The sequence below is a fragment of the Nomascus leucogenys genome, chromosome X (assembly GCF_006542625.1).
Source record: "Nomascus leucogenys isolate Asia chromosome X, Asia_NLE_v1, whole genome shotgun sequence".
NCBI classification, from domain to species: Eukaryota; Metazoa; Chordata; class Mammalia; order Primates; family Hylobatidae; genus Nomascus; species Nomascus leucogenys.
In genome coordinates, this window is record NC_044406.1 from 64,570,740 (window position 1) to 64,642,828 (window position 72,089).

The window sequence follows — 72,089 nt, forward strand, 5'->3', positions numbered from 1 at the left end:
CTGTTTTGTCTCTTCTGTCCATTACAGTAGCTATGCACATCTTGCCTTTGAAGGTTGGGGGCTGACCCTTGGCCTCTGCCACCTCAGGATCTAATTATTTTTATTGTATTTAAATTTTGTAGTTGAGTGACTCCGGTTCCTACTGTTAGGTCTGACATACAGAGAAGAGCAATTACAGGGCTCTTCAAAGATGCAGATGCTGCCCTCACAAATCTATTTTGCAAGACATTAGTCAAGGGTTTATCTTCTGGACCCTCCAAGCTGGGATGAGTAGGTCTAAAGTGACTAATCCATTCTGCCATCCCAATCTCCCTAAGTCTTTGGATCTCTTCCTCTACATTAAAACAAGGAAGATCATCTCACTTACAGTGGGCCATCTTTTAATCCATATTTCAGTTAACCAAGCAAATAAACTATTAGAACCCTTTTTAACTCCCTGAGCTGAAACATTAAATACAGAGTCCCTACTTAGTGGGCCCAAATCAGTAAATTCAGCCTGATCCAACTCTATGTTTCTTCGACCATTATCTCACACCCTTAATATCCATTTCCATGCCTGTTCTCCAGATTTTTGTTTATATAAATTAGAAAATTCAAGCTAGTTTTTTTTTTTTTGAAAGAATCTCACTCTGTCACCAGGCTGGAGTGCAGTGGTGTGATCTTGGCTCAGTGCAACACCCAATCCCGGGTTCAAGCCATTCCCCTGCCTCAACCTCCTGAGTAGCTGGGGCTACAGGTGTGCACCACCACGCCCAGCAAATTTTTGAATTTTTAGTAGGGATGGGGTTTCACCACGTTGACCAGGATGGTCTCGATCTCTTGACCTCATGATCCGCCTGCTGTGGCCTCCCTTTTCCAGTGTAGTGCACCTCATCATGGGTCACACTCTCAACCTCACCTCAAGGGGCCTGCCAGGACTTCAGTCTATTTATAGGTCTAGAAGCAAACAGGGAGTTGAGGGTAACACCTGAGGAGAATTGACATTATTTTTCCTGACAACTGCCTCATGGGAGGTCATTACTATTGCTTCAGGGAGCACAGGGTTTATCTCCTCAAGTAAAGGTGGAAAGGCTGATGGCAGCATGGGTCAGAGAGGGGGTGTAGCCACTACTGGAGATGGGGAAGCTGTTTCCTCTGGGCAAAAAAAGGTTCATTAGCATTTACAAACTCTGTGTCCCTAGCTTCATCAGGGTCCTTTCACATGTCCCCATTCCAAGTTGCAAGGTCCCATTCTTTTCCAATCAATGCCCTCAGTTTAGCAGTAGACACCTAGCATGCACCTTTCATTGCAGGTCAGCCACTTACATGACAAGAGCTTGTGTCTGCTTTTCCACAATTTCAGCTCTTTCTCTATAGGAGATAAGACTCTCACTCAGGGCAGTCTTAGCAGATTTGTGGATCAGTATCTGCTTCTGAAGCCAGGAGATAGAAACCCTGAGTTCACCATTTTCTTTCACCACTTTGTCCACTGAACTTAGGACCAACCAACCAGCTTCATTATATTCCTTGGTACTCCACATATTGTCCAAGGTATTATTTATAGAGTCACTAAACTCCTTGCCTCTCATGAGCGGTAAATCAGGAGTGTCAAATGCATTTGTTTTGCATAAATCTCTAAACAGTTCAATCCAAGGACTATTGGTGTTCTCCATACTATTAGAAGTAGAGTCCTTAGCATTTTTAGGTGTAATCATATTAAGCAGCCAACTCCAGAAACCCCAAAACCAATGAAAGAACCCCATCCTTAATATTTCTGTTCCTCTAGAACCACTCCTGGTACCAAAATCTGTATTAGTCGGGGTTCTCTAGACAGACAGAACTAATGGAATAGATATACATATATAAAGGGGAGTTTATTAAGTATTAACTCACACAAGCACAAGGTCCCACAATAGGCTGTCTGCAGGCTGAGAAGCAAGGAGAGCCAGTCCAATTTCCAAAACTGAAGAACTTGGAGTTCAATGTTTGAGGGCAGGAAGCATTCAGCACGGGAGAAAGATGTAGGGTGGAAGGTTAGGCCAGTCTCTCTTTTTCACATTTTTCTGCCTGCTTATATTCTAGCCATGCTGGCAGCTGATTAGATTGTGCCCACTCAGATTAAACGTGGGTCTGCCTTTCCCAGCCGACTTCCTCAAATGTTAATCTCCTTTAGCAACACTCTCACAGACACACCCAGGATCAATACTTTGTGTGATTCCATCCAATCAAGTTGACACTCAGTATTAACCATAGCAGCACCTTGTCTCTTTCCAGTTCGCAGGATGAATGCTTTCAACTTTCCCCGGTTCATTATAATGTTGGCTGTGGGTTTGTAATAGATGGCTTTTATTACATTAAGGTGTGTCCCTTCTATGTCAATTTGGCTGAGGGTTTTAATCATAATAGAATGCTGGATTTTTGCCAAGTGCTTTTTCTGCATCTATTGAGTTGATCATGTGATTTTTGTGTTTAATTCTGTTTATGTGGCGTATCACAATTTTGACTTGCATTTGTTAAACCATTTCTGCATCCCTGGTATGAAACCCACTTGATCATGGAGGATTATCTTTTCGATGTGCTGTTGGCTTCTCTTAGGCAGTATTTTGTTGAGGTTTTTTGCATCTATGTTCATCAAGGATATTGATCTGTAGTTCTCTTTTTTTTTGTTATGTCCTTTCCTGGTTTTGGTAGTAGGATGATACTGGCTACATAGAATGATTTATGGAGGATTCCCTCTTTATCTTTTGGAATAGTGTCAATAGGATTTGTACCAATTCTTCTTTGAATTCTGGTAGAATTCAGCTGTGAAACCATCTGCTCCTGGGCTTTTTTGTATTGGTAACGTTTTAGTTACAATTTCAATGTCACTGCTTCTTATTGGTCTGTTCAGGGTTTCTATTTCTTTCTGATTTAAACTAGGAGGGTTGTGTATTTCCAGAACTTATTCATCTCCTCTAGATTTTCTAGTTTATGCACATAAAACTGTTCATAGTAGCCTTGAATGATCTTTTCTATTTCTGTGGTTTCAGTTTTAATATCACCCATTTTGTTTCTAATTAAACTTATTTGGATTCTCTCTTCTTTTCTTGGTTAATATAGCTAATGGCCTATCAATTTTATCTATTCAAAGAACCAGCTTCTATTTCATTTATCTTTTGTATTTTCTGTTTGTTTGTTTAAATTTTATTTAGTTCTGCTCTGATTTTGGTTATCTCCTTTCTTCTGCTGGGTTTGGGTTTGGTTTGTTCTTGTTTCTCTAGCTCCTTGAGGTGTGACCTTAGATTGCCTATTTGTGCTTTTTCAGACTTTTTGTTGTAGGCATTTAAAGTTATAAACTTTCCTTTTAGCACTGCCTTTGCTGTGTTCCAAAGGTTTTGATAGGCTGTGTCACTATTATTGTTCAGTTCAAAGAATTAATTTCTGTCTTGATTTTATTGTTGACCCAATGATCATTCAGGAGTGTGTTATTTAATTTCCATGTATTTGCATGGTTTTGAGGGTTCCTTTTGGAGTTGATTTCCAGTTTTATACTAAGCTGGTCTGAGAGAATACTTGCTATAATTTCAATTTTCCTAAGTTTGTTGAGACTTGTTTCATGGTCTGTCGTATGGTCTGTCTTGGAGAATGTTCCACGTGTTTATGAATAGAATGTATATTCTGCAGTTGTTGGATATAATGTTCTGTAAATATCTGTTAAGTTCACTTATTCCAGGGTACAGTATAAGCATACTGTTTCTTTGTTGACTTCCTGTCTTGATGACCTGTCCAGTGCTGTCAGTGGGGTATTAAAGTCCCCCACTATTACTGCATTGCTATCACATTTCTTAGGTCTAGTAGTAATTGTTTTATTAATTTGAGTTCTCCAGTGTTAGGTGGATAGATATTTAGAATTGCAATATTTCCTGTTGGACTACTCCTTTTATCATTATATTATGTCTCTCTTTGATATAAGAATAGACACTCCTGCCCTTTTTTAGTGTTTATTTGCATGGAATATATTTTTCCACCCCTTTACCTTAAGTGTATATAAGTCCTTATGTGTCTGGTGAGTGTCTGGAAGACAGTAGATCCTTGGTTTGTGACTGCTTATTCATTCTGCCATTTTGTAGCTTTTAAGTGGAGAATTTAGGCCATTTACGTTCAATGTTAGTATTGAGATGTTAGCTATGATTCCGTTAATTGTGCTATTTATTGCCTGAATATCTTGGCTTTTTTCATTGAGTTGTTGTTTTATAGGCCCTGTGATATTTATGCTTTAAAGAGCTTATATTTTAGTGTATTTCACAAATTCATTTCAAAATTTAGAGCTGCTTCTAACAGTTCTTGTAGTGCTGGCTTGGTAGTGGCAAATTCTCTCAGCATTTGACTGAAAAAGGCTAACTTTCTTTCATTTATGGAGCTTACTTTTGCTGCATACAAAATTATTTGCTAATAATTGTTTTCTTTAAGGAGGCTAAAAATAGGATCCTAATCCCTTCTAGCCTGTAGAGTTTCTGCCGAGGAATCTGCTGTTTAATCTGATGGGTTTGCCTTTATAGGTTACCTGATGATTTTGCCTTACAACCCTTAAGATTATTTCCTTCATCTTGACTTTAGATAACCTGATGACTATGCACCTAGGTGATGATATTTTGCAATGAATTTCTCAGGTGTTCTTTGAGCCTCTTGTATTTGGATGTCTGGATCTCTGGCAAGGCCATGGAAGTTTTTCTTGATTATTCCCTCAAATATAGTTTCCAAACTTTTAGATTACTCTTCTTCTTCAGCAATGCCAATTATTTTTAGGTTTTGTTGTTTAACATAATCCCAAATTTCTTGGAGGCTTTGCTCATTTTTTTGATTCTTTTTTTTCTCTTTGTTGGATTGGGTTAACTCAAAAGCCTTGTCTTCAAGCTTTGTCATTCTTTCTTCTACTTGCTTGATTCTGTTGCTGAGATTTTCCAGTGCATTTGCAATTCTCTAAGTGTGTCTTTCATTCCAAGCCAGGTGTGGGGCACAATCTCCTGGTGTGCCGTTTTCCAAGCCCATTGGAAAAGCGCAGTATTAGGGTGGGACTGACCCGATTTTCCAGGTGCCGTCTGTTATCCCTTTCTTTGACTAGGAAAGGGAACTCCCTGACCCCTTGCACTTCCCGAGTGAGGCAATGCCTCGCCCTGCTTTGGCTTGCGCACAGTGTGCTGCACCAACTGTCCTGCACCCACCATAGTGAGATGAACCCGGTACCTCAAACGGAAATGCAGAAATCACCCGTCTTCTGTGTCGCTCATGCTGGGAGCTGTAGACTGGAGCTGTTCCTATTCGGCCATCTTGGCTCCTGCCTCCCATATTTTCTTTAGCCAGTCTACTATTGATGGACCTTTAGGTTAATTCCATGTCTTTGCTATTGTGAATAGTGCTGCAATTAACATGCATGTGCATATGTCTTTATAATAAATGATTTATGTTCATTTGGATATATACCCAATGATGGGATTGCTGGGTCAAGTGGAAAAAGAACACAAAAAAAGTATTGTAATTTTGGTTAGTAACTATAATTTTAATTATTCTACTGGATTTAAAAAACAAATGTATAAAAATAATTATAAATCTATGTTAATAGGTACACAATATATAAATATGTAATTTGTGACATCAATATAATAAGGTGTGGTGGGTAGTGACAGGGGATAGAGCTGTAAAGGAGTTGTCTTTGCATGTGATTAAAGTTAAGTTTATATCAATTCAAAATTGATTGTTATTAGTTTATCTTGTTATATATGAGTCCCATGGGTAACCACAAAATATATGTATAGAATACACACACACAAAATTTTTTTTAAATATATCTTTGCAAAAAAATCAACTAGGCACAGAGGAAGACCGTATGGAAAAAAAGAGGGCTAAAAGCACTATAAGATACAGAAAATTAGAAATAGTTCTTTGCAGCAAGTAATTGCTTCATGTAAATAGGTGAAACTCCCTAATAATAAAGCACAGATTGGAAGAATCAATAGAAAAAGTTACCCTACTATATGTAGACTACAAAAGATTTTCCACATATAAAGACAAGCTTAGGTTGAAATTTTTAAAAAGTGTAAAAAGATATTACATGCCAATACTAAACAATGGAGATCAGGGTGGTAATAGTAATATCAGATACAATAAATTTTAAGTTAAAAATTGTTTCACAAGAAAAGAAGGATTTTATATATTGATAAAATAATCATTTCAACAAAAAGAAAAAGCCAATTATAAAAATATATGCACCAAATATCACAGCCTATATGTACGTATGAAGCAAACATTGATGGAATTGCAGGGAGAACCAGAAAACTCTACAATAATACTGAAATTTTAAAACTTTATTTTTAATAATGGATAGTGTAAACCAAAAAATGAAATTCTAAGCCTACCAACCAACAGAATGGACCCTCTTCTCAGCCAAGATGATCCCCAAAAAGCCTGAAAAGCTAGTTCAGGCCATGATGGGAAAGGAGGATCAGACATGTTTTATTATACCCTCCTCTCTTTAGAGTTTAGACACAACCGACAAGAATTAACATTAAAGCAGAGATCTTAAGACTGACAAAATAGACACTTTGTTGCAATAAGACACCAAATTCCAACCTAACTCTGCTATAACATCACATGACAAATAGCAGGCCCTGAGGGAAATCAAAGTATTTTACCCTAAAATGTATTGCCTTGACATATTTTGAAATTGTCCTGAAAAGTTACCTCTTATGTGGAAAATTTATATTCTTTAAAGAATCTCCATCCCTTACTAGGTCTTTTCATGAGAGTCTGACACCCTTTAAGGTCTCATAAGAGACATTCACAACTATTCACTCTGAAGCTTATTATCTGTAGGGTTCATCTACATGATAAGAACCTTGGCTTCCACAACACCCCCTTACCTTAACCCAATTTGACTTCAACTCTTCAGACAAAGCTTAATTCTTACAACCAATTGCCAATCAGAAAATCTCTGAATACACATATCATCTGGGAACCCCCATTTTGAGGTGTCCTGCTTTCTGGGCCAATGAATGTAAAACTTACATATATTGCCTGTAACTTCTGTCTCCCTAAAATGTATAAAATCCAGCAGTAAAATCAAGCACAAGTTTTCAGAACCTCCTGAGGCTGTGTCAAGAGCCAACAGAAAAGCTCCTTCATAAGAACGAAAAATATACTCTAAATTTGTTGAGACCTGTCTCAGATACTTTTTGGCTTACAAATTAGTGACCAACAGACAGGACTCCATGGTGCTTGGTATAGCTTATATATACATATGAATCAAACATTGCTTAGGCTTTGGCTATTTTGATTATTCAAACCAATAGGAAAATTTGCTGACATCTGGAAGCTTCCCCCTCCCAGAGGATCACCAATCTCCCAAAATTTGGGAAATAACTAATGTTTATTTTGCTGTACAACTTTTTCTGGAGTTTTACTCACTTCCAAAAAGGAAGATTTGTTTTTCCAGCTTTTAAGATGGTAGAGAGCAGTTTTCAGCCTGGGTCCCATTCCTAGGTAAGTACCTAAGGTGGAGTTTTGTATTAAAAATTCTCCTTAATAACTAAAAGTTATGATTTACAATAAGCTGGTCTTAATTTCTCCTTATCATTAGAGTGCTCAGTTATAGTATAAATTGTATAATCATTTGTTTGTTTTGCTTAACTGTTTTGTGTTTATTCATTTGTTTCTGATTTCATTATTTATATTTTCTTGTTGTTGTTGTTTTCTTTTTCACATTGAGTTTGACCAACTGTATCCTATTTGGTTGAATCCAAAGGAGAATACCAAATCATGAATAACAAGATCTGTGAATTGGTTAAAACTTTAGCAGCTGCAAAATGAAAAATAAAAATTAAAAAAGGCCAGCAAAAAAAAAGTTAATTATTTTTGACTACTTCAGGGGTTTCATCTATATAACAAGCCACCTTTTGCTAGCCAAGACTAAACTGCCTCTAGTTTTTCTTCTAGAAAGAGCAATGGCAACTGTCTCCTGCTGTAGTTTACTAGCTAAGACTTTACCCTTTTTACAATGACAGCCTGTGTATGGCTCCTAGATCAAATCCTGTCTGGTTTGGTATTTGTATTACCTTTAAAATATTATCTATTTGTCCCAGCTAAAATATGATAGTAAGAGGAACCCTGGGAGAGTGCAGAGCATGGAGTCAGAATAGAAGGCTCCACCAATTGTCTGACCCACAAGGACACCAATTTAACAAATACACACACACTCACACACACAAACTCCTTCATAAGAACCAAAAATCAGTTGAGCATGTATAGTACCTGGTTTTAACATCATATCACTGAAAGAGGCACTGAGGAGGTAGGAAAAAGAATCTTGAGTCAGAGATGCCATGCCTCCTCCATACATGGCAGTAGTGGCATGGTGTGTAAGCATTTCTATAGGCTGGGGAGAGAATCCAGAATTTGTGAGGCATTGAACTCAGTGATTCTCTATTATAACAGAAAACAAAACTGGACCAAACTCAGCTGACACCCAGCCATGGAGGGAGCACTTAAACCAGCCCTAGGCAGAGGTGAATTGCCCATCCCAGTGGTCAGAATTTGAGTTCCTGCAAGCTTTGCCATTATGGGGTACTGTTCTCTGGGGCCCCAAATAAACTTAAAAGGCAGTTTAGGCCACAAGGGCTGTGACCACTAGATGAGTTCTAGTGCCGAATTGGGCCCAGAGCCAGTAGACTTGGGATACACGTGACCTCATATAACACCAGCTGGGGCAATAAGGGAGTGCCGGCATCACCCCTCCATAACCCCAGGTTGTAGAACTCATGGCTACAAAAGAGACCCCTTCCCTCTGCTTGAGGAGATAGAAGAGTGGGAAGAACTTTGTTTTGCATCTTGGATACCAGCTCAGCCACAGTAGAAAAGGGTAACAGTCAGAGTCATAGGGCCACCTTTCCAAGCCCTAGCTCCTGGACAATATTTCTAGACACACCCCGGGTAAGAAGGATACATGCTGCTTTGAAGGGAAGGACCCAGTCTCGGCAGGATTCACCACTTTCTAACTGAAGAGCTCTTGAGCCCTGAAAAATCAGAAGCAATACCCAGGTATTACAGTGACAGCCTTGGTTGAGCCTTGGGACTTGCTGGTTTCTGGTGAGAATCAGCACATTTCCAGCTGTGGTGGCTATGGAACAAGATTCCTTCCACATGAGAAAAGCAGAAGGAAAGGCAAAGGAAACTTTGTCTTGCACCTTTGGCACCACCTAAGGTACAAGAGCACCTTAGAGGCCCCAGAGCAGGTAGCCCATAATGGCAAAGCTTGCAGGAACTCAAGTTTTGACTACAGGGCGGTAAAGGACCAAGCAGGATCTTGGAGTCTCTAATTCCTGGAATTGGCTCTTCGATGGCGTTTCTGGATCTGCCTTGTGCCAGAGGGGAACCTGCTGCCCTGAAGGGCACCAGGTAGCATTCACGCAAACTAACTGAAGAGGCTTTTGGCCTTAAGGAAATATTGGTGGTAGTCTGTCAGTACACCCCAGGAACTGTGGTGGTGGTGGCCATGGGGAGAGGCATCTCTGCCTTTGGAAAGTGGAGGGAAGAGTGGAAATAACTGCATCTGTATCTGATAGGTTCAAAATTTAAAAATTACTTCAAATCCCACTAAACCCAAGCTATTTTCATTGCTAAACCCCTGGTGCCTAAACTATATAAGCACCTTTCTCTCTAGGTCCAGGGACTATCGCAGAAGAGGTGGGTGTGTGAGATTATAATGGCTGATTTTGAGAGATAGAATTAATTTAGATCCTCCAAATCAAGGATGGGCAAACAAATTCCTAAAAAGCTGGAAAAATAAGGAGCTTTACCCCCTGTGTCATTACCATCCATTCAAAGAACTTTGCCCCTGGCCCCTTTCCATTCATCTCAACTATAAAAATTTTCTGCTTCCCATAGAATTAAAATAAACTTACCAAGAAGATATCCAAATGCCTAGTGATAAAGCCTTCTGGGTATAGTGTTCCCAGCTATGAGGTTTATGTAGATAAATATATACATTTTCTTAAATTAGCCACCTTAAGACAGCACAACAAATTCTATAAATTCCTTAGTTTAAATGGGTTTAACAACCTGCTTATGTTTATTTAGCTCAAGATTATAGTAGCTCAACACACAGAAGGAAATCTACAGAATGGGAGAAGAAAACATATCTTGTTTTATTTTACTTTGCTTTATTGAGCTCTGCAGATATTGAGATTTTTACAGATTAAAAGTTTGTAGCAACCCTGCAGCAAGAAAGTCAATTGGTTCTATATTTCCAGTAGAATGTGCTCATTTTGTGTCTTTGTGGCACATTTCAGTAATTCTCATAACATTTCAAACATTTTCAATAATACGATTAATGTAATAGTAATATAATTACCATTATATCTGTTACGATAAGCTGTAATCAGTGCTCTTTGATGTCACTGTTGTAATTGTTTTGAGCACCACAAACTTAATCAATAAATATTGTGGGCGCTCTGACTGCCCCACCAACTGGCTATTCCTTCAATTTTCTCCCTTTCCTAAGGCCTGCCTATTTCAGGTGACATGACAATATTGAAATTAGGTCAGTTAATAACCCTACAATGGCCTCTAGCTGTACAGGTGAAAGAAAGTGGTACATCTTTCACTTAAATCAATAGCCAGAAATGATTAACCTTGGTGAGAATGGCATCTCTAAAGCTGAGAGAGGACAAAGCTCAGCATCTTGTGCCAAACAGTCAAGTTGTGAATGCAAAGACAAAGTTCTTGAAGGAAATTAAAAGTGCTACTTCAGTGAACTTCACACAAGCTAACATGAATAATAATAATAATAAACATTATTATTGTTAATATAGAGAAAGCTTAGTAATCTGGATGGAAGATAAAATGAGTCATAATATTCCCTTAACCCAAAGGCTCATCCAGAGCAAGGCCCTAACTCTCCTCAATTCTGTGAAGCTGACAGGGGTAAGAAAGCCACAGAAGAAAAGTTGGAATCTAGCAGAGCTTGGTTCATGAGGTTTAAGGAAAGAAACAACATGAAGTGCAAAGTGAAGCAGCAAGTGCTGATGTAGAAGATGCTGCATGTTACCCAGAAGATCTAGCTAAGATACTGATGAAGATGGTTAAGCTACAGATTTTCTATGTAGATAAAACAGCCTTATATTTGAAGAAGATGCCATCTAGAACTTTCATAATTAGGAAGAATTCAATGCCTGGCTTCAAAGCTTCAAAAAAACAGGTTCACCCTCTTGTTAAGAGCTAATGCAGCTGGTGGCTTTAGGTTAAAACCAATGCTCATTTACCGTCCTGAAAATCCTAGGGCCTTTAAGAATTATAGTAAATCTAGTCTGCCTGTGTGGACTAAATGCAACAACAAAGCCTGGATGACAGCACATTTGTTTACAACATGGTATACTGAATATTTTAAGCCCATTGTAGAGCCCTACTTCTCAGAGAAAAAGATTACTTTGAAAATATTATTACTCATTGACAATGTACCTGGTGACTCAAGAACTCTGATTGACATGTGCCAGGAGAGTAATGTTTTCAAGCCTGCTAACACAACACCATTCTACAGCCCATGGATCAAGAAGTAATTTTGACTTTCAAGTCTTATTATTTAAGAAATACATTATATAAAACAAAACTACCATAGTGTATTAGCCCATTTTCACACTGTTGATAAGGACATACCCAAGACTGAGTAATTTATAAAGTAAAAGAGGTTTAATGGACTCATGGTTCCATGTGTTCTCACAATCATGGTTGAAGGTGAAAGGCATGCTTTACATGGTGGCAGTCAAAAGAGAGAATGTGAACCAAGTGAAAAAGGAAACCCCTTATGAAACCATCAGATCTCATGAGACTTATTCATTACCATGAGAACAGTATGAGGGAAAATGTCGCCATAATTCAATTATCTCCCACCACATCCCTCCCACAACATGGGGGAATTATGGGAGCTACAAATCAAGATGGGATTTGGATGGGGACAGAGGGAAACCATATCATTCCACCCCTGGCCCTGTCCAAATCTCATGTCCTCACATTTTAAAACCAATTATGCCTTCCCAACAGTCTCCTAAAGTCTTAACTCATTTCAAGATTAACTCAAAAGTCCACAGTCCAAAGTCTCATCTGAGACAAGAGATATCCCTTCCACCTATGAGCCTGTAAAACCAAAGCAAGTTAGTTACTTCCTAGATACAATGAAGACACAAGCATTGTATAGATACACCTGATCCAAGTGGGAGAAATTGTCCAAAACAAAAGGGCTACAGGCACCATGCAAGTCCAATATCCAATAGGGCAGTCATTCAACATTAAAGTTCCAAAATGGTCTCCTTTGACTCCATGTTTCACATCCAGGTCATGCTGATGCAAGAGTTGGGTTCCCATGGTCTTGAGCAGCTCCATCCCTGTGGCTTTGCAGGGTACAGCCCCCCTTCAAGCTGCTTTCATGGGCTGGCATTAAGTGTCTGTGGCTTTTCCAAGTGCACGGTGAAAACTGTTGGTAGATCTACCATTCTGGGGTCTGGAGGATGGGGGGCTTTCTTCTCACAGCTCCACTAGGCAGTGCCCCAGTGGGGACTCTGTGTGGGGGCTTGCACCCATTTCCCTTCTGCATTGCCCTAGCAGAGATTCTCTATGAGGTCTCTGCCCCTAAAGCACCTCTGCTGGGACATCCAGGTATTTCCATACATCCTGTGAAATCAAGGCAGAGGTTCCCAAACCTCAATTCTTGACTTCTATGCACCCGCAGGCTCAACACCACATGGAAGTTGCTAAGACTTGGGGCTTGCACCCTGTGAAGCCATGGCCTGAGCTGTACCTTGGCCCCTTTTAGCCATGGCTAGAACAGCTGGGACACAGGGCACCAAGTCCCTAGGTTGTACAGAGCAGGGGTCCCTGGGCCCATCCCAAGAAACCATTTTCTCCTCCTAGGCCTTCAGGCCTGTGATGGAAGGGGCTGCCACAGAGGTTTCTGACTGCTCTGGAGACATTTCTCCTATTGTTTAGGTGATTAACATTTGGCTCCTTGTTATTTATGCAAATTTTTGCAGCCAGCATAAATTTCTCCTCAGAAAATGGGATTTTCTTTTCTATCACATTGTCAGGCTGCAAATTTTCTGAACTTTTATGTTCCGTTTCCCTTTTAAAACTGAATGCTTTTAACAGCACCCAAGTCACCTCTTGAGTGCTTTGCTGCTTAGAAATTTTTTTCTGCCAGATACCCTAAATCATCTCCCTCAAGTTCAAAGTTCCACAAATCTCTAGAGCAGGGGCAAAATGCTGGCAGTCTCTTTGCTAAAACAGAGCAAGAGTCACCTTTACTCCAGTTCCCAACAAGTTCCTCATCTCCATCTGAGACCACCTCAGCCTGGATTTCACTGTTCAGATCATTATCAGCATTTTTGTTAAAGCCATTCAACAATCGTCTAGGAAGTTCTAGACTTTCCCACACCTTTCTGTCTTCTTCTGAGCTCTCCAAACTGTTCCAACCTCTGCCTATTACCCAGTTCTGAAGTCACTTCCACATTTTAGGGTATCTTTCCAGCAGCACCCCACTCTACCAGTACTAATTTACCATATTAGTCCATTTTCACACTGCTGATAAAAACATACCTGATACTGGTATAAAGAAAAAGAGGTTTAATGGACTCACAGTTCCATGTGGCTGGGGAGGCTGCACAGTCATGGCAGAAAGTGAAAGGCACTTCTTACATGGTGGCAGACAAGAGAGAGAATGAGAACCAAGTGAAAAGGAAAACCCCTTATAAAACCATCAGATCTTGTGAGACTTATTTATTACCATGAGAACAGCATGTGGGAAACTGCCCCCATGATTCAATTATCTCCCACTAGGCCCCTCCCACAGCACGTGGGAATTATGGGAGCTATAATTCAAAATGAGATTTGGGTGCGGACACAGCCAAACCCTATCAGATGGTGATTCTGCTAATGTATCTGGGAGAAGTACACTGAAAGCCTTCTGGAAAGGATTCATCACTCTAGACGCCATTTGGAAAGGATTTACCATTAAGAAAATGTGTGATTCATGGGAGGAGGTCAAAATATCAACACTAACAGGAGTTTGGAAGAAAGTGATTCCAGTCCTCATGAATAACTTTGAGGGGTTCAAGATTTTAATGGAGAAAGTCACTGCAGATGTGAGGAAAGTCAAAAGAGAACTAGAATTAGAAGTGGACCCTGAAGATGTGTCTGAATTGCTGAAATTGCGTGATAAAAACTTGAATGAATGAGGAGTGGCTTCTGATGGGTGAAAAAAAAAATGTGGTTTCTGAGATGGAATCTACTCCTGCTGAAGACACGGTGAAAATTGTGGAAATGACAACAAAGGATTTAGAATGTTACATAAATTTAGTTGATAAAGCAGCAGCAGGGTTGAAGAGAATTGACTCCAATTCTGAAAGAAGTTCTGAGGGTAAAATGCTATCAAATATCACGACATACTATGGAAAAATCTTTCATGAAAGGAAATGTCATTTGATGGAGCAAACTTCACCATTGTCTTATTTTAAGATATTGCCACAGGCACCCCAACCTTTGGAAATCACTGCCTTGATCAGTCAGCAGCCATCAACATCAAGGTAACACCTTTCACCACCAAAAGATTATAACTCGCTGAAGGCTCAGATGATTGTTAGCATGTTTTAGCAGTAAAGTATTTTTAATTGAGGTATGTACATTGTTTTTTATACATATGTTATTGCACATTTAATAGATTATGGTAATAAGCATAATTCATATTCACTGGGAAACCAAAAAATAAATTGTATTACTTGCTTTACTGCAGTGGTCTGAAACTGAACCCACAATATCTTCCAGGTATGAGTGTATTTGAAACCATATATGTGATAAGGAATTAGTATTCAGAACATAACCAAGAATTCCTACAATTCATCATCAACAAGGAAAAAAATTCTAAAATAGAAAGAGGCAAAGGACTTGAATAGACACTTCTCCAAAGACGATACACAAATTAGCAAGAAGCACATGAAAACATTCTCAGCATCACTAATAAGTCTGAAAAACTGAACAAAAACTACAATGAAAGACAACTTTATAACCATTACAATGGCCATTAAAAGCAGAAAAGGGCGTGTGTTGGCAAGGATATAAAGAAATGGGAAGCCTTGTAATTTACTGATGGAAATGTGAAATGGTGCAGCCTCAGAGTAGAAAACAGTACAGCAGTTCCTCAAAAAGTTAAAAAGAATTATTATATGCTTCAAAATTCCACTGCTGGATATATGCCCCAAAATTTCAAAGCAGAGCTCAAACAGATAGTTGTACACCCATGATTGTAGCAGCATTATTCACAATAGGTAAAAAATGGGGAGAAAACCCAAATGTCCATTCATTGATTAATAGATAAGCAAATTATGGTTTGTATAATTAACTATAACTCATTCTTAAATAATTAAATACTATTACATATTTTATAATTATTGTCTAAGAGTAATAAATAGTAGTTGGTTTCTGATTCCATTCTCCAATAAAAGGAACAAGGGCTCCTTGAGGAAATGGCTGATTCTAGGACTGGGATAGAAAATATAGAAGATGAACCTGAAGCATCTTGTAACGCCAGAAAGTAAAAATGTGGGTAACACATACACACACACAGACACAGACACACACAGACTGACACACACACACACACACACACACACAAAATAAGGATATACCTAAGGACACAAGAAAAAAGCTAAAAGAGCTCCCACCAATGGCCAAAGCTGAAATACTTTGTGTAAAAAAGAAATAACTCAAATCATAAAATACATATCCATGTGTCCATCCTGATATTTAAAAAAATTCTTAAATAAATAGTGAAAAAGAGACAATTTTCTGTAAATAATAATTCCAACTAATTTATGTGGACACCCTTCTAGGAGATGTAGCACAAATCCTTACCCCTTAAGTGTAGACTACATTTGGTAACAGGCTCCTAAAGAGTAACATTATGGAAAGTGGAGGTGGGGATGAATGTAACTTTACAGTGGAGAGAACTGGCAAACACGACCTCAATTAGGTGATTAGAGTTAACATAATTAGTTATGTCATATTGATAAGATTTTCCCTCAATATGACATGATGCAGAAGACATGTCATCTCTGTAATATTCCTAAAACACATAAACCTGCTCTACGAGACAAACATTAGGCAAATCTGAATTGAGGGACATTCCACAAAGGGCCTAACTACTTCTCTTTAAAATCATCAAGGTCATCAAAAACAACTAAACCAGTACACAGACACTAAACCTAAACTGAGCGACTTCTTGCTAAAATATAAAATTTAAATGGGACCCAGTGTCTCATAACAATACTCAAAATGTCCAGGATATAATGAATATAACTCATCATATGAAATATCAGAAAACCACATCTTGAATGAGCAAAGACAATCAACAGATGCCAACACCAAGATGACTCAGCTGTTGAAATTATCTGACAAGGATGTTAAAGCAGACATCACTAGATGCTTCAACAAGCGATTTTGAACACTCTTGAAACATATGAATAATATAACATCTCAGCAAAGAAATAGAAGTTGTAAAAATAAACCAAATGAAAATTACAAAACTGAAAAAAATAAAATAACTAACACAAAAATCTCACTGGATTTGTTCCACAGGAAAATGTAGATGGCAGGACAGAATCAGTGAACTTGAAAATGGATAAATAGATTGTCCTAATTGAACAACAAATGAAAACAGACTGAAAAACAGAAAAGAATCATAAGAGCTGTGACAATAACAAAAGATCTAACATTTATGTCATCAGAGTTACAAAAAGAAAGTTGAATAGCAAATATAATTTGATGAAAAAAAGGCTGAACATTTTCAAAATTTGTCAGAAAGCATAAACCTACAAAGCTAATGGGATTCTATGTTCTATTTTTTCATCTCCTACTGAGTCTATAATTATTCCAATAAAAAATTAAAAAACATAAAGTGACAATCATCTCATATTCCTTTCTGTTTGTGATCACTTCAGAGGTATAAACCTATAAAAGAGTAGCTGTAATTTATTAAGTTCCTACTATGTATCACATCATATTACAATTTTATCCTCATAACAATCCTAAGAAGTGATTACGGTAATTACAGTCATAACCACATAGTGTTTTAGGGATTACTAAGTAACAGGCATTGTGCTAAGTGCTTGACAGTCATTATTACAACAAATCATCAAAAGAACATATTATATATAAATATATACACACATATATATACATATATATGTCATATATGTAGGCACTACTAGTTATCTCCCTTGTACAGATGAGGAAACTGCTGAAAAATGGGATTTATTAGTTTGTTCCAGGTCACATAATATACAAGTTTCACAGAGAGACAATCATCCAGAAAAAAATTGACATTTTAAAAAGGCAAATAATTTAAATTAAATCTATGATTATGTGAGAAAAAATAGGCCACATTAGCAAAGTCTACATTATAGAATATTTTAGATAAAATAAGATTTAGTTAATTCCTGTAAGGTTTTCATATTTTAAAGCTGTATTGGGATGTTTTATTAAAAAGCTTCAGCTAGGCTGTTAAAAGTTCTAAGTCTATGAGATAATAAACCTGACAAAGGAGTATAAGTTAATATCCATTCCTGTGCTAGTTTTGGGCAGTTTTTTTTTTCTTTTTTTGAATGGAGTTTCACTCTTGTTGCCCAGGCAGGAGTGCAATGGCACAATCTCGGCTCACTGCAACCTCCGCCTCCCGGTTTCAAGTGATTTTCCTGGCTCAGCCTCCTGAGTAGCTGGGACTACAGGCATGCACCACCATGCCCCGCTAATTTTTGTATTTTTAGTAGAGATGGAGTTTCTTCATGTTGGTCAAGCTGGTCTCGAACTCCCGACCTCAGGTGATCCACCCTTCTCGGCCTCCCAAAGTGCTGGGATTACAGGTGTGAGCCACCGCACCTGGCCTTGGGCAGTTTTAATAATCACAGAGGGATTTTTAAATATTAAGCAAACTAGCAGCATCATTCAGTTTCACAGAAGGCAGCATAATATGGTGAAAAGAGCACAAGCAGTAAGATCAGAGCTGAGTTCTCCTTTACTAGTTGGATGATATTGGCAAGTTACAATGCCTACATCTCAGATTTCTCATCTGAAGAATGGAGATAAGCACCCCTGTCCAAACTCACTCTACTAAGAACATAACGCTGAAATGTTCTACAAACACCATGTTATAGTAAAAGTATGCAAGTTTAATGCTTGAACATGAAATGTAAATGCTTTGAATTGGATGACATGAGTCTTGGCAAGGAAAAGCTTTTCCATTCCTCTAAGCTATAAAATAAAAATTGCATCGTCATAGTGGATAAGAGAACTCATTACAAATCATTCAGTCTTCCCTTATCCATAGGATTCCTGACAAATTCTAGGTGATATTTTGGACAACAAAGATTATTATCTAAATATTATTACTACTTATTGCCAGTACATTCCTCAGTGAAATATGCACATACATGCACAGATACGAGCATGCACACACATACAAAATATCACTTTTTATTACCTCTCTTCACCTCGAAAACTGATGGAGAAATATTAAGTGACAAAGCACCACTGATATTGATTCCACCTGTTGAGAATCTCTCTATGAACTTCTCTCACTCTGGATCATATTGTCCCGTGTGTCTGTGTGTGTGTGCATGTGTGTGTGTGTGTGTGTGTGTGTGTATGTGTGTGAGAGAGCCGGCTGGGCATGATAGCTCATGCCTGTAATCCCAGCACTTTGGGAGGCCGAGGCGGGCAGATCACCTGCGTTCAGGAGTTCAAGACCGGCCTGGCCAACATGGTGAAACCCCGTCTCTACTAAAAATACAAAAATTAGTGGGGCATGGTGGCAGTGCATGCTTGTAATTCCAGCTACTCAGTAGGTTGAGGCAGGAGAATCACTTAAACCTGGGAGGCGGAGGTTGCAGTGAGCCGAGATCACGCCATTTGCACTCCAGCTTGGGCAACAATAGTGAAACTCCATTAAAAAAAAAAAAGAGCCTACTAGTAAGTTAAGTGTGGAATATAAAATTTAATAGAAATGTACAGTTACCTTTACCATTTTTGTCAAGTCGCTTTGTGAAATTTTTATTTCAGCACTAATCAAGTAAAACTGGTAGGATAGCTTTTTTCTCATGGCCAAGTGATACATTCAAATTGGGGTACAGAATCTTTTGTATAAGGTTTAAATTAACAGGATCTCTATATTACAGAGGCAGTGAACTACTACTAGATAGTTAACACATTATGTACTTTTTCTTCCAAATATACCTACACTAGTAGTGACATGAAAGTGCTCAGTGTCAGAACCAGTAATATTCACTTTATATGCACCACTTCTTGTATACATGTACAGACATGTATTTATACACATCAGACTTCCAAATGGTGTGTGCCTGTGGTCCCAGCTACTCAGGAGGCTGAGGTGCAAGGATTGCTTGGGCCTGGGAGGTCGAGGCTGTAGTGAGCCATGATCACACCACTGCACTCCAATGTGGGTGACAGAGTGAGACCTGTCCCCTGCCCCAAAAAAGGATTTACTGTACCTTTACTCTATACCCATTTTGAGTATTTTATAGATACAAACTTAGTTATAAAAATAACAATATATATATCTATATAGCATTTATGTGCCAAGCATATTTCTAAGCACATAAACTAATTAATTCTTCATAATAATTTTATGAGGTAGATGCACAGTTATTACATTTTGACAGGTATGAAAACAGAGATACATAAAGTAACTTGCACAAAGTCACTCAACTAACAAGTTGCAGAATTGAGATTTGAATCCAGGCAGTTCAGAATGATTAGTCATTCTGAACTATAAGTTACCATGTATCCCAAAATGGAATTTTATTGCGTATTTGTATTTCAGTATATTCCCTAGGAATATCAAAATTCTAAAAAGGCCCAACAGCCACCTCTATGACGCCTCCAGGACCATATAATGATCAATTTTTTAAGACAAATATGAAGAGAACTAAGGTAAAACTTGATTTTTTTGTCACACATAGGTTCTTAACCCTAGTACAGAACTGTATGCTATGTGGACTGAAGCTGGTGGCCTACCCTCAAAGCCTAAAGTGTCTTTACACTAGTCTAAAACCAATTGAATGAACCTCCCTCCCACAACAAGCCTGGCACTCACAGCTAGGCCAGGCTATTCTATTTCATAGAATACCAACCATAGGGTAACTCTGGGACTATGATAAAATGAGACAAAGCAAGACCACTTATTTTTGTCTAAACAGAGACAAAAACAAGGTCACTGTGCCACCCACGACATGCCAACACCTCCTCAACCCTGCCCAGGCTATCCTTGTTCTAGTCTCCCCTCCCTATAGATTTATTGAACTACCATTAATAAAATTGCCCGCATTTTCTGTCAGCATCCGATCTAGAGTAAACCTTCTTTTCCTTGGACCCACCACCAAATGTTACAACCCAGTGTTTTTTCTAACACCCACTTAGTGATACATTCCATGGTTCCCTGAAGCATGTTCTCTCGCACTGCAGTGAAGAATAAACCCAACTTCTTCACCTATAGGTATATCCTTGCCTTTGGCTGGAGGCCACTGACATGAGAGTTAGAGCAAAGGGGTCTGGCTTGCCCTCAGAGCAAACCCAAAAGCATCTTTACTATTCTATCTAATGAAGGTAAGAGAAAGGTATAGGAGAAACTGCAAAATGTCTGAGCCTCCTCTGTGAAATACCAGGAGTGATACACCCATGTCCCTGACTTTTTAATGCACAACAACAGTAGACACAATTAAAAGGGGCCCAATCTCTGTGTGTGACAGGGGACTGGGGAGAGTCAATAATTTCACAGAGGTCAAGATTAATGGTGTTGAAAAGTGTTAAAATAAGTCTATACTTACCAGGCATACATTGAAAGTATCTCCTGATTTAGATTTCTTTATAACAGTAAGTTGTCTGTTTCCCCATATCCTTTCAACTATTGCAACCACAGGGAAAAGCAGGGAACATCTACCCTATCTTTGGGAGAAAGATTTAACATTAGAGGAGAGTCCTGTCCAGACAGGAAAAGGAAAGAAAAAGCTCATAATTTCCTCCTCAGTTGATTGTAGAGAGGTATGAAACAGAAATATGGAAAGTTGGCACTGCTATAAACTTACCTGTCTGGGTCAAGATCTGAAGGAGGCATGTTTAATAGCGGAAGAATAAGTCACAGACAGAACTTCTGCTTCACTTTTGCTTTATACTTGCGCAAGATCACATCCATCCAACCACCTGGGATGGAAGAGTGGATAAGCAGCAATAACGAGACAGAGTTAGCATTTCCTAGTCACTCTCAGTTCCCACGTGGCATGGAGGGGACCAAGAAGTTCTCTCTTGTACTAGAGGTATGAATGTGACCTTTTCAGAGGCTGCCAAAGGGAGAACCACAGCCTCTGTTTCCACATGCAAGAAAGGCAAAGTCAGCTCTGGGACAAGGGTCCGATCAACCACATCCCATTTTCCTGAATCAGGGCACTGCACTCCCACCCCAGCCACAATTAGTAATGTAATCCCATATATATCCAGATGACATTGTGGAAGGGTAGGTAAGAACTATGAAATACAAATGAACACACAGGAACCTGTTATTTCTAAAGGGTGCTTAAATTATTAAATAGCACTGAGATTACTGGATTGATTAGAATTGAGAGTTTTGTTTCCCTGCAACCTTGTGTAGTGAAGGTAGACTCGAGATTTTGAACAGATCAATTATAAACACTAAGAAAGATATACTTTCTTTGCACATTTTAGTATAGTCTTAGTAAATCTGCATGTGTGTATAAACATATACAAATATAATTGTAGAAAATAAATCAAAACATTAACAGTGCTTATTTTGGGGTAGGTGGGTGGTATATGGATTTTGTGTTTAATTAATGAATTTTTTCAGTATTGCCCAAATGTCCCCCAATGAACATATTACTTTTATAACAAGAAATACATCAATTTTTAAACATGAGACACTCTGAAATTTTTATTCATTTTATTTTGCAGTGAAAGAACATGAAATATCTTTTCAAAATGGTAAAGTGATCACTTTCAGTGAATGATTTAATAGGAAAAGAGAATTAAACACTGTAATTATGGCTTACACAATTACACAGAACAATATGTGCAAACTTTCGAAAATACTATGACTAACACTTCACTGATAAATAATAACCTCAATATAACTAAGTTTCATTATTTATCACAGTTACATAAAATACAAGAGCCTATGAACAAGCTGTTATTAACAATACGTGTAGTTTTGCCTGAAATTCTTATCTATATGCAGGCCTCTTAAGCATCCAAGTTTTAAATTCTACTGCATTGTTATTGCAAAATGAAGCAGGCACAACAAAATTAAATCCACTAGCTAAAGGACTAAGTAAACAAAAATAGGAAAAGAAAAACAACAACAGCAAAAACCCTTGGGTTGCATCCCAAGATTTTTTTTCCAAACCAATATTGATCTCACTTAGAATTTCTGATAGTTGCATAGCCACAGATTGATAGCTACATGACAAAAAGACTTCAGAAGGATTAAGCTACACAACACTATACTAGTGTTTTAAATCATTTACCACAGTGTACATTTCTTGAAAACATTCTACTACTAAAACGCAAGGTCAAATTAATTAGTTTTTGAACTTTTCTTATATTTTTGAAACATATGTTTTAACTGACACTACAAGAAAAATACAGAACACAAGACTTCTTATACCTTGAGTAACCATATCTAGGGTAGTTAATTTCAGGGCCATGTATACTCTGCTCTAACGATCAATGTCTTCTACTAATGCCTCAAGGTTTTTGCAACAAGCTTTAACTTCCTCAATTGCAGCCATCCAATTATCATAAATAATTTTGTCATAAATTGCATCATTAACTTCTCTAACTACCCCCTCCTGCTGAGATTCAAGTGCATCACCTGAGAAAAATAATACTGATCTTGGAATTATGTAAGTACGTAAATTGTGACCAAGTAAAAAATCATCATTTCCATCCCTTCCATTTGACGTGATTCCATGAGGAGAGAAAAAATTGAAAAATGAATCCTTGGGAAAATCTTCAGTTACAGTTCGGATTGTTCCCCAGATCCGATGTTTCTGTTTCTTCTTGATGGTTTTCAAAGTGACATTCTTTCCTTCATTCCAATCTATCTCACAGCCTGTGGAATACTCAATCGCAGTTCCCCTATAGGGATGGGGATCATAATATGCTAGCTTTGACTTCAGCACATAGGTCTTTGTCAACAACTCATTTTTGAAATATTCATTGGGTTTGAAGTGAAATTCTATTGTGAAACTGAGGGGCTCGCCAGGATCTGAAAGCTTAACTTTAATATCTGTCAGGAGCTTCAGAATAGGCTCATCATATTTCTTAATCAAAGGAGTGAGTGTATCAACGTTTTTTAAAACAGTCAGCCAAAAATCAGGAATTCCCTTAGGATCCTCCTCTTCTTTATTCTCTTCTCCAGTAGCCTCAGTGTCCTCCTCCTCCTCCTCCTCCTCCTCCTCCTCCTCCTCAACAGCATAATCATAATAATAGTCCTCATAACCATCGTCCTCATCCACATACTCATGTACCATACCCTCCTCATTACCATACATCTCTTCGTCACACATTTCCTCATCATCATAGTCCTCACAGTCTGATTTATATTCACATTCCTCTTCTGTAGGTTCATAGATTGCATTGATGATCTGACGTCTTTTTTCCAGCAAGGGTTGGTACATTTCAGCAAATTTTCTTTCAATGTCATGAAATTCCCTCAGGAATTTGGATTCTAAATTGGCCGCTCTAGTTTGAAGCTTTTTAAGGGCTAACACACGGTACTTAACTTTCACGGGTAGACTTTCAACAAAGTCTGTATCTAAAACATAACCGATAAGTCCTTTTGGACGGTCTACGTCTGAGTCCTCATTAGTATCTCCACCTTTTTTCCCATCTTCCCCGGACCCAGCAGCAGTATCTTCACCTTTTTCCCCTTCTTCCCCGAGCCCAGCGGCGGCTTCTTCACCGCACTTCCCATCGTCTCCAAGCCCAGCAGCGGCATCTTCACCGCGCTCCAGATGTTCCCTGGGCCCTTCCACCATTATCTGATTACCAGCCTCTTCTTGACTGGATTCTGACAGCTCCTTGTGGTTCTCTGACTCGGCCATTTTTCAAAGGACCGTACACGCCTAAGGTGGCTACCACAGAGACCGGGAGACCAAACCTCCGCAGGAAAAGACTCACCGAAATATCAGAAGCGGCGGTGGTCGGACCTAGCAGTGGCGTCCGGACTGAGGGAACGACGATCCAGGTTGCTCGGGGATAAAAGATGGTGCTGAGGCTTTGAGAACCGGACTGAAGCAGTGGCGGCCTGGGCTGGGTGCAGAGGGCGGCGACGGCTGCGTTGACCGATCCTGCAGGAGAGAGCCGGAGACTGCAGAGAGCTGCAGTGGGCAGACCTCCTCCGCAAGCAGCTACTGCTGCAAGAAAAAAACGGTGCCGCAGTATGATTACGCAGCTGTCACTTGCCTAAAATTTCTAGGTGCAAATAGATTGCTGCGTCACCTCCTTCCCTCCCACAACTATGCTCTAATCTCATTTGCTGCAATGTAGTGACTGACAAACCCAGAGCCAGTAAATTATCAGATCTATCAAGTGTTCAACTCTGCTCACCTTCCCATGCTCTCTAATATGGCTGATTCATCCACCTCCTCCTCGTCCTCTAGCCCATCTCCCGCAGAGTTTTCTGGAATCCCATTGCGTTCATTAGTTCATTCATCCAACTTTTAACCGATATTATACTTTTATGCTTTCCAGAGAGCTCAGAGACAACGTAACTAAAATGTCGAACAATGAGAGAGGACAAAGCACCCAGCCATCCTCAATCAATCTCTTTGATTTTAGATCGGGGACCTGGGGAGGGGAGAGGTGGATGGTGGAAGAGCTGATAAACAAACACTTCAAAGATTAAAAACACCAGGAATTAGCACTGATGGTCTTTAGGTGGTGTGTCAGTTATTTAAATATTCTATATTATGTTTGTCGGTGTTTTTCACAAGCTATATGATTTTAGGTTGAAAAATTCTCGAAACATTTCCTGTGAGGGGAGGAGGAGGAAGTCCGATGGCAGTGGGGGCGAATGAGGGCCTGTGATGAAAAAGCAGTATGGCGTATACAGCTACGTGACAAGTAAACATACCAGACAATTAACCACAATTAACCAGTTGCCTGGCTTATAAATAACCCCAGTCCCATTACTGACTTTCTACTTCTCCTTCTTAATGCTGGCTTTAACAGCCGTTAGAAATATACATATATACAAAAGCCAAAATGGAAAGTTATATTTATTCTTAGAAATCATAACATTTGCTTGATGCTTTTGAGTTAATTGGAAATAATGTAAATCTCAGCATTAAAGAAATGGTTAAACTATTTGATAAGGTATTCATAGGATGGAAAGCTTTGCAGTAATTAAAATTTCCTCTCTATAGTAATCATTGGTGAGGTTTATTTTGTTCGTATTTCTAATTTGGATCATTTATTAATTGAACAATTTTTTAAAATTTTAAGTGACTACTATTTTCCAGATTTAAAGAATAATTTGTTACTATCACAGATATTAAAACTGTTTACATATTGTTGTATTTATTTCTAAATTCTGTCAGTTTATAGATAAATTTTTCTTTTTACTTATTTTATTCCAGGGTACTACATATCATTACAGTGTTTACAAAATTAAATTTTGAGACTCATATCTCAGCCTGGTGATTCCATAGTTATGAGTCCCATCCATTCTAAGCTTCTCTTTTCTATTTCTGTCGTTGCAATATTCCTTGTAGTTTTCTGATAATAAATACTATTTATGCTCATTTTAGAAAATTTGGAAAATGAGATAATTTTTATAGTACCACAGAAATCACTAGAAGCCTCACAACCCATAGAGCACCAATGTGGACATTTTGGTCCTTTTCTTTCTAATTTGCTTATATATATGTTTGTGTTTAGGCTGGAGGTTTTGAAAAATAAAATTGGAATAAACTTTTTTATGACCTTTTCCCTCTTATTAGTATATTCCAATATTTTTACGCACTCTCCAAAATGCGATACATTATTTAAAATAAAATGTATTGTTATTTAAATATATTATGCAGTTAATCTATTAGAAAGGACAAAGAGAAAGTATTTTCATCTGCTTTTAAGAATGAAGAGTCCTCAGAGTCATACGGGCATTCACAGAAACCACAAGGGAAATGCTCTGTTTTGTTACATAAAACAAAAAAGATACGACTGCAAAGGCATAGACAACAAAAGTAAACATAGATAAATTGGACTTTTTGAAAATTAGAATTTTTGTGCATCAAAAAATACTATCGACAGCTTTAAGAGGCAATTTTTTGGAGAAAATATTTGCAAATCATATATATGATAATAAGAGATTAATATCTAAAATAGATAAAGTACTTCTACAAATCAATAACCAAGAAAAGGCAAACACACCAATTCAAAAATGGGCAAAGGACTTGAATAAAGATTTCTACAAAGAAGAGAAACAAGTGGCCAGTAATGGCATCAAAAATGCTCAACATCACTAATTAGGGAAATGCAACTCAAAACCACAGTTACATACTACATTCATTAGGGTAGCTATCCTTAGAAAACACACACACACACACACACACACACACACACACACACAGAAAATAAGTGTTGATGAAGACATGGAAAATTGAAACCTTTGTGCATTGCTGAGAATTGTAAAATGGTACAGCCATAATGGAAAACACTATGTCAGTTCCTTAAAACATTAAACATAGAATTACCACATAATTCAGCAATTCCACTTCTGGGTATATATCCAAAAAGTTGAAAGCAGGGTCTCAAACAAGTACTTGTATATCCCTGTTCATAGCAGCATTATTCACAATAAGCAAAAGTTAGAAACAGCCCAAATGCCCATTGGTGGATGAATGGATAAATAAAATGTAATATATATGTATATATATCACATTTTTCATTATATATAATATGTATAACACATATGTATAATATATTAAATATATTATATATATAATGAAATGGCTTTTAACCTTTAAAAGGAATGCAATTTTGACACATACAACAAGGTCGAACCTTGAAAACATTAAGTGAAAATGCCAGATACAAAAGAACAAATATTGTATGATTCTACTTAAATTAGGTATCTAGAGCAGTCAAATTCACAGAGACAGAAAGTAGAAACATGGTTTTCAGAGGCTTAGGGTAGGGAGGAAAGGAAGTTATTGTTCAATGTGTATGGAGTTTCAGTTCTAGAAAAAGAAAATATTCTGGAGATATATGGTGATGATGGTTCACAGCAGTGTAATTGTACTTAATGCTCCTGAAATGTAGACTTAAAAATAGGTAAAATGGTAAATATTATGTTATGTATATTTTATCATAATATAAAGTGTAGAGAAAAATATTTTAAAAACCATATTCAATATAGTACTGGAAGTCCTACCCAGAGCAATTTTGCAAGAGAAAAAAATAAAGGACGTACATATTGGAAAGGAAGTTGCTAGTTTATATCCTTGTTGAAAGAAGATATGATCTTATATTTAGAAAAATCTAAAGACTCCACAAAAAAACTGTTAGAACTAACAAACAAGTAAGTTTGCATGAAGCAAAATCAACATGCATAAATTAGTAGCATTTCTGTACACCAGCAGCAGACAATTTGAAAAAATCAAGAAAACAATCCCATTTACGATAGCTACAAGAAAATAATACATCTAGGAATAAATTTAACCAAAGAAGTGAAAGATCTATGCAATAAAAACTATAAAAACACTAATGAAAGAGATGAAGAGAACCCCAAAATGGAAAGATATCCTATGCTTATGGATTAGAAGAATCGATATTGTTAAAATGTTTATACTACCCAAAGAAATCTACATATTCAATGCAATCTCTATCAAAATACCAATGACATTCTTCACAGAAACAGAAAACAATATCCTAAAACTTTTTTGAAACTACAAAAGATCCCAAACAGCCAAAGTGATCCTGAGCAAAACGGACAAAGCTGGAGACATCACACTACCTGATGACAAAATGTACTACAAAGCTGCATAGTACTGTCATAAATACAGACGCAACAAACCAATGGAACAGAATACAGAACCCAGAAATAAACCCACACATTTACAGCCAACTCATTTGCAACAAAGGCACCAAAAACATACATTAGGGAAAGGACAGACTCTTCAATAAATGATGCTGGGAAAGCTGGATATTTGTATGAGAAAGAATAAGACTGGACCCCTATCTCTCACCATATACAGAAATCAAATAAAAATGAACTAAAGACTTAAATGTAAGACCTGAAACTATGAAACTACTAGACAAAACTGGGAAGATGCTTTAGGACATTGGTCTGAGCAAATATTTCTTTTTAAGCCCTCGAAAGCACAGGCAACAAAAGCAAAAGTAGACAAATCGGAAACACATTAAGCTAAAAAGCTTCTGCACAGCAAAGAAAACAAACAATAGGGTAAAGAGACAACTTACGGAATGGGAAAAATATTTTCAAAATATCCATCTGACAAGGGATTAACAAATAGAATATATAAGAAACTCAAACAACTCAATAGAAAAAAAAAACTCAAGTAATTTGATTAAAAAATAGTAAAAAATATGAATACACATTTGTCAAAAGAAGATACATGAATGAATGGCCAGGGTATATGAAAAAAATGCTCAATATTTCTAGCCATCAGGGAAATGCAAATCCAAACCACAATGAGATATAATCTCATCTCAGTTAAAATAACTATTATCAAAAAATAAATAACAAATGCTGGTAAAGATGCAAAGAAAAGGAAACTCATATACACTGTTGAAGGGAATGTAAATTAGTACAGCCACTATGGAAAACAGTATGAACATTTCTCAAAAAGCTTAAAATAGAACTACCATATGGTCCAGCAATCCTACTGCTGGTTACATGTCCAAAAGAAAGAAAATCTGTATATTGAAAAGATCTCTGCATTCTCATGTGTATTGCAGCACTATTAACAAGACCCCAAGATATGGAATCAACCTATGTCCATCAATAAAAGAAAAGATAAAGAAAATATGACATATACACACAAAGGAATATTATTCAGCTATAAAAGGAATGAAATTCTGTCATTTGCAACAACATGGATGGAACTGCAGAACGTTATGTTAAGTGAAATAAGCCAGGCCCAGTAAGATGAATATCACATGTTCTCACTAATATGTGGGAACTAAAAAATTCATCTCATGCATGTAGTGAGTAGAATAGTGATTATCAGGTGGGAAGGGTAGAGTGGATGGAAATGTTAGTTAATGGGTACCAAAATACAGTTAGATAGAAGGAATTAGTTCTAGTGTTCAACAGCACAGTAGGGTGACTATAGTTCATAATAATTTATTGTATATTTCAATATTGCTATAAAAGAAGATTTTGAATGTTCCCAACACAAAGAAATGATAAATACTTATTATTTATCAGGTGATGGATGTCCTAATTACCCTGATTTGACCAATACACATTTTGTGCATGTATCAAAATATTACATGTATCCCATAGATATTTACAATTATTATGAATCAACAAAATTTTTTTTAAAAAAGAAATGGGCCAGATGCAGTGGCTCACACCCATGATTCCAGCACTATGGGGGGCCAATGTGAGAGGGTCACTTGAGCCCAGGAGTTTGAAGTCAGCCTGGGAAACACAGTGAGACCCCCATCTATACAAAAAAATCAAAAATAAAAAATAGCCAGGCATGTTGGTACACACCTGTGGTCCCAGCTACTGGGGAGACTTAGGTAGGAAGATTGTTTGAGACCAGTATGCCAAGACTGCAGTGAGGCATGATTGTGCCACTGCACTCCAGCCTGAGTGACAGTGAGACCTGTCTCAAAAAAATAAAAAGGTCCTATCAGTATATGCTTGGTAAAAAATAGATGTTCAATACATTTTTAACAAATGAGTAAATAAATTTTAAAAATCCAAAACCAACAAGCAAAAATGTAAATAATATCATAAGTAAAATGAGACCTAAGCAAAATGGGTGAAATATATATACACAAAACACATATATAGATGCAAAACAAATAAATGATTAACATAAAGAAAATTATCAATGGCTAAAATTAAAATGTCTAACAATTCCAAATTTTGGCAAAGATGTAGAGCAATTTGGACTCTTAGATATTACTAACAGGAGTGTAAACTGGTATAAAAACTTTAAAAATTGTTTGGCATTATCTACTAAATCTAAACACATGCCTCCCCTAGGATTCAGCAACGAACTACTTACGTAAATACACAAAAAGGCTTGTACAATGAAGTTCATGTCAGTTTTATTTGTTTTTAAAATAATTCTACTTGGGCTTATTTTGTGTATCATGTAATGCACCCTTTTCAAGTGCGTGAATGATTTTTAAAATTATATTTACCTATTGGAGACAGAGCAAGATGGCTAAAGAGAAGTCTCCAGCAATCATTCCTCCCATGGGAACATTAAACTGAACAACTTTCCATGCATAAAATACCTTCATAAGAAGTAAAAAATCAAATGAGATATCAGAGTTTCTGGTTTTAGCATAATAAAAAGAAAAGATACATTGAAGAGGGAAAGAAGAACAGTCTTGTGTTGCTTACACCCCCATCCCAATCCCAGGCAGTGCAGCCCAGAGAGAGAATCTGTACACTCTAGGGAGGGAGAGCAAAGTGAGTGAGGGACTTTGCATTGGAAATCAGTGCTGCCCTATCTCATAGTGTCACGGTGGAACACAACACCAGACAAATTTCCACAGGTTCTCCTGGAGAGAGCATTTAGACCAGTCCTGGGCCAGAGATGAATCTACTGCCCTAGTGGGAGGAATTAAAGTCCTGGCTCACTTTATGACTGGCTAACTACAGTGGCCTTGGGCCTCAAATGAATTTCAGTGGCAACCAGGTAACTAGTGACTGAGATCCTTGGGCAAGCCTAAATGTGGTTCTGCAACTGGTCTTAGAGGCTGTAGACTTGGGATGTGACCCAGCATGACACAAGCTGTGGCAACCAAGGGAGTGCCTGCATCACCTCTCTCCCAACTCCAGACAAGCAATGACAATAGTAAGTCTTTACTTATCAATAATAACATTAAACATTGAAATTTAAATTTTTTCAAATAAAAAACATAGTTTCTGAATGGATAACAATCCAGACTCAATGGTATGCTGCCTGCAAGAAACTCATTTTAATCTATAAAGACAAACATAGACTTAAAATGAAGGGATAGAAAGAGATATTTTATGCAAATATAAACCATAAAAGAGCAAGAATAGCTATATTTATATCAGATAAAACAGATTTTAAGTCAAAAACTGCAAAAACAGAAAAAGAAGTTCATTATCTTATATAATGATAAAGAGGTCAATTCAGCAAGAGGATATAACAATTGTAAACATATATGTGACAAATATTGTAGCACCCAAACATATAAGCAAATATTAATATATCTAAAGGGAGAGATATATTGCAATATGATAATAGCAGGACACTTCAACACCTCAGTTTCAATAATGGACCTATCACCCAGATGGATAATCAACAAACATTGGACTTAATCTGCACTATAGACCAAATTAATGTAATAGATACTTACAGAATATTACATCCAATAGCTGCAGAATTCACATTCTTTTTAACCGCACATGAAACAACCTCCAGGATGTACCATATGTTAGGCCACAAAACCAGTCGCATCAAATTTTTTAAAAGTCCAAATCATAGCAAGTATATTTTTCTGATCACAAGGAAATAAAACTAGAAATCAATAACAAGTGGAGCTTTGGAAACTATACAAATATATGGAAATTAAACAACATGCTCCTGAATGACCAATAGGTCAATAAAGAAATTAAGAAGAAAATTTTAAAATTTCTTGATACACATGACAATGGAAATGCAGCACACCAAAACCTATGGAATACAATAAAAGCAATACTAGGAGATAGCCTGATAATGCATCTGAAAGAACTAGAAAAGCAAGAACAAACCAAACTCAAAATTTGTAGGAAAAAAATAACAAAGATGAGAGCAGAAATGAATAAAACTGAGACTAAATTAAATTTACCAAGTTGTACAATTAAAACCATGAATCAGTTTTAGAACACTTTCATCATCTCAATATTATCTTTCTTGAATAATTACTGTTGCACTTCTTACTTATGCTATAGGTACCACTAATTCACTTTTTGTCTTATAGTTTTGCCTTTGTGGGTATTTCTCATAAATAAAATTATACAACACGTTATCTTTTTTTTCACTGACTAATCTGGGGCTCTTTTTCATCTTTACTTTTTTAAAAAATTTAAGTTCTATGGTACATGTGCAGAACATGCAGGTTTTTTACATAGGTATACATGTGCCATGTTGGTTTGCTGGACCCATCAAATTGCCATTTACATTAGGTATTTCTCCTAATGCTATCCCTCCCCCAGGCCCCCACCCCCTGACAGGCCCCAAGGTGTGATGTTCCCTGCCCTGTGTCCATGTGTTCTCATTGTTCAACCCTCACCTATAAGTGAGAACATGCGGTGTTTTGTTTTCTGTCCTTGTGATAGTTTGCTGAGAATGATGATTTCCACCTGCATCCATGTCTCTGCAAAAGACATGAACTCATCCTTTTTTATGGCTGCATAGTATTCCATGGCGTATATGTGCCACAATTTCTTAATCCAGTCTATCATTGATGGACATGTGTGTTGGTTCCAAGACCTTGCTATTGGGAATAGTGCCACAATAAACATACATGTGCATGTTTCTTTATAGTAGCATGATTTATTAATCTTTGGGTATATACCCAGTAATGGGATCACTGGGTCAAATGGTATTTCTAGTTACAGATCCTTAAGGAATTGTCACACTGTCTTCTAATTTACACTCCCACCAATAGTGTAAAAGCATTCCTATTTTTCCACATCCTCTCCAGCATCTATTGTTTCCTGACTTTTTAATAATCACCATTCTAACTGGTGTTAGATGGTATCTCATTGTGGTTTTGATTTGCATTTCTCTGATGGCCAGTGATGATGAACATTTTTTCATATGTCTGTTGGCTGCATAAATGTCTTCTTTTGAGAAGTGTCTGTTCATATCCTTTGCCCACTTTTTGATAGGGTTGTTTGTTTTTTCTTGTAAATTTGTTTGAGTTCTTTGTAGATTCTGGATATTAGCCCTGTGTCAGATGGGTAGGCTGCAAAAATTTTCTCCTATTCTGTAGGTTGCCTGTTCACTCTGATGGTAGTTTCTTTTTCTGTGCAGAAGCTTTTCAGTTTAATTAGATCCCATTTGTCGATTTTGGCTTTTGTTGCCATTTTTGTGTTTTAGTCATGAAGTCCTTGCCCATGCCTATGTCCTGAATGGTATTTCCTGGGTTTTCTTCTAGGGTTTTTATGGCTTTAGGTCTTAACATTTAAATGTTTAATCCATCTTGAGTTAATTTTTGTATAAGGTGTAAGGAAGGGATCCAGTTTCAGCTTTCTACATAGGGGTAGCCAGTTTTCCTAGCACCATTTATTAAATAGGGAATTCTTTCTCCATTTCTTGTTTTTGTCAGGTTTGTCAAAGATCAGATGGTTGTAGATCTGTGAAGTTATTTCTGAGGCTTCTGTTCTGTTCGATTGGCAGTTTTGGTTACTGTAGCCTTGTAGTATAGTTTGAAGTCAGGTAGCACGATGCCTCCAGCTTTGTTCTTTTTGCTTAGGAATGTCTTGGCTATGCAGGCTCTTTGTTTTGGTTCCATATGAACTTTAAATGGGCTATACACACCAATTAAAAGACACAGACTGGCAAATTGGATAAAGAGTCAAGATGCATTGGTGTGCTGTATTCAGGAGACCCATCTCATGTGCAGAGACACACATAGGCTCAAAATAAAGGGATGGAGGAAGATCTACCAAGCAAATGGAAAGCAAAAAAAAGCGGGGGTGGCAATCCTAGTCTCTGATAAAACAGACTTTAAACCAACAAAGATCAAAAGAGACAAAGAAGGCCATTACACATTGGTAAAGGGATCAATTCAACAAGAAGAGCTAACTAGGTTCCTGGCCCATGGACGTTGGGTGTGAGCTGCGCCTGAGGGTTCATGGCCTACCGCTCCTTCGTGGTCCCTGCCGCCACTGTCCACGCTTAGTGTTGTAGAGAAGATGGTGGGTCGGAACAGCGCCATCACCGCCAGTGCATGCAGGGCCCTTTTTATTGGGTACTGCATCTACTTCGACCACAAAAGACAAAGTGACCCCAAGTTCAAGAACAGGTTTCGAGAACAAAGAAAGAAACAGAAGCTTGCCAAGGAGAGAGCTGGGCTTTCCAAGCTACCTGACCTTAAAGATGCTGAAGCTGTTAAGAAGTTCTTCTTTGAAGAAATACAGCTTGGTGAAGAGTTACTAGCTCAAGGTGAATATGAGAAGGGTGTAGACCATCTGACAAATGCAATTGCTGTGTGTGGACAGCCACAGCAGTTTCTGCAGGTCTTACAGCAAACTCTTCCACCACCAGTGTTCCAGATGCTTCTGACTAAGCTCCCAACAATTAGTCAGAGAATCGTAAGTACTCACAGCTTGGCTGAAGATGATGTGGAATGAGAAACAAATGTCAACATAATAAAATCTCAGTTAAAAATATTTTAAAAATTCTTGGTAGTTGAGCAGCTCTGGGGGAATAAAGGCAAATATGCTTGTTGTGAACTACACTGAAATCTACCAAAGTTAATGTTTACTTTGTGTAGATCCATTTGTCTATTTTATTTATTTTTCCCAGTGAAAAGTGTATTTTCATAGAGAACTTTTCATTCTATAAATACACTATGAGTTACTAAAATATCATGGATTTTGTTTATTCCTGAAACATAGTTAAACTGTACATATGACATGGCTTATGTTAAAAATACCCAGTGCTCAGTTTTGAAAGATAGGCAAAAAAAAAAGCATAGGAGAAACTGAAGAATGTACACTTTTTTTAGGGGGCACATTTTGCTGTAAATCCAGAAATTTGATAGACTTGATTGTGTTTGTGAAAACTGAGCGTTAAAGGTTTTGATTGATCATTTCTTTCCATTTCATCTCTGAGACATAAATATGTGAGGTGTGCTGCTGTGCTGGGTTAACAGCTTCCTTCCCTTTCTGTGTATCAGTCTTGAAATGTTCTGTTTAAATCAGTAGGCTTAATGTGTTCTGGGTATTTATCTCCCTGTATTTTAAATATATGTAGTTGCAAATAGCACCGGGAATTAGATATCTGTACACCCCTATTCTAGCCTTGTGAGCTTCACCAGTTAATGTGTGCTCACTTTCCCTCCATTTGTTACATGAGAGAATGCATCTGCTGATCACTGAAGTGTCCCTTTTAGCTTCTGATTCATTGGGTTCTGTTGGGCATCTTTAAATCTACCTTAACCTGAGGAATGTATGTGGGCAACCAGGCCCTGCATTTTTTTATATTCTGAATTTGGCATGCTTGCCTGACTTGGTATTTCTGAATTGATCTTTTTTTAATGGTATAACTATCTTGATTTTCACTGAAATTATATGGTTCTGTCACTGCTCTGAAAATTAATCCAAAACTTTTAAGGTAACTGGGATGATCTGCTTGTAAAAATGTTTGTTGCCTTTTGTTTTTATCTTCAATGTACCTCCTTAATCCTACTTCAACTTGATTAATTTATCCTGTTAAATGATGAGAGTAAGTTGCAACCTTGTGACTGAAGACTTGAAAAGAGTGGATCAGGTGGGACCTCTTATTCTCAAATAGTGACATATTCTCCGTAGTCACAGTTTAAGAACTGAGTAAGGATCCTGGGTACTTGGTGGCATCTGTTGAACTGGGCAGCATTTCTCATTGTAAAGATTGCCTTTGTTCTGTCTAAAAGTCTGTGGAGAAATCCCAAAGACTTTTCCTATGTACTAGGCATTTTATTTTGATTGACTTACAAACTTCTTAATCATTATTAATCTCGGTTTTTTTGTGGTGTAGTGGAAGGAGAAACAGTTCTAGTTTCTGCCTCTGATTAGCTGCACAGCCTTGAACAAATCACATTTCATCTTTGAACTTACCTCTACTGTTAGACTAGGCGACTTACATTTGAGGACTTTTCTTGGGTATCTTGAGGGTTTGTGATCCTCAACCCTTAAACCGTGCTTTTTTGTTACATAGGATGCTTTTTTGGGGGGATGACCAGTACAAACATGCCAGTTAGTTTTACTAGTGGGATCCCAAATCCAAAGCAGTGTAGTGGTGATTGGTCAGTGACTAACCAGGCAGCTAAGAAGTCTTAGGCAGCAGCCCAGACATGTATAGAGGGGCAGTTAGAGGGAGAACAGGGGTGGGAAAGGGAGCAAGGAGCAGACAGCTCAGCAGGGAAAGAATGGGCTCAGAAAAAGGAGGGCTGGCTGGAGGAGTGAGGAGCAGCTTAAGTTTGGGGAGGGTAGAAACACCATTTCCTTGGGAGCTGGAGTGCAATATGAGCTGGGTGTCACTTGGCTCTGAACATACTGGCTTTGCTGTAATGCTTGAAAATGCAGTGGTATCTTCATTTTACAGTTCATTAAGCCAAGTACATTTTCTTATTTAAATGACAACTTTGGTGCTTTAAAATGAGGTACCACTTTTTAAAGCTAGCTGTGTTGAGTTAAAGAAAAAAATCAGCAATTTTTTCTCCCAGAAATGTAATTGCCAAACACTATCCGTTCCCATCTTAAATTTTACAAGGTGATAGAATCAGCTCATGGTAGTGATGCTGGCCAAATGGTGCTCAGCAGGTGAGAATGAAAAAACCCCAGATTTCAGTGAACTAATACACAACTTGCGCATTTCCATGTGCTAATGTTACACACTTACTAAAAACAAAAACTTTGGAAATGGAAAATAATGTATTAGTGCAACAGTTGACATGCTTCTTTGGGCAAAGATACATTGTTTTGTTCTACAATTTGTACTTAAAAGCGAAAGAACATTTAAAACATAGACTTACTGGCAGTAGCAATGCTGGCCTGTTAACTGATAACTAGAACTTAGGTTCACATTTATTTAAAGTGTGTAAAACCTAGTAGAGCGTGCATAGTAGGCACTCAGTAAATGTTTGGTTCCTTTTGCCCCTCAGTAAGTTTATTTTACCATCTTCCCGCCTGCCATTCTGACTTTATTAAATCAACCTGTGGACCAGAGTGTTAATGAGATGTTATTGCAGAAGAGATTGAGAAAATTGGTATATCATGCAGATAACATACAAAATCTTTTTGTAACGTAAAAAATGCAGTTTTATTATTGCTTGTGCCTCAACTGCTTAAGTGATATTAAAGGCCTTGGAGAAAAAAAAGAGCTAACTATCCTAAATATGTATGCACTCAATAATACAGGAGCACCCAGATTCATAAAGCAAGTCCTTAGAGACCTACAAAGAGACTTAGTCTCCCACACAATAATAATGGGAGAATTTAACACCCTACTGTCAATATTAGACAGATCAACGAGACAGAAGATTAACAAGGATATCCAAGACTTGAACTCAGCTATGGACCAAGCAGACCTAATAACCATCTACAGAACTTTCCACCCCAAATCAACAGAATATACATTCTTCTTAGCACCACATTGCACTTATTCTAAAATTGACCACATAATTGGAAGTAAAACACTTCTTAGCAAATGTAAAGGAACAGAAATCACAGCAAACTGTCTCTCAGACCACAGTGCAATCAAATTAGAACTTAGGATTAATAAACCCACTGAAAACTGCACAACTACATGGAAACTGAACAACCTGCTTCTGAATGACTACTAGGTAAATAACAAAATGAAGGCAAGAGAAAGAAATACAGGGTATTCAATTAGGAAAAGAGGAAATCAAATTGTCTCTGTCTGCAGATGACATGATTGTATATTTAGAAAACCCCATCGCCTCAGCCCAAAATCTCCTTAAGCTGACAAGCAACTTCAGCAAAATCTCAGGATACAAAATCAATGTGCAAAAATCACAAGCATTCCTATACACCAATAACAGACAAACAGAGAGCCAAATCATGAGTGAACTCCCATTCACAATTACTACAAAGAGAATAAAATACCTAGGAATTCAACTTACAAGGGATGTGAAGGGCCTCTTCAAGGAGAACTACAAAACACTGCTCAATGAAATAAAAGAGGATACAAACAAATGGAAGAACATTTCATGCTCATGGATAGGAAGAGTCAATATCGTGAAAGTGGCCATACTGCCCAAAGTAATTTATAGATTCAATGCTGTCCCCATCAAGCTACCAATGACTTTCTTCACAGAATTGGAAAAAAATACAACGTTTTCTCTTGTATGTCTGACTTTGTTCATTGAAAATAAAGATTTTGAGATTTATCTTTGCTGTAGCATGTATCCATAGTTCATTCCTTTTATGCTGGATAGTACTGAATTATATGAATATACCATATTATGTTTGTTTTTTCACCAGTTGATGTACATACAGGCTGTTTCTAACTTTGGCTACTATGAATTACATTGGAATAAATATTTATGTGCAAGTCTTTTTTAATGTTAATCATTCTGTTATGTATGAAATGCTATCCCAATATGGTTTAATTTTTATTTCACTTATAACCTTCTTTTCATATTTTTATTAGCAATTCATATATATTTTGGTATAATGTCTTCAAATCTTTTGCCTATTTTTAATTGGTTTGCCTTTATTATTGAGATGTAAGAGTTCTATGCATATACTGGATATAAGTCCCTTTCAGATACACATTTTGCAATATTTTTCACCATGAGGTGGAATGTCTTTTTATGCCTAATAAGAAGTTGTTTTTGAAGTGCTGAAGTTTTGAATTTTGATGGGATCCATTTTATCATTTTTTAATGGAATGTGTTTTTATGTCATAACTAAGAAATATCTGCCTAACCAAGACATTAAATATTTTCTCCTATAGAAAAATGTGTTAGAATTTTAAATCCTATATTTAGGAGCCTAGGCAACATAGCAAGGCCTCATCTCTACTAAAGGTAATAAAAAAAAATAAGCAGGTGTGGTGGTGTCTACCTGTAGTCCCAGCTACTTGGAAGGCTGAGGCAGGAGGATCACTTGAGCCCAGGAGATTGAGGCTTCAGTGAGCTATGACTGTGCCACTGTGCTCCAACCTGGGCAACACAGCAAGACCTTCCTCAAAAAAATACTCATTCGGGGTCTATAATGTATTTTGAGTTAATTTTTTGTGTATTGTAAGAGTTATGAGCCTTGGCTTAGCTTTCTGCATGTGGATATCCCTTTGCCTCAAACAGTTTGTTAAAAAGGTTATCCTTTCCTCAATGAATTGCCTTGGTACCCTTATCATAAGATCACTTGACTGTTGTAAAAATGAGCCAAGGACAGCCCCTCTATATTGGCCCCCATGTCGTTTACTCCTTCACAGCACGTTGTTAGCTTAAAGCCTGTCTGCACCAAATTCAAATTATTACACATCCAAAATGTTCTAAATGTAGCCCGAATAAGCATATTATTGCCTCTTCTACTCCCTGCCTTTGACTCCACAAAAGTGCACACCACTTCTGTTAGCCTTAGATAACACAAACACTGTAACTATAAAAGATCCCAAATCACTGCTGCCCTTTGGAGCTTTCTGACCCAGAGACTTCTCACTTTGCAGCTGAACAACACTGCTTAAAGTCATAAGCTACCTCTCTGAATCACCTGTCTCCTGGAAATTTCTTCAGCCACTTCACCTTCTTAGTAGAGACCTCATGATATTTCTCATGGATCTTGTGGTGAGGGATTTACTCTTTCATACAACCCTCTTCAAGCACCATTTAATAAAATTTGTTGTACAATGATATTGTTTGGTTGTTTTGTGTTTTTCTTGGTCAGTCCCAATATCTTCAAACTTACCACAACTATAAATAAAAGAATTTATTTCTAGAATTTGAACTCAGTTTCATTAATGTATAATGTCTAGCCTTATGAAAGTACCACACCATCTTGACTACCATAGTTTGATAGTTTCTTTTAAAAAATTGGAAAGTGAAAGCCCTCCATCATTTTTCTTCTTTTTTGTTCAAAGTAGTTTTGGCTACTCTGAGTCTCTTGCATTTCCATGTAAATTTTATAATAATATTGTCAATTCCTGCAAAGAAAACACCTTTTTGAATTTTAAAAGAGAATACATTGAATCAGTAGATCAGTTTGAGGAGAATTGGCATTTTAACAGTATCACGTCTTCCAATGCATAAACAAATTCTTTTCATTTATTTTTCTTGAATTTCTCAAAGGCTTATTTCACTTACTGCAATGTCCTCCAGTTTCATTCTTGTTGCTGCAAATGACAGAATTTCATTCTTTTCTATGGCTGAATAATATTCCATTGTGTATAGGTATCACATCTTTTTCCATTCACTTACTGATGAACATTTAGGTTGCTTCCACGTCTTGGCTAATGCTGCAATGAACATGAGTGTGCAGATACCCCTTAAGATCCTGCTTTCTATTTTTTTGTTTGTTTTGCAAAGGGATGTGTTTAATAGAATCTTCAGACAGATTTCCCACCTTTCTACACCACCTCTCCCTTTTCCTTCAGGCTTATTCGAGGTTTCATTCCACATATAAGTAACAGATTAAATACCTTACAAGATACAGCACAGTTGATATTGAAGAATAAGGAGTCTACTCTCATTTTAAAAGTATTAATCATTGGAATTCCCCTGACCCATGAAATAAAGCAAGTTTTATATACAATTCCTGTGCCTTTTTGTAACATTTTCTTACATAAATCTAAATATTTTACAATCAAGTTGTTTTTCTCCAAACACAAATTTGAGTGAAACAGATATCCAACCTGTGAACTGGTTTCTTCACTAAAATATAAATGCTATCCAATATTAAGAGTAAATATCAAGACAGTCAAATAGGAGCAACTCCGATATGCAGCTTCCAGCGTGATCAATACAGAAGATGGGTGATTTCTGCATTTCCAACTGAGAAACCTGGTTTATCTCATTGGGACTGGTTGGACAGTGGGTGAAGCCCATGTAGGGTGAGCCGAAGTAGGTTGGGGCATCGCCTCACCAGGGAGGTGCAAGGGGTCAGGGGATTTCCCTTTCCTAGCCAAAGGAAGCAGTGCCTTCACTGAAGATGGTACTGGAAAAATGGGACACTCCTGCCCAAATACTGCACTTTTCCAATGGTCTTAGCAAATGGCGCACCAGGAGATTGTATCCCATGCCTGGCTTGGTGGGTCCCATACCCATGGAGCCTTGCTCACTGTTAGTGCAGCAGTCTGAGATTGACCTGCGAGGCAGCAGCCTGGCAGGGGAAGGGGTGTCCACTATAGCTGAGACTTGAGTAGGTAAACAAAGTGGCAGGGAAGCTTGAACTGGGCGGAGACCACCTCAGCTCAGCAAAGCCGGCTGCCTCTGTAGACCCCACTTCTGGGGTCAGGGCATAGCTGAACAAAAGGCAGCAGAAACTTCTGCAGACACAAACATCCCTGTCTGGCAGCTCTGAAGAGAGTATTGGTTCTCCCAGCATGGTGTTTGAGCTCAGAGGATGGACAGATTGCCTCCTCAAGTAGGTCCCTGACCCCTGTGTAGCCTAACTGGGAGACACCTCCCAGAAGGGGCCAAATGACACCTCATACAGGTGGGTGCCCCTCTAGGACGAAGCTATACTACAAGGCTACAGTAACCAAAACAGCATGGTACTGGTACCACAAGAGAGACATAGATCAATGGAACAGAACAGAGCCCTCAGAAATAATGCCGCATATCTACAACTATCTGATCTTTGACAAACCTGACAAAAACAAGCAATGGGGAAAGGATTCCCTATTTAATAAATGGTGCTGGGAAAACTGGCTAGCCATATGTAGAAAGCTGAAACTGGATCCCTTCCTTACACCTTATACAAAAATTAATTCAAGATGGATTGAAGATTTACATGTTAGACCTAAAACCATAAAAACTATAGAAGAAAACCTAGGCAATACCATTCAGGACATAGACATGGGCAAGGACTTCATGTCTAAAACACCAAAAGCAATGGCAACAAAAGCCAAAATTGACAAATGGGATCTAATTAAACTAAAGAGCTTCTGCACAGCAAAAGAAACTACCATCAGAGTGAACAGGCAACCTACAGAATGGGAGAAAATTGGGTCCTCAAGACCAATCTAGGCCCCTTATAATCTCTGGCCCCTTGGAAGCCCTGCTTAGGGATATATGGATTTGGAGCCATCTGCTGGAAGGTAGGTAATATAAGTTTTGTCTTTTGTTTTTGTTTTTCCTCCTCTCTTCTGACATATACCGTTTGAGCCTCCCTGAGGAGTTCACTCAGGGGACGGTCCTCCCAATTTTCTATTTTTTTAATTTTCTTGAAATGTCTGGCCAACTTTTAGTAACAAAATGCACTTTTAACATTCCCTGTCCAAGGGGATTTTCCAGATCAAGGCCTGCATATTGTCTCATTTGCTCTCTCAATCTATCTAAGAATCTAGCGTGTCCCTCATCTTTGTCCTGTTGAATATCAAATCCTTTAGAAAGATTTCGAGTTCGGGGTACTGATACTCGAATTCCTTTTGTTATTACCTCCCTTAGATCCTGCATGTTTTCCCAGTGATTTTCATTGTTATTGTCCCACTGAGGGTCATGGGTGGGAAATTTATGGTCCACAGGAGGAACATTTTGACCCGGAGTGTGCTTACGTTCCCAAACTGCCACAGCAGCCCTCTGAATCATACTTCGTTCTTCCCCTGAAAAGAGGATGCCCCTGATGGATATCAACTCAGCCCAAGTGCATATCTGAGGCCCTAAAAATTGATCAATTTGATCTGCTACTCCGTAAGGGTCATCCAGTAATGGCTTAAGCTCCTTTTTTAAATTCCGGACCTCTGAACTAGTTAAGGGAGCGTTTACAAAGCCAATAGCCCCTCTGCCTTGTGGTACCTCTCTTAAAGGAAAGAAAGTTGGATCTGGCTGTTTGGGTGTAGAGGGAAATACAAAGTTTTGAATATCTTTTTTACATTGCTCTATTTCACATGGAAGCCCCTTTAAAGATAGATTGGGAGGGGACAGGCTCACGTGACGGTAATTCTGCAGAGTCAGAATTATAAGGGGGTGCGAAATATGAGCAGAAGTATCACAAGCAAAGGAGGGATCCACAGCAGCAGCTGGAAGAATCGAACAGGCTGAGGCGCTGCCTGAAACAGCTGGGAAGTAACCCGCAACGGGAGCCAGGGGGACGGCACAGGCTGGGGTGTGACCTGACACGGGGACCGGAGGGGAGTGTTAATTTATTAATTGGTTTACTGGCTTCAAGATGGAGCTCTTCAAGGAAGAAGGCTAGGAAGACTTGCAGTTTCTAGAGCCTAATAAGCAGGCACAACTGGAAGGCACAACTGGAAGGCAAAACAGATTCCCAAACAACCAGTGTCCCATTTTCATACTGGATCCTGTATTCCCAAAAGAGAAACCCTATGGAACATGACAGAGCAATAATTTTACTGTGTATTTTATTGCAAAGTAACCCAAAGCCAATTAGCCCACTTTGTGATCAGCCCATCCTCCCATGGGAGTCATCTATCAGCAGACGGTGGAGACATTTCCATATTTTCCAGGCGGCAAAGTGCATGCTTCTCTAATCCAAATGTGCAAAGAGTTGAGTATTCACCCATAATTGCCATTTGCTATCCCTAAAAGTATATTTAGCCTTAGAGTTTGAAAGAAATGTATCTGCTTTTAATTCCTTGAGTTTCATGAGAAAAACAGGTTTTTCCCAAAATGGGGTCTGTGATACCTCCTCTATTTTTCCCAAGGAGTCTCAGGCACACATACAGATTGCAGCACTATTCTCAATAGCAAAGAGATGGAATCAACCTAAGCGCCCATTGGTGATAGACTAGATAAAGAAAATGTGGTTCATATACACCTTGGAATACTATGCAGCCATAAAAAACAATTTAATGTCCATTGCAGCAACATGGATAGAGCTTGAAGCCATTATCCTTAGCAAATTAATGCAGGAATAGAAAACCAAATACTGCATGTTAGTGGGAGCTAAATGATGAGAACATATGGACACATACAGTAGAAAAACACACACTGGAGCCTTTCAGAGGGTGGAGGGTGGGAGGAGGAAGAAGATAAGGAAAAATAACTACTATGTACTAGGCTTAATACCTGGGTGATGAAATAATCTGTATAACAAACTCCCATGACTCTGATTTTTAGAGTTTCCAGTTTTTCTGCTCTGTTTTTTCCCCATCTTTGTGGTTTTATCTACCTCTGGTCTTTGATAATGGTGATGTACAGATGGGTTTTTGGTGTGAATGTCCTTTCTCTTTGTTAGTTTTCCTTCTAACAGTAAGGACCCTCAGCTGCAGGTCTGTTGGAGTTTACTGGAGGTGCACTCCAGACCCTGTTTGCCTGGGTATCAGCAGTGGTGGCTGCAGAACAGTGGATATTGGTGAACCGCAGATGCTGCTGCCTGATCATTCCTCTGGAAGTTTTGTCTCAGAGGAGTAAGTCTGCCCCTACTGAGGGTGCCTCCCTGTTAGGCTACTCGGGGGTCAGGGACCCACTTGAGGAGGCAGTCTGCCCATTCTCAGATCTCTAGCTGTGTGCTGGGAGAACCACTACTCTCTTCGAAGCTGTCAGACAGGGACATTTAAGTCTGCAGAGGTTATTGCTGTCTTTTGTTTGTCTGTGCCCTGCCCCCAGAGGTGGAGCCTACAGAGGCAGGCAGGCCTCCTTGAGCTGTGGTGGGCTCCACCCAGTTAGAGCTTCCCGGCTGCTTTGTTTACCTACTCAAGCCTCAGCAATGGTAGGCGCCCCTCCCCCAGCCTCACTGCCACCTTGCAGTTTGATCTCAGACTGCTGTGCTAGCAATGAGTGAGGCTCCGTGGGCATAGGACCCTCCGTGCCAGGTGCAGGATATAATGTCCTGATGTGCCATTTGTTAAGCCCATTGGAAAAGCACAGTATTAGGGTGGGAGTGACCCAATTTTCCAGGTGCCATCTGTCACTCCTTTCTTTGACTAGGAAAGGGAATTCCCTGACCTTTTGCACTTCCCTGGTGAGACGATGCCTTGCCCTGCTTTGGCTCACACACGGTGCACTGCACCCACTGTCCTGCACCCACTGTCCGGCACTCCCTGTGAGGTGAACCCAGTACCTCAGTTGGAAATGCAGAAATCACCCATCTTCTGTGTCACTCACGCTGGGAGCTGTAGACTGGAGCTGTTCCTATTTGGCCATCTTGGCTCCACCTGAAGTCTATTTTTTAATATTAATATAGCCACTCCACTTTATTTGATAAGTGTTTGCAATCATATCTTTTTCTATCCTTTTAATTTTAACCTGTCTGTGCTTCTATATTTAAATGAGTTTTTGTAGACAGCAGAAAGTTGGTCTTTCTTTTTACTTGACTATATGAACCATTTATGCTTAACATAATTTTCTATATGGTTAGATTAAGTTTATCATCTTGCTATGTTTTCTACGTGTAACATTTGTTCTGCTTATTGTTATTTTTTGTTCTTTCTTTCTTTTCTGACTTCATTTGAATTACTTGATTTGCTTTTGCAGCATTCCATTTTATCTTCCCGTATTTGAATTTTTTTAGCTGCACTTATTTGGAGAGTTTTTTTGGCTTCCGGTTTTGCATATGCATCTTTATTCTATTACAGCCTACCTTCAAATAATATTATACTACTTCATGTATAAGACCTTACAACAATGTATGTCTATTTATGCTTTCTATCTTTTATGCTATTGTGGTCATACATTTTATGTCTATATAATTTATAAGTACCAAAAAACATTGTTGTTATTTTTGAACAGTGAATTATATTTTAATCAAATTTTCAAATGAGTAAATAAATAAATACTGTAAATCAAAATATAGTACTCAACAGAAATAAAAAGTGATTTTGATTGTCTCATCAGTAGGCTGGACATGTGGGAGAAAAAAAATCTCTCAGCTTGGGGATATGACAACAAAATCTTCCCAAACTGAAAAGCAAAGAGAAAAATATTTGAAAAAGGAACAGAATATCTAAGAATAGTGGGACAACAAAAGATGTAACTGTGCATACTTGAAACACCATAAGGAGAAGAAAGAGAAAAAAAGAAATATTTGAAGTGACTGAGAATTTTCTGAAATTAATGTCAAACACTTAACAACATTCAGGATGATTCCAAAAAAAAAGGAAAAAAAGAAAAAGCTACACTTAGTCTTATCATATTTAAACTGCAGAAAATCAAAGATAAAGAAAAGATGAAAGAAGTTTAAAAAAGATACAGAAGTTTAAAAAATGGCTTACTTGCAGAAGAGCAAAAATACATTAGAAAGAAATATGTAAAGTATCGAGAGAAAAGAAATCCAGCATCTTAAACTTCTGTATCCTATGAAATTATCTTCCAAAAGTGAAGGTGAAATAAACATTTTGTCAGACAAACAAGAACTGAGAACATGTGTCACCAGAAGAATGGTCTCATAAAGTTGAAAGAAGCTCCTCAGGAATAATGAAAGAAATATTTATCAGAAACTTGGATGTATTTAAAGAAAGAAAGAATATTAGAAAAGGAATAAGTGAAGGTAAAATAAAAGATTTATATTTTTATCTTCATTGATCTAACAGAAAACAGTTTGTCCAAAATAGAAATAGCAACCGTGTGTGTGTGTGTGTGTGTGCTTATATATAAGAGAAGTGAATTACAGCTATAATAGAAAGTTCAGAAAAAAGAATAGAAAATATTTTGTTATTTTAATGTACTCACACTAGCTGTGAAGCAGTATAATGTTAATTAAAAGTGAACTTGGATTAGTTGTAAATGTATATTGCAAACTAAGGAGACACCTAAATAAAGTAGAAAAAAATATATAATTGATGTATTAGTCTGTTCTCGTGCTGCTATTAAAGACACACCCAAGGCTGGGTAATTTATAAAGAAAAGAGGTTTAATTGACTCAGTTCCACATGGCTGGGGAGACCTCACAATCATGGTGGAATGCAAAAATGAAGCAAGAGATGTCTTACATGGCAGCAGGCAAGAAAGAGTTTATGCAAGGGAACTCCCATTAATAAAACCATTAGATCTCATGAGACTTATTCACTACCATGAGAACACTATGGACAAAATTGCCTCACATGATTCAATTATCTCTACTTTGACCCACCCTTGACACGTGGATATGATTACAGTTCAAAATGAGATTTGAGTGGGGACAGAACCAAACTGTAGCATTCCACCCCTGTCCCCTCACAAATCTTACATCCTCACATTTCAAAACCAATAATGCCTTCCCAACAGTCCTCTAAAGTCTTAACTCATTTCAATGTTAAATCAAAAGTCCACAGTCCAAAGTCTCATCTGAGAGAAGGCAAGTCTCTTCTGTGTATAAGCCTGTAAAATCAAAAGCAAGTTAGTTACTTCCTAGATACAATGGAAGTACAGGCATTGGGTAAGTACACTTGTTCTAAATGAGAGAAATTGGCCAAAATGAAGGGGCCACAGGCCCTTCTGAAATCCAAAGGGCAGTCAAATCTTAAAGCGCCAAAATGATCTCCTTTGACTCCATGTCTCACATGCAGGTCGTGCTGATGTAAGAGGTGGGTTCCCATGGTCTTGGGCAGCTCCATCCTGTGGCTTTGCAGGATACAGCTCCCCTCCTGGCTGCTTTCATGGGCTGACATTGAGTCTGTGGCTTTTCCAGGTGCACAGTGCAAGCTGTTGGTGGATCTACCATTCTGGAGTCTGAAGGATAGTGGCCCTCTTCTCACAGCTCTACTAAGCAGTGCCACAGTGTGGACTCTGTGTGGGGGCTTCAAGCCAATATATGCATTCTGCACTGCCTTAGCAGAGGTAATCCACGAGGGCTCCACCCCTGCAGCAAACTTCTGTCTGGAAATCCAGGTATTTCCATACATCATCTGAAATATAAGCAGAGGTTCTTGAACCTCAGTTCTTGACCTCTGTTCATGCATAGGCTCAACACCACATGGAAGCTGCTAAGGCTCAAGGCTTGCACCCTCTGAAACCACAGCCTGAGCTGTACCTTGTCCCCTTTTAGCCAAGGCTGGAGCAGCTGGGATGCAGGCCACCAATCTCAAGGCTGCACACAGCACTGGGCCCCTGGACCCACCCCAGGAAACCATTTTTCCCTCCTAGGCCTCCAAGCTTATGATGGGAGGGGCTGATGCAAAGTTCTCTGACATGCCCTGGAGACATTTTCCCCATTGTCTTGGCAATTATCATTTGGCTCCTCGTTACTTATGCAAATTTCTGCTGATGGCTTGAATTTATCCCCAGAAAATGGATTTTTCTTTTCTACTGCATCGGTAGGTCTGCAAATTTTTCAAACTTTTATGCTCTCCTTCCTCTTGAGCATTTTGCTGCTTAGAAATTTTTTCTTCCAGATACTCTATATCATCTCTCTCAAGTTCAAAGTTTCACCAATCTCTATGGCAGGGACAAAATACCACCAGTCTCTTTGCTAAAACATAGCAAGAGTCGCCTTTGCTCCAGTTCCTGACAAGTTCCTCATCTCCATCTGAGACCACCTCAGCCTGGATTTTATTGTCCATATCACTATCCGAATTGGTCAAAACCAATAAAAAAGTCTCTAAGAAATTCCAAACTTTCCCACATTTTTCTGGCTTCTTCTGAAGCTCCAAACTGGCCCAACGCCTGCCTGTTACCCAGTTCCAAAGTTGCTTTCACATATTTAGGTGTCTTTACAGCAGTGCCCCACTCCCAATACCAATTTACTGTATTAGCCTGTTCTCACATGGTTAATAAAGACATACCCAAGACTGGGTAACTTATAAAGGAAAGAGGTTCAAATGATTCACAGTGCCACATGGCTGGGGAGGCCTCACAAACATAGTGGAAGATGAAGGGAAGCAAGACACATATTACATGGCAGCAGGCAAGAGGGAGCTTGTGCAGGGGAACTCCCATTTATAAAACTATCAGATCTCATGGGACTTATTCACTACCATGAGAAAAGTATGGGGAAACTTCCCATGATTTAATTATCTCCACCAGGCCCTGCCCTTGACAGGTGGGAATTATTACAATTCAAGCTGAGATTTGGGTGGGGACACAGGGAAACCATATCAATTGGCGTACTAAGAAATGAGATAAGTTGAAATTATATTAAAAGCGTAATTAAAACCACAAAAAGTCAGCAAAAGTATGTTTCTTCATTTTTTCAGGCCACTATAAGAAAATACCTTAGACTGGGAAACTTATAAACAACACAAATTTATTGCTCAGTTTTGGAGGCTGCAAATGTAAGATCAAGGCCCCAGCAAATTTAGTGTCTGGTAAGGTCTATTTCCTCATAGACGACATTTTCTAGCTGTGTCCTCACATGGCAGAATGGGTGACCAAGCTCCTTCAGACTTCTTTCATAAGGTCACTAATTCTGTACATGAAAGTGGAGTCCTCATGACTTAATCACTTCCCAAAGGCTCCCCTTTGTCATACCATCACCTCAGGAGTTAAGACTTCTACATATGAATTCTGTGGAAACACAGACCATAGCAGTGTGAAAGACAAAAATACTAAAAAACACAAAGGTAACATTTAGAAAACATAACAAATATTGTATATATTAATCCAACTATATCGACAATCACTTTAAACTGCCTCCATGGTCTAAATATACCAATTAAAAGACACATAAAGTGGATCCAAAAATATCCAACTGTATGTTGTCTACAAGGAGCCCACTTTAAATATAAAGACATATATAAACTTAAAGTAAATGGGTGGAGAAAGACATGGCATGCAAACACAACAGAAAGTTGAAGTAGCTATATTAATTTCAGACACAGCCAACTTTAGAGAAAGGAAAGTTATCAGGAATGAAGAGGGTTATTACATACTGATAAAGAAGTCAGTGCTCAAACAAGAAATAACATTTCGTGGTTTTTTTTGGATCTGCATGTGTTTATTGAACTCTAATAAAGCAGCGTGAGAGTGCAGGCTCATAAATCACATTATTTATTTGTTAGCATTGTAGATTCTAAAATTAAGAGATTACTTAGCAGTTAATAATACATTCGGCATCCCTTGTCTCACTGGGTGAGATTTACATCCTTAAGACTTGCTCTTCCAGTTATAAACATGAGTGATTTAAAGTTCATACTTAATTACTGTTTCAAATTCTTAAGCTAGAAAGATACTTTTCAAGACTATATTTAAAAGACTTATTTTGAAAAATGTGTACGTATATTTCTAACTGATGGTGAGCTAATTATGACTACAATTTGCTATATGCTTAAAAATAACTGATCTTGAGTATTGCTTACTTTTGTAATATAAACTTGTTTTCTTGTCTTCAGATTATAATAATTCTTTCACTTTGGATTATGCTGTTTTTGAGATCAATATTAACTAATTGTTGTAAAGATGAGAAAATGAGGTAGCAAGTCAAATAGCATTCACAAAGTAGGTTTTCTTTGAACTAGTAGTTTTCTAAGAAATTAAATAAAATAGATTTTTCACAAGTAGGTTTTCTAAATGTACAGTGGGTAGTGATACTTGAAAATGGAAGCATCTTAAATATCATCTTGTTAAGTGGAGCAGATTAGGATAGTATTAATGCCATCTTGTAGTTTCTTAATGTATTTAAGATGAGGTAGTAAATAGGTTAATTATTTTATATTGGCTATTATTTTTGCTTTATGATAATGATTATAAAAGCAAAAATTGCTTTTTTTTATTATACTTTAAGTTTTAGGGTACATGTGCACAACGTGCAGGTTTGTTACATATGTATACATGAGCCATGTTGGTGTGCTGCACCCATTAACTCGTCATTTAACATTAGGTATATCTCCTAATGCTATACCTACCCCCTCCCCCCACCCCACAACAGTCCCCGGAGTGTGACGTTCCCCTTCCTGTGTCCATGTGTTCTCATTGTTCAATTCTCACCTATGAGTGAGAACATGCGGTGTTTGGTTTTTGGTCCTTGCGATAGTTTGCTGGGAATGATGGTTTCCAGCTTCATCCATGTCCCTACAAAGGACATGAACTCATCCTTTTTTATGGCTGCATAGTATTCCATGGTGTATATGTGCCACATTTTCTTAATCTAGTCTATCACTGTTGGACATTTGGCTTGGTTCCAAGTCGTTGCTACTGTGAATAGTGTTGCAATAAACAAACTTTTGCAAGTGTCTTTATAGCAGCATGTTTTATAATCCTTTGGGTATATACCCAGTAATGGGATGGCTGGGTCAAATGGTATTCTAGTTCCAGATCCCTGAGGAATGGCCACACTGACTTCCACAATGGTTGAACTAGTTTACAGTCCCACCAACAGTGTAAAAGTGTTCCTATTTCTCCACATCCTCTCCAGCACCTATTGTTTCCTGACTTTTTAATGATAGCCATTCTAACTGGTATGAGATGGCATCTCATTGTGGTTTTGATTTGCATTTCTCTGATGGCTAGACATGATGTGCATTTTAAGCTGAAACTGGATCCCTTCCTTATACCTTATACAAAAATTAATTCAAGATGGATTAAAGACTTCAATGTTAGACCTCAAACCATAAAAACCCTAGAAGAAAACCTAGGCATTACCATTCAGGACATAGGCATGGGCAAGGACTTCATGTCTAAAACACCAAAAGCAATGGCAACAAAAGGCAAAATTGACAAATGGGATCTAATTAAACTAAAGAGCTTCTGCACAGCAAAAGAAACTACCATTGGAGTGAACAGGCAACCTACAGAATGGGAGAAAATTTTTGCAAGCTACTCATCTGACAAAGGGCTAATATCCAGGATCTACAATGAACTCAAACAAATTTACAAGAAAAAACAAACAGCCCCATCAAAAAGTGGGCAAAGGATATGAACAGACACTTCTCAAAGGAAGACATTTATGCAGCCAAAAGACACATGAAGAAATAACCTTTCATAATGTGTACACACTTAAAAAGAGAATATCAAAATGCATGAAGTAAAAACTTACAGAACGTCAAAGAGAAATGGACTAATCCACTGTTATATTTGAAGACATTAATACCCCTCTGTCAGAAATGGACAGATCTACCATGCAGAAAGTTATTAAGGACACAGTTGAACTCAATATCACAAGCAACTAAATATAATTGACATCTGTAGACCACTGCATCAACAACAGAAGAATACACATTCTTCTTAAGTTCACATGAAACATTAATGAACATAGATGACATTCTAACCTAAAAAACACACTTAAAAAATTTAAAAGAATAGAAATCATACAACATCTGCTTTCACCACAATGGAATTAAACTAGAAATCAATAAAAGAAAGTTATGTAGAAAGCCCCAAAATACTTGGAGATTAACCAATACACTTTAAAATAACACATAAGTCAAAGAAGAAATCTCAAGAAAAAAATTAAATATTTTAACAAGGAAAACAGGGAGATCAAAGTAAGACAATAAGAAATGACAAAAAATAATATTACAACTGATCCCACAGAACTATAAAATATCCTCAGAGAATACTATAAACAACTCTGTGCACACAATTTAGAAAACCTAGAGGAAATGGATAAATTCCTTGAAGCACCCAATAACCCAAGATTGAATTTGGAAAAGATTTAAAATCCTGAATGGACGAATATCAAGCTTTGAAATAAAATCAGTAATAATATTTAAAAAAAAAAAAGGAAAGAAAAACACTACCAACCAAAACAGAAGCCCTGGGCCAGATGGATTTACAGCTGAATTCTACTAGACATACAAAAAAGAACTGGTACCAATTTTACTGAAATTATCTCAAAAACAGAAGAGGAGAGAAGAGATCCCTTCTTAATTCATTCTATGACGCCAGCATCAGCCTAATACCAAAACCTGGCAGAGACATGATGAAGGAAGAAAACTTCAGGCCAATATCCCTGGTGAATGTAGACACAAAAATCCCGAGAAAAATACTCACAAACAAAATCAGGCAGCACTTGAAAATGTTAATACACAATTATCAAGTAGTCTTTATTCCTGGAATGAAAGGCTGGTTTAACATACACACATCAATAATTGTGTTTCACCACATAAACAGAATTAAGAGCAATAACCATATGATCACTTCAATAGATATGGAAAAACTTTTGATAAAATCCAACATTACTTCATGATAAAAACCTTCCACAGACTAGGAACCAAAGAAACGTACTTCAGAATAATAAGAACCATCTATGTCAAACCCACAGCCAACATCATACTAAACAGGCAAAAGCTGATATTATTTTCCTTGAGAACTGAAACAACACAAGGATGTCCACTCTCACCAATCCTATTCAACATAGTGGTAAAAGTCCTAGCCAGGACTCTATACCTAGGAAACCCTAAATACACTGTCAAAAGGCTCCTAGAACTAAACATGACTTTAGTAATGTTTGAAGATACGAAATCAATATACAAAAATCAGTACATGTTTATACACCAATAACATTCGGGCTGAAAATCAAATCAAAAACACAATTTTATTTACAATAGCCGCAAAGAAAGTGAATTACCTATGAACACAGCTAACCAAGGAGGTGCAGGATATCTACAAGGAGAACTAAAAAACAATGCTGAAAGAAATAAGAAACCACACAAATAAATGGAAAAACATTCTATGGTCATGGATTGGAAGAATCAATAGCACTACAATGGGCATACTTCCCAAAGTTATTTGCAGATTCAATGATATTCCAATCAAAATTTTTTGAGCTAAATGAAAATGAAAATACAACTTATTAGAATTTGTGGAATGCAGCAAAATCAATGCTTTGGGAAAACATTATAGCATTGAATACATACATTAGAAGAGAAGAAAATCCAAATCATTAATCTAAGCTTCCATCTTAAAGAACTAGAAAAAGAAGAACAAATTAAATTCTAAGTAAGCAGAAGAAAAGAAACAATAAGAATTAGAGCAGAAATAAATGACATTTAAAACAAAGGAACAATAAGAAAAATCTACAAAACCAAATGCTGGTTCTTTGAAAAGATTAATAAAACTTCTTGCCAGACTAAGAAAACTGAGAGAAAACACAATTTTCTAATATCAGAAATGAAACAGGGAATGAAACTACCGATATCATAGTCATTGAAAGGATAACAAATAAATATTATGAAAACTATGCCCACACATTGTCAAATGTTTATCAAAACTAGATGATATGCATAGAAGTCCTGGAAAAATGCAGTCTACTAGAACTCACACAAGAAGAAATAGACAATCCAATTAGTTTGATATCTATTAAATAATTTGAATGGATAATTAATAGCCTTCCAAAATAGAAATCACCAGGCCCAGATGGGTTCCCTGGTGAATTCCACCAAATGCTTAAAGATAAAATTATGCCAATTTCTATAATCTATCCCGGAAGATAGATGCAGAGGGAATACTTCCTAATTCATTCCATGAGGCCAGCATTATTCTAGTATCAAAACCCTCCAAAAACATTACAAGAAAACTATAAATGAATATCTCTTATGAACATAGATGCAAACATCCTCAGCAAAATATTGATCCATTATTGAACAAAAGAATTATACACTACAACAAGATAAGATGTATCCCAAGTATGCAGGGTTGGTTCAACAGTCAAAATGAATTAATGTAATCCATCATATGAAGAGGCTAAAGAAGAAACATTACATAATTATGTCAATGATGCAGAAAAGGCATTTGACAAAATCCTGCATTCATTCATGATAAAAATTTCTCAGTAAACTAAGAATAGAGGGAAGCTTCCTTAACTGATAAATAACATCTACAAAAAGCCTAGAGTTAATATTTTACTTAATGATGAGAATCTTGTTTTTTTCTGCTACAATCAGGAATAAGGCATGGATGTCTCCTCTCACCACTGCTTTTCAACATCATATTGGAAGGCCTAGCTACAGCAATAAGACAAGAAAAGGAAATTAAATAGTGTATGAATTGGGAAGAAAGAAATAAAACTATCTTTGTTTACACATGACATGGTTGTGCATGTAGAAAACCCAAAAAAAACACAATAAAAACTTCCTGAAACTAATAAACAATTATAGCAAAATTGCAGGATACAAGTTTAATATAAAAAGTCAATCCCTTTCCTACATACCAGTAATAAACAAATGGATTTTGAAATATAAACAAACCACATTACCATTTATGTTAGCAATAAAAAAAAATACGTTAAGTGTAAATCTAACACAATAGGTACGAGATGTATATGAGGAAAACCCCAAAACTCTGAACAAAATAAAATAAGCAGAAAAGTGGAGATACTCTACGTTCATGGAAAGGAAGACTTGATATTGTCAAGATGTCAGTTACTCCCAACTCAATCTGTAGATTCAATGTAATCTTAATCAAATACAATTTATTTTGTGGGTATAGACTAACTGATCCTGTATTAGTTTGTTCTCATGCTGCTAATAAAGACATACCAAGACTGGGTAATTTATTTTAAAAAGAAGTTTAATTGACTCACAGTTCCACATGACTGGGGAGGCCTCAAAATTATGGCAGATGGCAAAAAAGGAGCAAAGTCATGTTTTACATAAAGGCAGGCAAGAGAGCCTGTGCAAAGAAACTCCCCTTTATAAAACCATTAGATCTCATGAGATGTATTAGCTATCACAAGGACGGCGTAAGAAAGACCTGCCCCCATGATTCAATTACCTCCCACCAAGTCCTTCCCACAACAAGTGGAAATTATGGGAGGTACAATTCTGGATGAGATTTGGGTGGGGACACAGCCAAACTATATCAGGTCCTAAGGATAATATGTAGAGGCAAAGACCCAAAATATACAATATTGAAGAAGAACTAACACTATCCTACATCAAGACTTACTATAAAGCTACAGTAACAAAGACAGTGTAATGTTGGCAAGAGAATAGACAAATAGATAAATGGACAGACAACCAGACAACCCAGAAACAACCAACCAACAGACAACCAACAGACAACCCAGAAATGGACTCATATAAGTACAGTCAACAGATCGTTGACAAGGGAGTAAAGGCATTATAATGAAACAAAGATCATCTTCCAACAAATGTTGCTAGAACAACAGGACATCCACATGCAAAAAAAAATGAATCTATACACAAACTTTACACCTTTTACAAAAATTAACTCAACATGGATCATAGACCTAAACGTAAAATGTAAAACTAAAATTTCTAGAGGATGACATGGAAGAAAACCTAGATTATCCTGGGTATGGCAGTAACTTTTTAGATTCAGTAGCAAAAACATGATTGATGAAAGGAATAACTGTATTCAAATTTAAAACTTCTGCTCTGCAAAACACTGTGTCAAGAGAATGATTAGACAAGCCACATACTGGGAGAAAAGATTTACATTACAAAGCACTGCTCAAACAAATAATAGATAACAGAAATAAATGGAAAAAACATTCCATGCTCATGGAAAGGAATAATCAATATCTTTAAAATAGCTATACTATCCAAAGCAATTTATGGAATCAATACCATTCCTATCAAACTACCAATGACATTCTTCACAGAAGTAGAAAAATACTATTTTAAAATTCATATGGAACTAAAAAGAAACACAAATAGCCAAGGCAATCCTAAGCAAAAAGATCAAAGCAGGAGGCAATGTATACTACAGGGCAACAGTAAACAAAATGTTACTGTCACAAAAATGTTACTGTCAAACTATACTATAAGACTATATTAACCAATACTACATGGTACTGGTACCAAAACAGACACACAGACTCATGGAAAAGAATAAAGAGCCCAGAAATTAGGCCACACAAGTACAACCATCTGATCTTCAACAAAGCAGACAAAAATAAGCAATGGGGAAATGACTCCCTATTCAATAAATGGTGTTGGGATAACTGTCTAGCCATATGCAGAAAAATGAAACTGGATCCCCACCTTACACCATATATAAAAATCAACTCAAGATGGATAAAACACCTAAATGTAAGAACCCAAAACTTTAAAAACCCTGGAACACAACCTAGGCAATACCGTTCTGGACATAGGAACAGGTACAGATTTCATGAGGAGGATGCCGAAAACAATTGCAGCAAAAGTAAAATGGGGAAATGGATTTAATTAGACGAAAGAGCTTCTGCTCAATAAAAGAAACTATCAACAGAGTAAACAGACAACCTACAGGATGGAAGAAAATATTTGCAAATAATGCATCTGTCAGAGGTCTAATATCCAGCATCTATAAGAAACTTAAACAAATTTACAAAAAACAACCCAAATAACCCCATTAAAAAGTGGGCAAAGTTTACATTAAAAAAAAGAAACTTTACTAAGTTCCGGGATAAATGTACAGAATGTGCAGGTCTTTTACATAGGCATATGTGTGCCATGGTAGTTAGCTGCACCTATTGACCCATCCTCTAAGTTCCCTCCTTTCAGCCCCCATCCCCTAACAGGCCCTGGTGTGCGTTCTCCTCCTTGTGTGCATGTGTTCTCATTGTTCAACTCCCATTTATAAGTGAGAATGTATGGTGTTTGGTTTTCTGTTCCTGTATTAGTTTGCTAAGAATGATGGTTTCCAGCTTCATCCATGACCCTGCAAAGGACATGATCTCATTCTTTTTTATGGCTGCATAGTATTCCATGGTATATATGTACCACATTATCTTTATCCAGTCTATTATTGATGGGCATTTGGTTCCATGTCTTTGCTCTTGTAAATTGTCATCGTGAACTCCTTTGGAGCATAGGTCTTCATACATATAATGTTTCCTTGACAATTCAGAATGACTCTGTATGCCCTGCTAGCCTAATTATTTGGAACGAATCATTACCTTCTATGGTCACTAATCTCCATGTGTTCACATTTATCAATATATTTTATTCTTATTTAAAGTGCTATTTTTTTCTGTTTATTGACCATATATATTCTCTACTTTACTGCCTTGTAACAGTCCTGCTTCTCAGTTGCAATCAACAGAGCCTAGCTCTCCCTGAAACAAGGAAAGCGGCAACTTATTAAAAAGACATTGGCTAGCTCACAAAAATATTAGGGGGGCTAGACAACTATGCATACATTAAACAGCTAGCGAAACCACCCTAGATCGTACACCAGATCATATTTGCTGAGAAAATTGCTGTTATCACAAAAATGGCAAGCAGGAGGGTCAGGGAGAGAAGAAGAAGGAGGAACAGGAGGTAGAGGAGAAAGATGGAGAGGAGAGATATTTTATTATCATTTTCTTTTTGGCTTTCTACATCTCATGTCAAAACTCTCTGCAACCTAGCTGCAAGGCAGGCTGGGAAAGCAGGTATGCAGCATTCTCCACTCTTATTGCCATAATTGAAACTTAATTTTCACCAAACCTCATAAATTGGATATTTTCTCATACACAGAAAAGGATGCTGAGAGGCCAAAATTAATACCACCTGCATTCTACAGCTCTTTAGTACTATTTCATAAGTTGTGGAAGGCTCATGTTACATGACTTTATAACAGTATAATAAATTTACATAGGAGGTTATAACATAATAATAAAAGAAGTAGAAACAACAAAAATGTAGAATAGGAAGGGAAATGAAACGTGTTATACCCCATCTTGTAGATTTATAATGCCCATGAGCATCAAAAGTACCCTAAAATTTCCATATCAAAGAACATTTGAAATAAAATTAAACTCAAAATGTTCTCAAAAAAATCAAGTGAGCAAAGGACACGAACACTTTTCAAAAGAAGAGATACATAGGGCCAACAATCATATGAAGAAAAGTGCAACATCACTGTTCATTAGAGAATGCAAATCAAAACCACAATGAGATACCATCTCACACGAGTAAGAATGGCTATTATTAAAATGTCAAAAAATGACAGATGCTGGTGAGGTTGTGGAGAAAAAGGAATGTTTATACACTGTTGGTGGGAGTGTAGATTATTTCAGCCATTGTGGAAGACAGTGTGGTGATTCCTCAAACACCTAAAGACAGAAATACCAGGACAGGTGCGGTGGCTTACGCCTGTAATCCCAGCACTTTGGGAGGCCGAGGTGAGCAGATAGCTTGAGATCAGGAGTTCAAGACCAGCCTAGCCAACATGGCAAAACCCCGTTTCTACTAAAAATACAAAAAATAGCCAGACGCGGTGGTGGGCACCTGTAATCCCAGCTACTTGGGAGGCTGAGACACAATAATTGCTTGAACCTGGGAGGTAGGGGTTGCAGTGAGCCGAGACTGTGCATTGCACTCCAGCCTGGGTGACAGAGCGAGACTCTGTCTCAAAAAAGGAAAAAAAAAAAAAAGAAAGAAATACCATTCAACCCAGCAATCCCATTACTGGATATATACCCAATGGAATATAAATTTTTCTATTACAAAGACACCTGCACACATATATTCACTGAAGCACTATTCACAGTAGCAAAGACATGGAATCAACCTAAATGCCCATCAATGGTAGACTGTATAAAGAAAATGTGGTACATATACACCATGGAATACTATGCAACCATATAAAAACAAGATCATGTCCTTTGCAGCAACATGGATGGAGCTGGAGGCCATTATTCTAAGCAAACTAACACAGGGACTGAAAACCAAATACCACATGTTCTCACTTAGAAGTGAAGGCTAAGTTATGAGAACACATGGACACAAAGAGGGGAACAAGGGAAGCTGGGACCCAGCTGAGATTGGAGGATGAAAGGAGGGAAAGGAGCAGAAAAATGACTATTAAGTACTAGGCTTAGTACCTAGATGATGAAATAATCTGTACAACAAACTTGTGACACGAGTTTACCTATATAATAAACCTGCATATGTACCCTTGAACCTAAAATAAAAGTTTTCTTAAAAAGAAAATATACAAAGAAGTTGTAGAACACAACAGTAAGAAAGCAAATAATCTGATTAAAACATGAGCAAAAGACCTAAACAGACACCTCCCCTCCAAAAAACAGATAAACAGATGGCAAATAAGCATATACATAGTTATTCAGAATTATATGTCATTAGGGAATTGCAAATTAGAACAATGAAATATGACTATATGCCTATTAGAATGGCCAAAATCCAAAACAATGACAACACCTAATGTTCTCAAGGATGTGAAGCAACAGGAATTCTCATTAATTGTTGATAGAAATGGAAAATGGTACAGGCACTTTGTAAGACAGTTTCACAGGATTTTACAAAACTAAACATACAGTTATCACACGATCCAACAATCATGCTCCTTGGTATTTACTCAGATAAATTGAAAACTTATGTTCTTACACAAACCTGCATGTGGATGTTTATAGCTGCTTTATACATAATTGCCAAAACTTGGAAACAACCAAGATGTCCTTCAGTAAGTGAATGAATAAACTGTCACACATCCAGACAATGAAATATTAAGTGCTAAAAAGAAATGAGCTAGCAAGTCAAGAAAGATATGGTGCAACCATAAATGTATATTACTATATGAAAGAAGTCAATCTGAAAAGGTTACACGTTGTATGGGTCCAACTACATGACATTGTACAAAAGGCAAAACTATGGAAACAGGAAAAACATCAATAGCTGCCAGGGGTTAGGGGGAGGGATGACAGGCAGAGCACAGAGGATTTTTAGGGCAGTGGGACTATTCTGCACAATACTTCAATGGTGAATACACGTCATGCATTCATCAATACCCACAGAATATGCAGCACCAAGAGTGGACTCTAATGTAAATCACGGACTTTGGGTGATAATAATGTGGCAATGTAGGTTCATTAATTATAATAATTGTGCTACTATAGTGTGGGATGTATTTGTTTTGTTTTTTGCTTTAGCTTGAACACATTTTTTAATTGAAACATATTGTTTAATTTTCTATTCCAGGAGCATCCATCAAGCTGCTTTCAAAGGGTAAGCTGCATGCTTGCTGCAGATTTTAGGATAAAAGTTTCAGGAAAAAAAGTGCAGGAAGTCTACCTGAACTTCTCCAAACATGAATTCTTAATCCTGAAGTTAAGAAACAGTATAGAATAAGACATTTGCATACAAGTCATGTTAGTAATCCTAATCCCTAAACATTTTCTATGGAATATTAAATGGCTAAATTCCCCCAAAGGTATAAATTGAATTGTTGCATCCAGATGTTGATAATGGGGGAGGTTATGGAGGGTCTATATTTCTTTTATCAACTTGTTCACCTATCCCAGTGCTTTCTGGCCATCAGAGTGGGCATATTCTTCTTCAGAACTAATCTAAATCTCTCCTATTATAGTCTTGACAATTTTCCATGTTATACTATGTTTAGGAAATATGGGCACTACTCCGTCTTAATCTCCAGGACCTGCATAAACATTATGGTCAGTCTGGAGTATGATTTACCAGCTGCTGCTTAATGGACATTTGACCTTGAACCCACTGCTGGGTTTAGTTCTGTATTTTTCACCTCTGTAAAATAAGGCTGATCCTATCTACTCCCTTTGATTATAGTGAGCCTGATGGGAGTTTGCACAAGCAAGGACCAAGCACAGGCTCTAGCCTAAAGTGCCTGCTCTGTGAACTAGACTTCTGGTTTTCTTTCTCCAAGTAGACAGCCAGGACTTGCACTTATTTTTTTATTTTAGAGAGAGAATCGGCCTCCTTCATCCTCTCAGACTGTTAGTTTGAGACTCTCCTACCATGGCTAGTGTGTTGAGTTTGCACTGTCTCCCCATTCTTCATTGTCCTATCTTTCTTTTCTCTCTCTTTTCTGCAAAATCCCTCCCCTACACATCCCTTCCAAGTCTGGGTTCTCGGCATTAGTCATTGAGCCCTACTTGCCTCCTCATATACACCTCTTTCCCCGAGTTGAGCCATCCTTGGATGCCAAAGAAGCCTGTTTCTTCACTGCTTTGTCCTTTGGTCTTCATCTCAGAGCCCTGGGCCTTTCTCATTCTTTTTACCCTAATCCAGAACCAGGCAGCTAGATCCGGTGACAGGGTGGGTATAAAGCCCCAGTCCCCCACCACTCCAGTTGGTACTTGCCCTAACTACTCATGTTCCCACAGATGAATCTTAATTTTTCTCCAAAACATACCTAGGTCCTGCCTCAACTGTGACGCTTTAGGGCAGGCCGAGAGCCTAGTGTTACTCATTTCCCAGAGTGTCTAGTCCTGGAAGTGCAAAAGCCCATCGCAGTGATCAAGAAGGTGGATGGAAAGGGCTTGAGGCTTCCCTCCTTCCACAAACCCAAGCACTGATGTTGCTAAGATTCCAAAGGGATTGAGGAGGGAGATAGGAGTGAGTGAGTGAATGGGGGCTATGTTCAGAGCCCAGAGTGTAAAGCTTGAATGGAGAGGCAACAAGCAGCATGTTCAAATTGCTCTGGGCCTTCACTCCAATTGCTAAGCATTTTCCATGCATGGATGTGGACCAGAAGAGGCACAGTAGGCCCATACCCTGTGAAGTCCTAGCCACTCTCCAGATGACAATAATAATGGCTATTTACTGAGCACACTACTGGTGCACTTAATCCTCCCAACGTCCCTATAGAATCGTCTCTATTGTCTGCCCCATTTATTGTGTGTTGGAAACTGAGGCTGAGAGAGGTGGAGTGCCTTGCAGAGGTCTACAGTCAGCCATGCTTGGGTTTAGATAGCAGTTCCACAGATCACCTAACAGTGTCTGCTTTGGGTAGGACCCTGCCCTACTCTCAGCTTCAGTTACCACATAAACAAAAAAGAACTTAAACTCTGCATTCCTCATCTCCCTCCCAGTAGTAGGAGGGCCCAATGATTGATGACTGGAGCCAAGTTCCATAGCACAGAGACCCAGATCAGGCCTGAATCTGAGCCAGGGTAGTGGAAAAGGGTTAGGGAGGGGTGTAGTAGGGTGGAGAGTAGCCTTTGGCTAGTAACACAGAACTGAGAGGCCAGACCAGGCTTAGAGAATATTTACCAGGCACTTGGATTCTCCCAAAGCATTAAGGTTGCTAAAGAAAAGGTTTACCCAGAGCTCCATAGTTCATCACAGGTGGACCTCATTCTTTACAAAGCAATTTCACATTCGCTATCTCCCTCAAGCCTTAAAAGAAATCTGATCAGTGGGAGTCAGCTCAGAGTCCAACAGATGCCCTATTTGATACCTGCCTCTGAAAGTCTCAGAAAAACTAAGAGATTACTCCCTAGTGGCAGTAAGATCGCTGCAGAGAAGCCACCTCTCTGGTTAATCTTCAGGTTAAGAAATAAATCAAAAGTTCCATTAAATAAACTAGACTAAACCTCCCTGTCTGTTCCTCCCCATCACCACACAAACAAAAACCAGAGGAAACCTGAAGCCAAGTTCTGTCAAGCACTGGGCAATGTTCTTACTCACTTCTCTTCCAGACATCCCTGGAGCTGGATCAAATAGTGATTTCCAATCTACAGTTCCAAGGTCATTTACTGATTCAGTACACAAATATTTCCCAAGACCCTACCATGTACAAGGGAGCTTTATTCCAATGGGTTCAAACATACTTCCCCATACCCCTTCAAGTTGCTCAAATTTCTGAAGATTCAGGTAAGATCTCAAATAACTCTAAGGTAGACAAAATAGTCTCCATCAGTTCATTGGGAAGGGGAATTGATAATGGGATTCACAGAAGAGGAAGAGTGTTTTCTGAGAGGAGCGTCACTACGTAGGGCTTTAGCGAGAAGGGCACATTTCTTTTTTTTTAATTAAAAATGACTTCATTTCTTTTATTGATATTAACAATACATAGCAAAATGCGAACAAAGGTTAGAAAGGAGGTATACACATTTGTTTTGTGAACAACCAGTTTTTAAAATAATGCCATTGAACAATATACATAAGAAATCAGACAGCAAAGTACAGCGATTAAAATTTACTCAGAAATAATCTAAATATTTGGAGAAACTCGTGTTATATAAGCACATACAAGCTTGTGCACATGTGCAAACATGCATACTGTAGAGCTGAGTGTGGTGTATTTAACTCTGAAAGTTAATAAGTAGAAAAAAATGAATCACTACAGCCTTTATATACAGCATAGTATCTTTTTATAAAATTAAAGCTAATAAGCCTATGTATTTCTAAAATTACTCTTTAGGAATATATAGAAATACAATAAAACTACATTAAAAAGTATGATGAAATAGGTTCTAGATGACAAAAACCTGCATGCCTTGCAGTCAGGGTGGCCCAGAATTTGAACCTAGCTTTACCACACACCAGCCATGTGCATTTAAATAGTCATGCCACCTCTCTGAGCCTCAGTTTCTACATCTCTAAAATGGGAATGACAATAACTCATGGGGCTGTTGTGAAGATAAAATAATGTGCAAAACGTGTAAAAAGTGCCAATAGGTAAGTTACTTTCCTGCCTCTTAGTCTCTTCTCCCCAGCACCAGACTTTAATTGGTCTTTTCTGATCAGTTACTCATTTTCCTTCTTCTCTGAAAAAGTTTCAAAATACATACCGAATCCAACCACTCATCTCCACCCACACTGCCATTCACCTGTATTATTGCAATAGTCTTTCTTTTTTAATCTGCCTGATTCTGTCTACTTACAGTCTATTTTTGATCCAATGGCCAGAGAGAGCCATTCAAAATTTAATTCAAATCATGTCACTCCTCTGCTCTAAACCCTACGATGTCTCCTTATCTCAAAGCAAAAACTAGAATTTTTGCAATGGCCTATTTCGCTTCAGCTTTTAGACCTCATCTAGTCTTTAGCTACACTGTCTTCCTTGCACTTTCTCGAACAGAAGATGAACATTCTCCTTTCACTTGTTTCTTTCTTCTGAATCCTCTGCCCTCTTACCTCACTCCATTAACTCTTTCATATTTTACTTAAATGTCAATTCTCTGTGAAGTCATCCTAGACTATCACATTTAAAATTGCGACATCCACTTCCCAGCATTCTGTATATTCCTTCCCTGCCTTTTTTTCTCCATAGAGTCGATTACTCTCTGATATACCATAAAATTTAATTACTTATCAGTGTTTCTCCCCACTATGATATATGCTTAATAAAGCTGGAGGCTTTATCTGCTCACCACTGATGTCTCCATACATAGAACAGCACTAAGTACTCAATAAATATTTGTTGAGTGAATACAGTGGTCCCATGCTGTGTGCCAAGCACTAAGTTAAGCAGTTTGCTTGCATTATCTGAGGAAATCCTGCTTGTAAGGTAGATACCATTAGGTTCTCTATTTTTAAAAGGGAAAACCCGTGAAACTCAGAGAGGTTAAGTGACTTTCCCAAAGCCATAGAGGGATTAGCTAAATGGCGGTGGGGGTGCCAGGTTAGGTTGGATTTTGTGTAGGAGCACATTTCCTGAGTAGGAAGCAGACTGGAGTAAAGGCTGTGGTAGGTCTTGGGGGTGCTGGGTGGAGAGGAGGAACACAAGAGGTGACCTGGTTTCTTGAGGCAAGATACTGATTTCATTGGCGTCTACTAGCAAGTCTATGTCTTTTTCAACAATTGGAGTTTTACAAAGAAAATTTTTTAGTTTGCTGCAGCTGCCATGGATTTGAGACTGCAAGAGTTCTGGCCCCTTGAGGCACTGGATTTCGGACAGAAGCCATACCTGGCAGAAGGAGACACCTGAGAGTAGTGGATTGACATGAAAATAGGAAAGTTTATTATCTACATGGTTCTCTCTCTCTCTCTCTCTCCCCTGCGATTTTTCATAACCTACGTTACTCATCTTTCTTTAATTTGTACATATTTGTAAAACATTCTATTAATTCAGCCTGCCATCCACTACAGTGTAATCCTAGGAAGGCAGAGCAAGAATTTTTGTCTTTTATTCACTGCTGTACCCCCATGCCTACACAGTACCTGGCACGCAGTAGACGCTCAACAGAGAGTTGTGAAATGAATCTTTGCCCTTGGAAACAAAGGCGTCCTTTTGATGGAGGGAGTAAGGAGAGTAAGGGAAAGCTCTTTTCATTGGCATCCTGGGCCAGTGCCATGCGGTAAACCCCTGAGAGGGAATTTGGTCAGAAGGAGACTGCAGATGCAGGTTGGACGCGGGAAGATCGGTGAAAGGGAGGAGGCCGCGGTGTAAGGACTGAATCCTAGAGAGCGGAACTTTGCCCGGTTTCTGCAGGTCTCTATCTGACTTTGAGGGGAGCTGGTCAGAAACCCCTGGAGGAGTTCCTGTCCCCAAAAGCACAATACTGACGCTATGGGGACCAGATGGACAGAATCAAGAAAGATGAGACAGAAAGGCCTGGGAGCTTGGGGAGTGGGTGACCAAGTTCCTGTGAAAGTGAAATGGCCCTTCATTTGAATGCAAATGCTATGTAAAAGCCTGAAGCCCCTTGACGTCAGCCCAGCCATTGGTGGCCTATCTATACAGGGCTACCAGTCACCTGGATACCCTCTTAGGAAACGTGGGATGGAGTACTCTGAGGGGCGCAAAAGAGCTTGCGGCACAACTACGTACTGATAGGTTTATTCTCTGCTGCTTCTCAAAGTCGAGTTGGGGCCTTACAGGGACCTCAGGATGGCTTAGGGAGCGCCTTCTACACAAGACACGATGTACGGAAGCTGCCTTTTGGAGAAAGAAGCAGGCATGTACCCGGGCACTCTCAGGAGCCCTGGGGGAGACGGCACAACTGGGACAGGCGGCACGGGGGTCGGTGGGAGTCCGATGCCAGCCTCCAATTTCGCTGCGGCACCGGCTTTCTCGCACTATATTGGGTATCCTCATATGCCCAGCATGGATCCTCACTGGCCGTCTCTGGGAGTCTGGGGCTCACCCTACAGTCCCCCGCGAGAAGACTGGAGCGTGTATCCTGGACCGTCTAGTGCAATGGGCACGGTGCCGGTGAACGACATGACCTCTAGCCCCGCCGCTTTCTGCTCGACCGACTACAGCAACTTGGGCCCTGCGGGCGGTGGAACTAGCGGCAGCAACCTACCGGGCCCGGCTGGCCGGTCGCTTGTCCCGACGGACGCAGGCGCCGCCAACGCCAGTTCCCCTAGCAGGAGCCGCCACAGCCCCTATGCATGGATGCGCAAGACCGTGCAGGTGACGGGTGAGTAATCAATTCCAATGCCCACACACTTTTCCTTCCTTCCCTCTCCGCTACTTCTCTTGGTCGGCCTGTCCTCGTACTTCTCAGGCCTCTCCCAAGAGGGCTTAGCTGAGGAGACTCCTATATGGCTGGCTGGCCTATTAGGCATCTCCCTCGCGTTCGCCTGGGCTCAAAACTCACTCACTGAGTGCAACGATTGGGACTAAACCTACCCTAGAGGTGATTTTCGCCTTTCGCTGCTCCATGAAGAAAGCGAGTGAGTGGACAATGGATATGTTGAGCCACAAGGATCAGGATGCAACCCTGTAGTTGCCCACATGGGAAAAGAGATGCATAAGAAAGCTCAACGGGTGAATGAAGCGAGAGGGCAGCTGTGGTGTCACGTTGTTCAGGCACTGCTGCTTGACTGTTTCATTTCCAAACCCTTACCCATCTGAGCGGGCTGTCTCCTCCCTCCCCGCCCCGAAAGCTGATGATGATCAATTTAGGTTCACAGTGCTTGGCTGGCAACGGACTCTCCAGTTTAGCCACGAAGTCCCCGACGGCAAAGCAACCTCTTCACCCTGGCCTCTCAGGGAAGCTCCAGCTTCCTTCCTACAAGTTGGCAGAGGCAAATTGGCCTAAAATCCATTGCCGTCTTACAACGTCCTTTCTTCTAACCCAAGTGTTGAGGCAGGCGAGAAGGCTACAGCACTGACCTGGCACGTAATACGGTACCTAACCCTCACACCCGCCAGGCACGCAAATGAATCAGCTCCAGCACTAATAAATGGCTAAAGCCCTCATAACTATCAACGCAGGCGTCTCTCAGGCGTAGGGGCTAAATGCAGGTCTGCGGCAGCGCGAGAGAAGTCAAAGCGATCGCGATCACAGCCTAACCAGCAAGCCAGTGGGCGACTGCTGGGAGCCAGGGCGAGGGAAGTGGCCGTTCCACTTTAATCTTAGACCCGGGCGGGGGGAGGAATGTTTGTTTTCAACTGTTGTTCTTTTATTACATTCTTATTCCATCCCTCGCTCCCTGTCATTAGAGAAAATCAGTAAAAATCCACTCTGAGTATTTTCATCCCTCTGGGGAGGAAATGGCATTTCAATAGCATTTGTCCGCAATGATTATGCTCCTCTTCTCAATTCTGCACTTTGTCTTTCCTCCAAAAAGCAAAGACAGGAGGGTGGGAAGTGACCCATTTTTACCATTAGGAGAACTTTTAGCCAGGAAGAGGAAGTTCTGTGTATTAGAACCTCACTAGAGTAGCGATTCCAAGGTAAAAGTAGAGTTGAAATACTTGGCTTTAAAGCGTTTGCAAGTAAATCTGCATTTTTCAAAAATATGAGCGAGTCTGTCGACTCAGTAGAATAGAAAAAGAGGCTAGGGTGGGCACTCCCAGAGTTTTTATTACATCTAATCTCGGGGTTGTAATTAACATCCACTCACTAAACCTTAACAATCAGCAAAAGACACAAAATCTAGAAAAGTAGTTGCTCGCAGTCTAGGATTATGTTCTGGAACACATTAAGAGGAAAGTCACTGGCGTGCTGTTTGCAATAGAGAACAAGAGAGGAAATGGATGAGATAAAAGAAATTATCTCCAGCCTTGAATTTTCTATTTATGAGGAAAAATATGACAGTTTTATCTGCCTAAAGGTCTTCCATTTACATTTGCTTTTATTAGCCTGAGTCTCTCTCTTGGGTAATTCTAATGCCAGGAAAGGTTTCGAAACGGGCTCCTTAGTCTCTTGCATCTTCATTAGCTAAACCCTCAAACCTGACTTTACAATGGCACCTTCACAAGATTTTCTATCCAATTTCTATGAGAAGTTAAAATCGAATGATATTGGAACCATTTCGATTATTGGCAGCCTATTCTATAGATGAGGCTTCATTAAATTAAAACTTTGTTTCATTTTAATGTCTTATAAATGAAAATAACCCCTTTGCTGTATTCTTATAGTCTAAGGTGCATATTTAGCAGCAATTTAAGAATATGATGAAAAACTTTGGTTATCTCCCTAGAAAAATGCACAAAGGCACAGCAGCACACACGCAAACACAAGTAATTTGTTACATAATTTTAGGAGATTAATGGATCCATTGAAGCCCTTTGAATGGACATCAGGTTATAAACCCCACGAAAAACATTAAGCTGATCACCTCACTAGGCCACCCACTCAGGACCAAAATGCACCCATTTATATGCTTAGTGCATAGTGGGTCTTAAATATTTGTTTAATGAATGAATGAGTCAGATCCTCCTAAATTTTCCACTTCACTCTGTAGTACTGTGGGACAACATATGGTTTATGACTGAGAGGAAAAGATGAACTTCAATATGGAAGTAACCCTTGATTAAGGTAGTCAAATGAAAGTTCTTTCCATTACTGAAAAATGTCTTAAATAAATGTAAAAAAAGAAAAAATGCATGTATTAGTGGACAATCAGAAAACATTTCATAGCGACCATTATAGCATGTTATTTTCTAATGAGGGCAAGGAGGCTGACACATAGAGTAAATGACTGTTCCCTAAGTGATCTGATTTAAAAAGAAGACATGTTTATTTCCACTTAGTTCTCTGAGTAAGTGGTCTATTTCTATACATATCTAACTTTAAATATTATGCAAAAAGGAATATGACAGAAAAGTTTCTGTGGAAAGTTTAATATTTTCATGCACTTTCACATTTTAAACATTGGCAAGGTGATAACCTAAGCAGGCTGGAGAGAGGCTTTTCTGTTAGAAGTGGAAAAGACGGGGAGAGAAGGAAGTAATTGTGATTGATTCTGATTCTGATTGATTGTTTTAAGCTACTGGACAACATGAAGGAATTTATGCTTAAAAGGCATTATTCAATATGGACACTTCATAAAATTAGTTGCTTAATAATTCTCGAGAGTTATCATTGTCTTCCTTGGTTTTGCTCATTTCACGGGACAACTTTTTAAAAATGAATTTGGATGCAATTTTTAGCTAAAAACAGTGAAATATTACCATAAGATGAAAAGTCCTCACAGTGGAGTCCATTAGACAGTACCCCCTACAGAAGAATATTCATTTTCATAATCTGTACATTCACTCCCATCATCATCAACTCTATGTTTGGAGAGTGACTTTCTGCCTAGCAGCACTTTTGCAGCCAGTCTTTCAAATGAACACCATTTTAATTTTATTTAGGGTGATAAGTCACCATATATTATGATATTTGCTTGTGAATTCTGGGGAGATAATGTGGTTGGGAGGATGGAAAGGACTCCATCCATCTTTAACTACAGAAGTTTTTCTGACTCTTTAAGGAGAAGGCAAATACATCTTAGATAGTATTGATTTCCTAAATAAACTCAATAACGGCTGAAAATGGAGCCCATCACCCTGAGAAATGTCATAGTCTCTGGAAAAAGAGAACAGCTTGAACAATAAAAATTAGTTCTGTTAGTGCTATTTTTTTGGTGCTTGGGTATGGGAATATGGACATTAGGCTTTACCAGAAAATGTCCAAATCCCCTTCATCATCTATTCTGGTTTCGTCATTTTATCTGGTTTCATCATTTAAGAAGAAGAGGCAATGGGATTGGGAGAGACAATTTGAGGAGCGGGACACAAAAGGAGCACCAGGAAATTCAAATTTATTTCTCTTTGTAAACTGTGCAGTCAGTTTTTTCCCCTGAGCTACATCTTCTTGGAGTTTTAGGTCTTATCTGTCAGATTTTGGCAACAGACTCTTTTTAACACTTCACATGGCTTTGATATGCAGCCAGGCTCTTCCTTATCCCTCCTTTCTTCAGGGGTTATATTGCCGGAAAGGGTAGAATTTTTATGGCAAATAAAGGGGCCTGGTCTTGACTTTATTGTCCTCAGAAGAAACTGCAAGAGGGGAATTTATGACCAATGGGGGTGGGGAAGGACTACAACCTTTCCAGAGTTATTGATGTCTGGTTATGTTTATTGATTATCAAAGAGCATAAAACATGGATAAAGACAAGTTGAATTTTTAACCAGTCTGCCTCAAGTTATAATTTAAACACTCAGCAACTTTAAGATTAAGAAGGGTTTTAGAAAATATGATTTCAAAGATATATTTCGATCTCAAGATTCGATGTTCTAGAAATAAATTAAATCTCCAAGTTTTCATTTTTTTTCTCTAAATATGCATTCTGTCTTTGCAATATGCCAAAAGGCAGACTTACGGTTTCCAGATTTTTGCTTAGATTCAGAAAACCAGCTCAAAATTTAGGAGTTTAAGGTAGGTTAACTGACTGGACCACATAGATTTCCTTTTCTAAGAGCGGGGAAAGGAGATTTTGTTCAGTTCATTGTTTAGCCATTTAGATTAATCTTAAAATATATCACTTATCTAAAATTTATTTCTTCACTGATGTCCTTTTTATTTTCCTTTTCTGGAGATGAAAGGGTGTCTGACATTTGTTTAGGGCTTATAAATTCTGAACCAATTGGCTGGTGTTCCTGAATGTAAAGAGGATTCAGAATGGGATCTGATGCTATGTAACTCTTTTGTTAGGCCTGTGCTGTATCTTAACACCTCAGTGGAGTTTAGGGAACCACTTTAAAGACGTCTTTGTCCTACAGATCACCCCCAAAAAATCACTTAAAAAACATCCAGGGAAGATCAGAAGGAGTATTTAAAAGCCATAGAGAAAAGGAGGAAGATCCTGGAAGAGGGCAGAGAAATTAAAAAGAAAAAGGAACTTCCTAAGTGTCTTTGGAAAATTTGAAAGGAGGAATAAAGCTCTATTCGAAGGAGGGCATGAGGAATTAGTTAAATGTTGTAACACAAAGCAAATGTTTGTATATCCTTTCAAAGGGCATGGAATACTCACTTTATTCTGCTTAAGTCAATACCTCCTCCTTCCCCCATTCACTATCCACTTGGTAATAAAAATTAAGACTCTCACATAAAAACTATTTTTTTCTAATAGGTAATGGGGTTTTCTGAAACGGAATCTGCTAAATGACAATAAATGTTTTCTTTTTAAATTACTATTCAAACCAAACTCTAGGAAATTATGTAATTATAGTGTCAGGATCCCACAAGTGTTTTCCACTCTTGGGCCATTATT

General features: G+C 38.3%; 2 protein-coding genes and 1 pseudogene across 2 annotated transcripts in view; 2 read left to right on the top strand and 1 right to left on the bottom strand.

Moving 5' to 3' along the window:
* Nucleotides 1–21,995: 21,995 nt before the first annotated feature.
* Nucleotides 21,996–24,755, bottom strand: NAP1L2 (nucleosome assembly protein 1 like 2). The gene has a single exon (XM_030807352.1). The coding sequence runs from the start codon at nucleotides 24,174–24,176 to the stop codon at nucleotides 22,788–22,790; it is 1,389 nt and encodes a 462-aa protein (XP_030663212.1). The 5' UTR covers nucleotides 24,177–24,755; the 3' UTR covers nucleotides 21,996–22,787.
* Nucleotides 24,756–34,219: 9,464 nt separating this feature from the next.
* LOC100606678 lies at nucleotides 34,220–34,694 on the top strand (annotated as a pseudogene).
* Nucleotides 34,695–66,519: 31,825 nt separating this feature from the next.
* CDX4 (caudal type homeobox 4) overlaps nucleotides 66,520–72,089 on the top strand; it is a 7,325-nt gene continuing 1,755 nt past the window's right edge. Inside the window, exon 1 of the mRNA XM_003268977.1 lies at nucleotides 66,520–67,021. Within this exon, the coding sequence (XP_003269025.1) occupies nucleotides 66,520–67,021 (502 nt within the window). The remainder of the gene's footprint in view (nucleotides 67,022–72,089) is intronic.

Coding starts and splice junctions, on each gene's coding strand:
- NAP1L2 (XM_030807352.1), bottom strand. CDS start 24,176: ATGGCCGAGTCAGAGAACCACAAGGAGCTGTCAGAATCCAGTCAAGAA.